The following is a 60,948-nucleotide window of genomic DNA, read 5'->3' on the forward strand; positions in this document are numbered from 1 at the left end:
CTTCACTACCCTGTGTGGATCTGCCTCGGGTCTTCTGATCTCCAGCTCTGCCATGGCATGTGGATCCCCTGGCCCTGTCGCCGAGGTCCTCACTCCATAGCTCGCCGACCAGTCGGCTCCACCTGGCTCCTCCCTCCCTTGGCTTCACCTAGAAACATCATCCTTACAGCTCCACTGGGCTCCATCGTCCTTCCGGCTCCACCTTGGTCAGTGGTTACTCTGCCTGCGCCATGGACTTCAGTGCCTTCTGCTGCACTTCGCACTCCACCCCTTCGGCTCCATCGGGCTCCGCCTTGGTTTTCAGTCCCACCGGTTCTGCCTCTGTCATGTGGCACCCTGGCTCCACCTCGGACGCTTGTCGCTGTGGCTCTGCCTCTGTCTCCAGATCCGTCGGTGTCGCTTGGGCTCATCGGCTTTCCTGGGTCTCCACTTTTTGTTCTGTCAGGTGTGTGCTTTGGTTCTATTTAGATTCAGTGTGTTTTAGTTTGGTTCTCCCTGTCCCCATTTGCCTGTGTTCTTGATCCTTGTTTTTTTCTATAGTTACTGATTACCTTCACCTGTTGTTCCTTGAAAAAACCTCATTACTTCATGTGTATTTAAGGGTACGTTTACACGACAATGATGTACTAAAAACAGACAACAAAGTTGTCAAAACAATCCCTGTTCACACGGATTTGCGAAAATGTTAAAAAACAAGTAGTTGGCAAAGTCACTTTGTGAATAAACAACCCGTGAACAGGTAATATGCATGCGTGAACACGTAATACGCATGCGCATGATATAACCGTTTACATAAATTCACATTTGTTGTTTACATGGAGACGGTAAAGGCATAGTTTTCAAAAGCTTGCACTTTGAAAACCGTTTTCAAAAGCTTGCATTTTCAGGCCCCCAAAATGCCGTTTTCGTGTAAATGAATGGCCAACACGCATAAAAGGTTTTACGTTTTCAGCTGAAAACGGTGTCATGTAAACATTCCTAAGACTCCCTGTGTATTTCTCCTGGTCATCTCCTGAGTGTTACCTTGTTGGATTTGTTGGATCGTCATGTGCTTTATCACAGCCCCGCTGTGACATTAACAGTGCATGAATCAATTCAAAATGTTGATTCACTGATTCATTCGCATTATCACTAAAAAGGTATCTGCTTTTCTTATTTCACATGCAGTACAAAAATATATGCAGGTAAATATTGTCATTCGTTTGAGCATATTTACATTCATTACATTAACATTTATTAATTAACAAATAACGAGCATATACACGCATAACATAAAAAAAAAGATAAAATATATCATATATTAATTCTACTTTTAGTTGATTTAGTGGAAAATCAATGTGGAAAACATGCATTTCTTGCTTTTAACTAAAAATGCATTTTACTTATTGCATTCTACTTCGACCTACTTGACTGCAATGGCTGTGAGGTTAAAATTATGGTTCCTCTGACTGAAATCACCCAAGCCATTTCAGAGCAAATACATAAATATTGAGATGTATATCGAATCGCCAAAGAGCTGAAAATTATCAAGATATAATTTATTGAGCAATATTCCTCAGCCCTATACTCACAAACACACACACATATATACCTAAAGTAAATCTGCCATGCAAAATTATTAGTTTTTAGTGCTTACATTTTTCACATTCTGTCTGTTCTTATCTGGGTGGAGCACACACAATTGACAGGCCAGCCAGGAACAGCCTGCATAAACACAAACGGTGGAATTCTCACCCCAGAGCACAGGTCCTCAGGGAGAGCCTTATCTTCCTTCATATCTGAATCTAGTTTCTACAGTTTACAGTCAGGTTAATCTTCCCAGAATGCAAAAAGAGAGAGAACTAAAATAAAAAAAGTCGTTCAAGGGCTAATCTACCTTAATGAAATTGAGAGAAATATGAATAGTGTTAATATCTCATCAAATTCATTTTCAGGTGACTCTCACAATCTGCTCCACCGCTGCACCTTCTAAATGAGGGATACTAAATCTTTACTGTTTTCTGTACTGTAACCCTTTGGAATATATTTTAACATCATAAACAAACAGGGGCATCATGCACCTATTTTATTTGAGGAGGAACCAGTCCCTCAGAGATTCATTAGGTTTGACTCCGCAAAATAAAATATAAAATTTAAGAAAACTTAATCTACTTAGTAGTTACTTTGTAGTTACATTGTGTAAGATAGAACAATTTAGTGGTAGAGGCATTGTTTAGTGTAAAAGGGAAAGGCACCATGATTTTGCCAAGACATGTTCCTGGATCAACATATTTTGTTGATCCCATAACAACATTCATGTCCTGAAAATTTTGTTTTCCCTACCCCTAAATCTAACATTACCCATAAGTTATCCCTAAAATCAGAGGGAAATGATATGTGAATAACACTGATGTAGAAGCACCTAACCCTGGTTGTAAGCCTAAACTTGACATAAACTCCAAACGTGTCCTTCAAATTTGATTGGTTGATTGGATTGTTGTTCCAGGATCAACAAAGACGTTGATCCAGGAACATTTTGTACTTGGTGAAATCACATTCACCGAAAAGGAACCTAGGTAAAATTTCCATCCTCTATGTTGGCTGTCATTCAATTTACAACTGATTACAAAGATTATAATATATTTTTTTAGTTGTCTGGGGTAAAAAGTAGCTTCAACATTTCATGGGGAAACATCATATGAATCATGAGAATGTAGGGGATGATACAATTTTAAGTGGAAGGGGTGAGTCAATCGCAAGGTGTAATGCCACGCCAGCAGAATTGATAAAACTTGATGAGAAATGCTCCCAAGAAGAGATCTGTTTGTTGGTCACAACCAAGCGCTCCTACCACACATCAGCCTCATCATGTTCCGCAGCTCACCTCAATTCCTGAATCAAAACCCAGTCAGGAACCGATGCAGAGAACTCGACGGAGGCTGCTCAACCTGCGCTTTTACTGTGGTGAAGTAGGCCACCATAGCCTGGATTGCTCAGAGAGCCACCAAGACTACCACCCGGGTAAATATTTAGCAATTTTCTCTCCTCCCTATCAAGTCTGTTACCTTTCCTGTTCGGCTAACTACTGAAAATATCTCTATTGATTTAACAGCATTGATCGACTCTGGAGCAGCCCTGAACCTGATTCATAAAGACCTCATCGCTAAATTCAACATTCCTACTCAACCATGCACACCGCCTATCAAAATCAGTGCTGTTAACGACGCACCCATAGGAGATGGAATCACTCAACAGACACAACCCCTTCGACTTCATGTTGGAATATTCCATCAAGAGGCCATCTCTTTCTACGTCATTAACTCGCCTAGACATGAAATCATCCTTTGCTTTCCCTGGTTATCTGTCCACGACCCAGCTATCTCCTGGCGCCATGGTGAGCTAACTCATTGATCTGAATTTTGCCTAAACCATTGTATGCACTCCTCCACAATCCAGCCATGTTTTACTACAAGCATCGGAAGCCCAGACACCAACGACCTTCTTGGGATATAACATCAGCCATCAAGGTGTAAAGATGAATGAATCACAAGTCCAAGCAGTCACTGAATGGCCCCAACCTACCATGATAAAGGAATTGCAGAGGTTCCTAGGCTTCGTGAATTTCTACAGATGCTTCATAAGAAACTACAGTCTAATTGCTTCTCCGTTGACATCACTACTACAAGGCAAACCTACTAAGATCAAATGGTCTGAAGAAGCCGCCAAAGCTTTCACTAAACTTAAGGACAGTTTTACCACGGCCCCCGTCCTTAAACATCCTCATCCCAATCTCCCATTTGTGGTTGAGGTCGACGAATCGGATTGTGGGATCAGAGCTGTGGGATCGGAGCTGTGCTATCACAACGTCACTGACAGTCAGGTAAACTCTACCCCTGTGCCTTTTTCTCAAGAAAGTTGACTTCAGCTGAATGTAACTATGATGTGGGAAATAAAGAACTGTTATCCATGAAGGCAGCCATTGAAGAGTGGAGACATTGGCTGGAGTGGGCAGTTCATCCTTTTCAAGTCATCACAGATCACAAAAACCTGGAATATATTAAGAGTACCAAACACCTGAACCCTCGTCAAGCTTGTTGGTCCCTGTTCTTCAGACGCTTTCAATTTACAGTCACTAACAGACCTGGCTACAAGAACAGTAAGGCTGATGCCTTGTCCAGACGCAATGATCACCCTACTGAAAGTAGTTCACCAAGTCTATTCTGCCTCCATCAGTCATTATAGCTCCAGTCACTTGGGACCTAATGGAGGGGATCCAACGAGCTCATCAACAGGACTACCCATGATCTGGGTCAGATCCGCCTGTCAACAATCCCCCAAACAAACAGTATGTACCACAAGCTCTTCGTCAAAGAGTCATGCAGTGGGTCCACACATCTCTAAGCTCAGGTCACCCTGGGATTTCCCGTACACTCCATCTGTTACAAAACTCCTTCTGGTGGCCATCAATGACTAAGGATGTTACAACCTATGTTAAGTCCTGCCATGACTGCGCACAATCCAAGACCCCCAAGGAGTTGCCCTCGGGCCTCCTCCAACCACTGCTGATTCCACAATGTCCATGGTCACATTTATCCATAGACTTTGTCACGGATCTGCCCCTCTCAAGCGGTTTCACAACTATGCTGTTAATCATTGATCGCTTCTCTAAGTCTTGTCACCTGGTTCCCTTAAAAGGCCTCCCTACAGCCATGGAGACGGCACAAGCCTTATTCCATCATGTATTTCTGGTCTATGGCATGGCAAGCCTTCTGCAGACACCTGGATATCAGTGTGAGCCTCATGTCAGGGTACCACCCCCAGTCTAACGGACACGTAGAATTCCTAAACCAAGAGATCAGCAGGTACCTTAGAAGCTACTGCAGTCGCGAACAACACTGCTGGTCAGATTTCCTTCCGTGGGCTGAGTATGCCCAAAATTCCTTGACGCACGCTTTCACTAACATGACGCCCTTTCAATGTGTTTTGGGATATCAACCTCCTTTATTCCCGTGGTCTGGTGAACCCTCGTCAGTCCCTGCTGTGGACAACTGGATCAGGCGCAGTGAGAGGGTGTGGGACAGCGCTCATGTCTGTCTACAGAGAGCCGTCAGAAAACAGGAGTTCCGGGCAAACAGACGACGTCGCCGACACCCTCCCTACCAACCTGGACAGCGGGTCTGGCTCTCCACAAGGGACCTCAAGTTGCGGCTACCGAGCAGGAATCTCAGTCCCAGATATGTTGGCCCCTTCACGATTCTCAGACAAATGAATGAGGTCACATTCCAGATTGAGCTTCCCCCTAACTACCATATCTCCCCATTCTTCCATGTCTCGCTCCTCAAACTGGCCCACCTGGATGCTGACTCCAATGCCGAGAACCAAGAGCCACCACCACCACTGGATGTAGATGGATTACCAGCATACAAGGTGAACGCGTTACTAGATTCAAGATGCAGAGGGGGTCAGATCCAATACTTTGTGGACTGGGAGGGCTATGGACCTGAGGAGAGATCATGGGTAGCCGCCCACGATATCCTGGATCCGTCTCTCATTAAGGACTTTCATCGAGCCAGACCCGATCGACCAGCACCCCGACCACGGGGACGCCCACGTCGAGCGCCTGGAGGCACTTCTAGGGGAGGGGATTCTGTAATGCCACGCCAGCAGCGGGAGCCCTCGCCTGAATTCTGACTGTGTACCACTCGCTCTTCTCACTCTACAGTTACTTCCTGTTTGGCAGCCATTAAAGGCATGACATGACCAAACAGGCTTTGCGAACTATTGCCAGTTCTGCCTTACCAAGCGTTCTCTATCTACTGTCTGATTATTTTGTGTATGTACATTGCCTGCTTTCTTTAATTACTGTCTGTAGGATTTCCCTTTGGAATTGACTGTCTGTTTGGATTAGGGATGGCGAAAACTAAACATTTTCTTGACCAACCACCGAGCCTCATTAGCCAGTTGAAACGCATCTCTCTGCCACTCTGCCTCCCGCTCACACACACACTGTCGCCCTTCCACTCACGTCACTTTTTTTAAATCCCCTACAGCGCGAAACGTGAGTCCCGCAAATGTGGCGCCGAGGAGCTTGTATGTAATCTGAGGACAAATGGCTCCTTAGTTTCGAAATGTGCTACTACTGTATTTAAGCACTGTATCACACAAGTTGCAACTCACATCTGTGTCATTCTTTTTGGTGAAATGGTCCCACATACTACTTTTCTTTGCACGCTTCATCCTGTCGTCTGCCCTGGCTCTAACCTCGAGTGTTTTAGCCTGTAGCATTTACTTTTCGCATACCTTGTGAGCGCGCGAACCCAAACGCTGTGACCTCGCGCCAAATGTTTTTATTGGTTTATTAAGGTGAGTTATGAAAAATTGAGTGTGAGGAATGATCTTGGAATGAGATGGCTAACTGTAGTAGCGTTTAGTCCACTGTCTATAATAGCCTAATTTAGAGATCACTTTTTTTTTTTTAACCGACTACCGACAACTTTGATTGGTTAACGTTGATACGGTCAACCATCGGCCAAACGGTCATCGGTTAACATCCCTAGTTTGGATTGTTTATGGTGTTTGATCTTCTTGCCTGCCTTCTTCACTCCTGCCTTTGGATATCCCTTAGTGCAGGGTTCACCAATCTCGGTCCTGGAGGGCCGCTGTCCTGCAGAGTTTAGCTCCAACCAGCTCCAACACACCTGTTTGAAAGTTTCTAGTATGCCTTGATTAGCTGGTTCAGGTGTGTTTAATTGGGGTTGGAGCTAAACTCTGCAGGACAGCGGCCCTCCAGGACCAAGATTGGTGAACCCTGCCTTAGTGTGTTTGCCATTTGGATCTATAGCAGTGATTTTGACCCTTTGCCTGTTCTCTGTTCTGTCTGTGGACTGTCCTTAATAACTTCAGCACATGGATTCTAATACAGCTTCTGCATCATTACACAAGGCCAAATTTAGAGATTTAAATGTGTCTTACATAAACATCTACAGTAATTACGTAACTTAATTTAACTGATTGATTTTGCTCTTCGAAGTTGCATTTCAAATCCGATTGGCTTAGTTTTGGTGGAAATGACCCTTCTGTACATACAATCAGTACCTGAAGGCTTTGGGAAGTTAAAAAATCTCCCCTGACTGAGTGTGTGGACTCACATGTAACATTTGAAACACACAGTAACTGTCAAACACTGATATACAACAGAGAAAGAGAGAAAAACAACACATGAACATCACTTCATGATCCCTCTCTTTCATGTCATGGGATCTGCCTACCTCTGCTTTTCCTCTTCCCCAATCCCTCCTTCCATCTCGTTTTCTATCCTCTCATGCTGTGTTCAAATTCCAGAGACTCAATTAACCTTCATAAACCCAAGCATTTATATTGATGATGTCTTATGTTTCCTCTTTAAACTTGTTTTTAAGCCACTGCTATAAAACATGACTTAAGAAGTCTTCCCATCAAAATAGGAGGCTGAAATTTGGATATGTTCATCTCAAAGCAGTCCTTTTATACTTGATCATTCTATAAAGTTTAATCAGGCTACACTGAAAATGATTTTATTATATATTTAATGGGCCAAGGGGCAAAGCTTTGGCTTGATAGCATGGCCCTGTTATACCTTGCAGTTAGATGATGGCTGCAGCAAGCATCTTTGTCTTCATTAATATCAATGAGAATTGTTGGATAAAAATGTATACACATTAAATTAATCAAAAGAGACAGTAAAGACTTTGTTGCAAACCCAAAACATTGTTACAAAAAAATATAAAAGCAAACAATCCAATGTTTCTTGAGCACCAAATCAGCATATTAGAATGATTTCTGAAGGATCATGTGACACTGAAGACTGGAGTAATGATGCTGAAAATTCAGCTTTGCCAACACAGGAATGAATTACATTTTAAAATATATTAAAATAGAAAACAGTTATTATAAATTATAATAATATTTCATAATGTTACTGTTTTTATGGTATTTTTGATCAACTAAATGCAGCCTTGATGAGCATGAGACTTATTTAAAAAGTATAAAAAAATATCTAACCGCCACCAAACTTTTGAACAGTGTAGTAGGTTAAATGCTAGCTTACTAAAATTGATCCAAAGCAGTAAGGAGTGATGTTAATAGATAGCAATGTGACTTCGCCATTCTGGGAGTATATAACTGAAAATATTTGCTAGCCAAATTTATTGCATTGATACATGTCAGAACATTAGCTGTTGTTTTACTCATATTTCATTGAAAAATTGGTATTAATTGCTTCAAAAAAGTCTCTGTGGACTAAAAGTTAATTCAAAAACAAACTCAATCATTTAATCAGCCATTAACGGTTCTAGTTCTGGGAACAAGGGCATAAATTCTTCAAACTCAAAGCCATGTCTTATTAGTTTTAGATATTTTCCTTCTAAAACCGCCTCCACACTCCAACTCAGACATTGGACTTAATGGTTTTTGTTCGTGCCCACTGGGTCTGTGGTTAGCCACAAGCCAATCAAGGAATCAATGTAGTGCTGCCTCATAAGACAGACTGACAGGCACACACTCATCGTTTTAACTGCACTGCTCAAGATAGCACATCAGACGCAATGATTAAATACATTCTTATTGAACATCTCATACAATAATACACACATTACAAATTGATAGACACACAAACTCAAACTAAAGATTGAATTAAATTTATAAACAGACTAATTGTTGACTAGTATAAAATTGCAATCAAAATCCAACTCCGTTCTTTAGTCTCTGTCTCTCACACAAAGCTCTAAACTATAAACCAACATAATAGTTTCCATATTTAAAAACCAAATCAAACCTGTTTCTTTCTCTGTCTCTCCTCTTTTTTCTTTTCTTTTTTGTTGCTTACTTTTTAAACAAAAACAAGTGGTTTTGAAAATCATTGGTACAATCACCCTGTTTGTCTGCGTAGTTTCAGCAATTATTGAAAAAAAGGGAAAGAGAATAGGAGAATGTTTTTTTCTGATACACACCTGCAGTCAGTGCTTGGATCCAATACATGTCTAATTTTGATTAATGAGATATTCAAATAGTTCTGAGTGTTGGATCTGTAGCTAAATACAAGGAACACACACTTGGACACATGTGCATTTTTTAAAACAATTATCTTCACAGTGCATGATTGAAATCATGTTCACAGCCATACATGTCCTGTTTTCATACCGTGAACTTAAATTATGTTGATCAGATGTGGTCAGTGAGTGAGTGTGTGTGTGTGTGGGTTTGTATACTTGTGAGAACATAGGCATAATGGTTTTCATACTGTACAAACTGTATATTCTATTCCCCTACACTAACCCTACCCCTAAACCTACCCATCACAGAAAACTTTATGCACGTTTACATTTTTAATAAGACACTGTTTAGTATGTTTTTAAAGCCATTTGAAATATGAGGACTCAGGAAATGTCCTCATAAATCACGTTCAAGTTGTAATACCAGTGTAATACCCATGTCATTATACAAATTTCTGTCCTCGTATTAATTAAATACTTTTGGATGTATATAGAGACATTAACCTTGTTAGGTGACCATGTGTAGAGAAGCTGGCAGCTTGGGCTGAGCTGAGGAGTTTAGATCGTTGTCGCCATCCAGTGGCCTCTTTATTTTAACTTGTTAGAAAGAGTGTGACAGTTGAGTTCTGATGGTTTATGATGCTTAAAGGGACACTTCACCCATTTGCATTACGCTTTGTATCGTTAGAAACCCAGTCATATTTTTTGAATGGTTGTGCATTATTCCCTCATTTTCCCCAGAGACGGGAGAAATATGGATTTCAGTGTTGCAGTTGCTTATAATGATGCAAAAATCGCCATTTTGCGTCATTCTAAGCAGGAAGTCCCATATCTTTGTCGAGGGGTTGAGACTACAAACACTCATTCCTCATTTTTTGGATTAGTGGGAGTGGCTTGCGGAGCTGTGCAATGTGGTGCATTGTGGGAGTTGTTGTCTTCCATACAAATGCGTCCATACAAAAGTTACTTTCTGTCTTTCCTCGGTCAAGAAGGCACCAAATTCGAAATTTATGTTACATTTCGACTACATATATGACCCACTTTCAATAAAGATTAATGTTCCCACAGGTGAAATGCTCCTTTAATCATCATACTATTAGCTAGCAAAGCATAAAAATAAGACGATTTGACTGGGTATTTTTAAATAGCCTGAATGAGACTGTACAGTTCAAATATGAGATTGCATAGCCTATGTGTTTTGGCTTGATGGATACTGATTTTTTTTGTTGCTGGACTGTGCTGGTCATGTATGGTCATTCACTGGTCCAAACTGATTAAGGTGATGGATTGTGTAACGGTCACCAGCTGGAGTGCCCTTGAGAGCCACCAGAGGGCACTCCACATAAGACTATTATCACTCACAAACTACATTTCCCATAACCCACTGCCTGGACTCATCATTACTTATCACTGATCACATTCACCTGTACCTCATTCACTGATTGCATTCACCTGTCTCATCCTGTTAGTCTGTCTATTTATACCATGTTCATTCATTCAATCACTGCGAAGTCTTGTTTGTGTCACACTGCATTTCTGAGCGTTTTCCCTGTTTCCATGTCTCTTGGTTTTTTGGATTTCTTGCCTGTTCCCTGGATTACTCTTTTGCCTCTGACCCCTGCCTGTTTTGATTGTTTGTTTGTTTGTTTATTTGTTTGTTTGGACTGCCTACCTGTGTTTTGACCCATTGCCTGTACTTTGGATTACGCCTTTGGATTGCCCCTTAAATAAAAGCTGCATTTGGATCTCTACCTTCGAGTCTCGGAGCAGTTCGTGACAGAAGACTTCGCCATACCCAGATCCAGCAGCAATAACAACATGGACCCAGTAACTAGACTCTGCTCCATCTTCCAGGATGGTCGCCCCATAGAGGACTATGTGGGTGAGTTTGTGGCTTGTTGCCACCTGGCCCCGCTGGACGACGGGGAACTCAAGGATTGCTTTTGGATGGGACTGGATCAGGACGTGAGTTTTTCTTTGCCTGAGGTTGACCCCAGATGGACTCTGGTTCAATATATAGATTTTGTTTTGCTATTTTGTGGGTCTCCCTTCATAGTGGGCGAGGTTGAGCCCGCACTTCATGCCAGTTCAGCCGAGCCTGCACTTCACGCCAGTCCAGCCGAGCCCACACTTACAAGCCCACAGCACAGAGCCCTAATCGCTGCCCAGCACAGAGCCCTCATCATCGCTGGTTCCGTCCAGCTCAGAGCCCTCTTCGCCGCTGGTCCTGCCCAGCTCAAAGCCCTCTTCGCCGCTGGTCCTGCCCAGCTCAAAGCCCTCTTCGCCGCTGGTCCCGTCCAGCTCAAAGCCCTCTTCATCGCTGGTCCTACCCAGCTCAAAGCCCTCTCCGCCGCTGGTCACGTCTGCCGATCCAGAGACTGTTCACGTCACTTCTGCCGATCCAGAGACTGTTCACGTCACTTCTGCCGATCCAGAGACTGTTCACGTCACGTCTGCCGATCCAGAGACTGTTCACGTCACTTCTGCCGATCCAGAGACTGTTCACGTCACGTCTGCCCGTCAGGAGTCTCGTCCCGCCGAGCCTGAATCTGATCCTGATACTGAGCCTGAATCTGTTCCCCTTCTTCTTCCCACGCCTGTGTCTTCGGACAAGATGGCCGACTCCACGCCTGTGTCTTCAGACAAGATGGCCGACTCCACGCCTGTGTCTTCGGACAAGATGGCCGACTACACGCCTGTGTCTTCGGACAAGATGGCCACCGCCGCTGAACTAGTGTCTCAGGACAAGATGGTCTCCGCCGAACCAGTGTCTCCGGACAAGATGGTCTCCGCCGAACCAGTGTCTCCGGACAAGATGGTCTGCGCCGAGCCAGTGTCTCCGGACAAGATGGTCTCCGCCGAGCCAGTGTCCTCAGCAGAGTTACCCTCAGCAGAGATGGCCGCCGACATGCCTGAACCTGAGCCCTCAGCAGAGATAGCCGCTGCCACGGTGTCTGTTCCTTTCCCTGAGCCGGTGTCTGTTCCTGTTCCTGAGCCGGTGTCTCTTCCTGTTCCTGTTACTGAGCCAGTGTCTGTTCCTGTTACTGAGCCGGTGTCTGTTCCTGTGCCCTGGTCGCCTGAAGGGTCGTCTCCTCCCTGGCCGCCTGAAGGGTTGTCTTCCCCCTGGTCGCCTGCACAGCCTGCTCCGCCCTGGTCGCCTGCACAGCCTGCTCCGCCCTGGTCGCCTGCACAGCCTGCTCCGCCCTGGTCGCCTGCACAGCCTGCTCCGCCCTGTTCGCCGGCACAGCCTGCTCCGCCCTGGTCGCCGGCACAGCCTGATCCGCCCTGGTCGCCTGCACAGCCTGATCCGCCCTGGCCTCCCATCCTGCTGCAGTCTCCAGGTCCTCTGCCGCTCCACGGGCCTGGCCCTCCATCCCGCCCCCGGGTCCGCCTCCGCTCCACTTCCCTTCTGGACAATTTTAGGAGCGTCTGGAATCCGCTCCTTAGAGGGGGGGCTATGTAACGGTCACCAGCTGGAGTGCCCTTGAGAGCCACCAGAGGGCACTCCACATAAGACTATTATCACTCACAAACTACATTTCCCATAACTCACTGCCTGGACTCATCATCACTTATCACTGATCACATTCACCTGTACCTCATTCACTGATTGCATTCACCTGTCTCATCCTGTTAGTCTGTCTATTTATACCATGTTCATTCATTCCATCACCGCGAAGTCTTGTTTGTGTCACACTGCATTTCTGAGCGTTTTCTCTGTTTCCATGTCTCTTGGTTTTTTGGATTTCTTGCCTGTTCCCTGGATTACTCTTTTGCCTCTGACCCCTGCCTGTTTTGATTGTTTGTTTGTTTGTTTGTTTGTTTGTTTGTTTATTTGTTTGTTTGGACTGCCTACCTGTGTTTTGACCCATTGCCTGTACTTTGGATTACGCCTTTGGATTGCCCCTTAAATAAAAGCTGCATTTGGATCTCTACCTTCGAGTCTCGGAGCAGTTCGTGACAGATTGGATGGATTACTACCTGGTATTGCTGAGATAAGGTATACCTTGACAAAGCATTCCTAAATTCAGATACTAATTTTCTTAGCATCTAATACAGATTTTATTTTTAACAAATTAGAAAAAATTGCAGTCACTGTCACTGTCAAACTTTTATTAATAATCTGTCCCACTTACACCTGAAACAATTCATGTGAAACGCAAAGCCTATCTAGGCTACATTTAAATCTAGTATCACATAGAACATGCAATACTTTAAACGCTGTGTAAAAACAAATTACATTTAAAAGATCACAAAGAATATGTAAGGGATAATCCACAGTTAGCTAACGATTTTAATGCACGACGTGGAGGCAAAGAACCAACCACCCGATGCGAAGCGAATCTCTATGTGCGAGTGACATGCGTGTGTGTGTGTGCTTCAATGAAAAAAGTGCATTAATTTAGAGGTGATTAAACTGACTGTGCATTAAATGGTTTTATTGCACACCTTCCAGCCAATCAGAATCGAGTATTCAGACAGACCATGGTATAAAAACCTTTAATCAGTATTCCATCCTATGATGAATCTACCTCCAAAAAAGATAGTCTTAAACCAATTAAGCTTGGCAACACAACATTCTGTCTCTTAGATCAAATGCACTTGCCATGCAATTACTGTGTTCTTAAGGTTCTAGATTTGAGTTTTGTGTTTGTGCAGACTTGGATCATGTTCCTGAAACCAGTATGGCTCGTTTAATTTGTGGAATTTGTAAATTAGTGTGTAAACTGAGGCCCAGTTTACAGAGTTAGGACCAATATGAGGAAGGAGGTGGTGTGCAGTAAAAATGGATGAAAATGAAATGAGTTGACTGAAAGCTTTTCCTCCTTACTTTCACTATAGGTCAAGACAGGACACAACAAGTCTCCGCAAACACGACACACACAAGTCATGCATTAATCATGGGAGATCCATTCAAGAGTCAGTCTCTGAGAATGAGAGAGAGACAGGGAGAGATGGGAAGCGTCTCGGTGCATAAAAAATACAGACACAGATGAGTATGTAATCAGGTTTTTTCATTTGAGTATTTCAATGCAATATGTGTGCATTTGTGTGTATAAGTTGAGTATGTGTTTCAAACTGGACTTTAACTACAGTGAAATAATGAAAACATACACAATGCTACTGGTTTTGGTCACCTCACCAAACAACATAACACAAACCAGGTGCCTGTGTCTCTTGTTCTCTCTCAGTGGCATCTTTAACCTAAAACATCTGTTTGCTTTCTCATTTTGTAAGGCTTTAACTGCAGTCAGATATAAACTGAAACAGACAAAAAAAATCTAAGCATAAAATCAAGCAATAACCCATTAAAAAGTCTTAGAGCTTCACACTTTGAAGATTATTTCACTGTTTTGATCTGTCAGAATCTGAGTCTGAGCGTGTGAGCCAATTTCGCCCACTTTTCTGAAATATCTGGAGCTCAGTGCCAGCACATGGGGGTCCTAATGAGAAAACATTGATTTTCTACAGGAAATGGAACAGAGGAGATTAAATGGTTTATTCCACCAGTGATGTTTGCACGTTCCTTCACACACCACAAAGTTCTTCTCTACTGCCAAACATTTTATCTATCAACAGCAGAGCCGTTGAGTGATTTATACCAATGTACCGAACCACCCCACGACCACGCCAAATACACCACAGCAAATGATTACTATTATATAATACAACAACAGACATGATATAGTACAAATGTCTTCCTTTTTTCTAGGAACATGCAGAAATGAGGATAGTGAGAGTTATCAAAACCTTTTGGAAAGCGTTAAGTTCCTTCATGGAAATGAGCCTGTTGTGCAGAGAGCTCTAGAGTCTTCGTGTGTTTGCCAGACGTTTTAAAAAACCACTTAGCATTGAAAAAATGAAAGTGTTAATGGATTCACTGCCAGGGATAGTGCCTAAAAACCTGTTAGCAAGTGTCCAATTACAACAGTGCCATTATTATTTTGACATAAATCAGCAAAAAAAAGTTTTTTTTAAAAAAGTCATAAAAGTCAGAAAGTCAGAATACAGCAAGAAAATTGTAGTCACCATTTTCACTTTCTTATTGTTTGTATGTCAGCAAGCATTCAAGACTGACGCTAGAGGCTGAGTTCTATAACGTCCTTGTTTAGTCCAGTCATTTTAAGCCAAAATGGGGGTCAACCTTGAACATACTGCAACAGAAGCAAACTTAACTGATTTTGTATCCTCAATATGTCCTGAGTAAGGAAAAAAAGCCCCAAAGAATCCCATTAGGGGAAAGTTTCGAAAAAGACCCAAATATAGCTTATTCATAGGCCTATTCATTCTTTTTCTTGCGTGAATTGGGTAAAAATTGTAACCTTTAGATATCACCATGAAAATTACTGCGTTACACTACTTACATCAAGACAAACAAAAAATGTATTACAAGTTTTTTTTTATTGTTTGTTAACATGGACAAACGGTGCATAATCTAATTACGTATGTGCTAATTTGCATAAATACCACAACAGATCATTTGAATATCAGAACATTGGGTCTAGCCAGGTGAAATGTCTTGTTGAATCTTGTTGACATATAACAGTAAAATAATTAATGTTAAGGTCTGAATGGAACTCATTTAGGCTACCCATGTGCATCAATACATAGAGGCAGGAAGAAGTACTTTAGAAACCAGGCTTTATTAATTTTCAAGAGATTGGGTTTGGGGCTGGGTCCGTGGGACTGTTTCTGGGGGACGAGTCTGAGGGAAGAACAGGAGACAATGGTAAGGAGAATGCAGAAGACAAAAGGTAGGTAAAATAAAAAGTGAATCCCCAGAAACAGTCCTACGGACCCAGCCCCAAACCCCATCTCTGCAATAATAATTAATAAAGGCTGGTTTCTAAAGTAGTTCTTCTTGCCTCTATGTATTAATGTTCATGGGTAGCCTAAATTGGCAGCCTAAAAACAAAAAAACGCGTTACGGTGCGTGTCCACTACAGCGGCAAAACTCCGCTCAATGCCGCTGGCAACGCTATAACGCCTCCACTTTGGGGTGTGTCGGTTGCGAGTGTGTTTAACTTAACCCCTAGTCAGAGCCTGACTCCACCCACTGGCAATATTTGAAAAATATTAGTTAAAAATATTAGACGCAGATGAGTTGCCATATGAGAACGACTGACAACTCTATCTTTTCATACAGATTACATAAACAGAGAATATTTGTTTTCGTTTTGAATTAGATAATTTTATAGCAGAGACTTAAATGTTTATAAAGATATTGCTTATGCCTGTGTGACTAGTATTCGCTGAGTTTTGTTTAAGTTTAGAGACATGCTCCAGAAAAAAAGTTCACGGAGACGCAGAGGCAGAAAATCACAATGTTTTGTTTCGATTGTTTATTTTTTCATATTTCTTAAGTCTGTATGACCATAAATGACAGAGTACGTCTATTTTGCTGCTATGTGAAACAATCCAGCAAAACGTGCCGGCGCGTTTGTCGACACCAGAGGATTAACTTTAGCCTAATAGGAAGGAACATAAATTGTAACTAAAAATATATGCTCACTCACATCAAGACGGCGCTGCAGTGATGGAGTCCATGCAGGAGGAGCAGCATTTGGCACTGCGTTGCTTTTCAATTTCAATACGTTGCTTTTCATTTTCAATACTCGCAATTCCAACTCCTGACTCGCTACAGTGGTTTTGATGAAACAAGATGCTTTTATACCAGGGGCTGCCAAGGGCGTGGTGAGCTCATACCAAGGGTGTGGTGAGCTGGTACCTGCTTACGTCACGCAGTACCACAACATCCAATAGGAAAATTCGACTGCAGTAGCCACTGTTCAACCTGAAGAGGGCAGCACTCAGACTATGGAAGTAAAATAATGCCAAATGTTTTTGAAACAAAAAAGCCTGTTGAATTGCACTACTTGAAAAAAATATGCATTGCAAAGTCTGTTTCTTTTGGAAATGTATGCCCAGGGGAGGTTCAGATTTCATTATGTCCAGAAGAGGCTGTAGTTTTTAGTGAGGTTGCATCTACTTTTCCATATGATTTTCATTTTGAATGTCCCTTTTTGGGAAGCCAACAGATAGCTCAGGTTAAAGCGTTACTGAATGATTATGCTGGTGTGTTTGCTTTCAGTGATAACGATTTAGGGTGCACTGCAATTATACAGCATGAGATACCAGTCACTGATGATATTCCAGTTCGTCAGCGTTATCGCCGTCTCCCTCCAAGCCAATATGAAGAGGTCAAGGATCATATTAGACGGCTTTTGGAGCAAGGTATTATTAGTGAGAGGTGTAGCCCCTATTCCTCACCTTTGGTTATTTGTCAAGATAAAAGATGGCAATATGCGTATGTGCGTTGACTATAGACAGTTAAATTTGAAGACAAGAAAAGATTGTTATCTTATCCTCTCCCTAGGATAGAGGAATTGCTTGATACCCTTAGCGGGGCCCAGTGGTTTTCAACCTTGGACCTCGCTAGTGGTTATAATCAAGTGGAGGTTGCTGAGAAAGACAGACAGAAGATTGCTTTTTGTACTCTATTTGGTCTATACCAGTTTAATCCGACGCTTCCTACGCTACGTCCTACGTCATACGCCAGCATCCATCTCCGTAAACGCGCGTCGACCGCTACTGGAAGCCAGTTATTTTCTTTTATAAAGTTTTAAATATGTATATTTTTACGACAAAACCGCACGGATTACCCTCAGAAGGCCTTCGTTTATCCCCCTGGAGCCGGATGGATTACTTTTGTGAAGGATGCATGCACATTTTGGGACTTGAAGGAGGTGGACCCCATAGCTTCACATTATAACCACTGAAAGATCTAAGACATTTTCTAAAATAACTGAAAATGTGTTCGTCTGAAAAAAGATTGACATATACATCTCGAACGGATTGAGGGTGAGTAAATCATGGGTTAAATATCATTTTTGGCCGAACTATCCCTTTAAGCAGAGATGGGTTTCGGAGCTGGCTTGATTTGACTTTGAAATTCATTATAGACCAGGGCGTCAATGCGGGTGCAGATGCGTTGTCACAGCAGACCCAGGTGGTAGGTGAACCTGTGTTTGGAGGAAGCATATTCAATCAGCTTCAAGAGAATGATCATACATTGATTGTTAATGAGCAGACAACCACATGTAGCTTCCCTGTGTTTTCACCTGAGGTGAGGGCAGCCCAACAGCAGGCCGATCCCTTCATTGCAAGTTTTCTGGTGTATTGGAGTCAGCGAGTTAAACCTAGCAGATTGGCAAGGGCTAAAGAGGATGGTAAGACCTTGGAACTCCTGCGGCAATGGGAGAAGTTGGTAGAGGAGGAAGGAGTTTTGTATCGCCAATTTGTTGATACTAGGCAAGGCCGAATTAAACAGGTGCTACTACCTCAGAGCATGAAGGAGGAAGTCCTTAGTAGGGCTGGTCCAAATACCATTTTTTGAGCTTCGAAGCTTCGGTAGTAATGAACATCGAATATTCGAAGCTTCGGAGAGAGGGTGCTGAACATATTATTCTCTCTAATAAAGGCAGTATTCTCTATATATGTGTCAGTCTGTCCGTTTGCATTTTGATTATTTCGAGAACCGTTCATCCAATCGACTTCACAAGGGAGTGCAGTCTCGCATTTGGTGCAATATAGATAGACACGCGAGACGCGACACGTTCAGAATTAATAAACTACAGAACAACGCGAGCGCACCTCACATGGGCAGGGCTTATATGCTTCGAGAATGGACACTGCACTAGTGATATTAAACACATCTTCCCCATGAACAACACAAAGTAGGTTAAATACACTCGCACGTAACACACGCACAGGTCTGTTAACTTAAGCAATACTTTTAATAAGGTAGCCTAGTCTAATATTTTTCTGACTAACAAATTACTGACACAGTAAAGGGTAGATTTAAATAAAGAAAAACGAAATTTAAATAAAGAAAAAAACGAAATTTAAATAAAGAAAACCGAAATTAAGTTAAATTAAAAACGAGATTAATTTAGATTGATAATAACGGGTAAAAAGCTTAATACATTTTGTTTCTATTACTCTATTTTCCACAATGTCAAAGCAACGCAGCTTAACCCAAAATACAAGCTCAGGCATGCACTTCTGTCCACACACACTCCGATGTTCTGCGTTCTAACCAGAGAATACTCCCGTTGCAGGAACACTTTAGTAGGCCAAGAAGAAGCAAATATATTTATTAAGTATAACAAGGTTGGGTTCCTTCAACTGTCCATCCTATTTGAAATGGCTAGGCTATATAAGATAATTGTAAAAAAGAGTATTGTATTTCGTCAGATTTTATTGAACATATTCAAGCGCGAATGAGAACCGTTTCGAGGGGGATGCCAGGTGTGCAAAAAAAAAAAAATCAGAATATTCGAATGTCAAATTGTCAAATCGAATACCAACCCACCGAATGAATATTCGAATATTCGATTATTCGGGTACAGCCCTAGTCCTTAGTGTGCTACGTGACGAACATGGGCATCAGGCATTGAGTGCACTTTTAATCTGGTCAGAGCTAGATGTTATTGGCCAGGAATGTTTCAAGATATCGAAACTTACTGTAGGCAATGTGAGAGATGTACTGTGGCAAAAGCTCCAGTGCCAAAGTTAATAACAGAAATGGGCAGTTTGTTGGCTAGAAGACCATTTGAGGTAGTAGCCATGGATTTTACGATTCTAGAGCCTTCCAGTGATGGTAAGGAGAATGTCTTAATTTTTACTGATGAGTTCTCCAAATTTGTGGTTGCAGTACCTACCTGGGACCAAAAAGCGGTGGCTGTGACAAAATCTTTTGTTGGGGAGTGGATTCATAAGTATGGAGTTCCCCAACGAATTCATTCGGATCAGGGGAGATGTTTTGAGGCAGAGGTGGTTCGAAATTTATGTAAGATGTATGGGATTAGGCAGAGTCGAACTACCCCCTATCACCCACAGGGCAATGGCCAGTGCGAGAGGTTCAATCGAACCCTGCATAATTTTAAGGACTCTCTCACCATCCAAGAAAAGAAGATGGGTAGAATATTTACCAGAAGTAGTTTTAGCTTATAATACAACTGAATATGCACTGGCTATTGCCCATATTTTCTGGTTTTTGGGCAATCGCCGAAGTTACCAGTTGACATTTTGTTTGGGGTAAGTCCGACAGATGCTACAGAGACAGTTGATGAGTGGGTGGTAGGGCATCAGGAGTGATTAAAAGAGGCTTATCAAAAAGCAAGGGGGCAGATGGAGCATGCTGCCGAAGTTAGGAAGAGACAGATTGGTCCACCTTCATTACAAAGTTCTTTGCAGGTGAGTCAACTGGTTTATCGTAAAAATCTAAATTTTTCAGGAAGACATAAGATTCAGGATTTGTGGATGCCCACACCTTTCAAAGCGCTTGCTCATCCAGATGACTCTAAAGCAGTGTATACAATTGCTTTAGAGTGAATCAGATGTAGATCTGGTGGAACAAATGGATTTAGAAGATTCTCAATTTTTTTAAATGATTCAATCACCTCCAGCCCAATTGCGGCGGTCTAGTCGGCAAACAGCAGGGAGGCATTCTAACCCATTTAATTTACCCAGATCAGTTGTATTGAATGGAGATAGTGGGTTCACAGAGTAGATCATTTCTCATAAAGGACACTGGGTGATTATTTTTTTTCTCTCTTTTCTTTTAGTACAGGTGGTTAGTAACATTAATCGAAAGATCATCTGGACCAGTGGTTCTCAACTGATTTTCTTTCTTTGAGGTAAATCAAACTTTCATAGGCTATGTTTGATGTAATTGTTTTTAAATGATAATCATGTGTATCAAAATATTTTGTGCAGGTTGTAATGATGGTTTGTGCCTGGTTTGGAAAACCAGTTGTGATGTTGCCAGGTACAGGTATAGGGTTGAAGTGTATGTTTGTGTTATTTGAGGAATGTTTTTTTTTTTTTTATGTTTTGTTTGTGAATGTTATAGCACAAATAATAAGGGTGTTTTTCTGGCTCTGTTCTAGGAGTTGGCCTTTGTCACTGTTTTGAATTACTATTTAAGGCTGAGTCAAATCATTGAACATCTACACTGATAAACGTAGGTGTATGAACCCTTTTAAATTGCTATCAACTTGCTACCATCTAAGCCTATTCATGTGATTGTTTTGGTGTTTTTCTGAGTTGTCAATAAATTGAATTGAAAAGACAACTTGGTTGGAAAATCTTAATGTGCACCATTGATGGGCTTTACATTAATTTGCATTAATTTACAAAATCAGGCAATGTCATGTTCATCTTTAACTCTGAGGACCCCTTTCCTATTTCCTTCTCATTGTGGATCTCACAGTAGGACACACAGTCCTAAAATATTATATATTATTATATTTTATACAAACAATGTTTAAGTCTCTGCAGTCACACAGAGCCGTACCCATCATTGAGGTCCCCGAGGTCCGGACCTCAGTAATTTTTCTAAGTGTAGGCTATATAATGAAAGTTGTAAAATAATTGCCTAACATTTAACTCTAATTTGGTGCTGCAATGATTTGCACATCGCGACTATAACCGACCTCCTCATCTGAGCTGCTATAGACCTTATGTGCCAGAGAAACGAGGGCACAGCCATCTTTAGAATATTGTCTTTGAACTTCCGTTCCCTTTCAAACGGTCACTTCGTATTGCGTAGCTATACGCAGTGGGGAAACTCCTTTTCCTCGATTTACTGAAGCCTATAATGTAAAACGCATTTTGCAGCTGCACAGCTAGCACAGTGAGTGTCTGGCTCACTCATTGACTGTGCTGCGGCAACTGCACATCCAATGGCGCGGGCGATGCTAGCCAATGAGCTAACATCACGCCATTGTACGTCAGAGCCCGCCAAGGGGGCGCGGCCTTAGCCCATATTAGTCCCCGAAAAACGGCATTTTAGCAGATTTTACTCCTTCAGCGACAACTTCACGTTTCTGAATCCTCTGAAAGCCTTCGCTGTTGAAACAAACCCTTATCAGCCTGATGCGAGCAGCATACAGCAGACTACGAGTCGTTTTTTCTCCTGTCGCCGTTCTCCTGTGGTCATCCGGCATCGACGCATATCCTTTCAATTATTATTGTGATTTATACATTGTTCCAAATACCTCGCTCCTCTTGTGCCACGTGCGGATGCATCTGCACGAGGCCTACGGGCTTATTACATCATGCGCTCGCGGCTAGCTATCCTTTGGGACAGCAAACCGCCTCTCGCGCTCCCCCCGTTTCTTCCCTCGTCGAGCCTCGACGGAAGAAGTGCGCGGTTAGATGTTCGTGCGACTAGCTTTCTTTACGACACAAGAGAGCTACCCGCCCTCTGTTTTGCATGTCACACAGAAGTGCATTTTCGCTGAAAATGTTCTCTCAAGCGCTTGCCCACTTCCTTCCCTCATTGAGCAGCGACGGAAGAAGCGCGTGGTCAGATGTGCACGTGGCTATCTCTCTTTACGACACAAGAGAGCTACCGCTCCCTTACATTCTGCTCATCATGCAGAACCTTCTCCGTGATTCAGACACAACAGCGCAGTTTTCATGCCTGGAATCAACCACGCTGAAACCGTTCTCTCTCACTGCAAGAACAAGCCACCATTCTAAGTACTATGAGAGTTCTTCTCTGTCAATCCCCCCCTGTGGCTCAGTGGTGAATTCTGAGACTCTCGTGCCAGAGACCCGAGTTCGAATCTTGGCTGTACTGAATCTTTTCACCAAAGTGAACGAGTTCATGCTGGCCCCGCCCCCGTGTGACTCACCCTCTTTGGCAACGTCCGGGAAAGGGGTTGGTCGGGCTCAACGTTTGACCCCACCCCCCATCTAAACCCAAACACTCGGGTTTCTACAGCCGCTATTTTCTAAAAAAGACGGCGGTCTCAGACCCATACTAGATTTGAGACATTTGAACAAGGCTCTCATGAGACGGTCTTTCAAAATGTTAAAGGAACGCTCCACCATTTTTTGAAATAGGGCTTATTCACCTTCTTTCCTACATTTAGATAGGTGGGCAAATGCATTTTTGTCTCAGTGCATGCATTGTTTTAGTTTGACAGGGTCGGCGCTAGCTTAGCTTAGCATAATGAATGGAATCCTTTGTTGCCAGCTAGCATGTCCTGAGTAAAAGTGATATAAAAATAAAATAAAAACACCTAATTACTTCTTGTGGCCTGCGTATTCACAACAAGTACAAATAGCGATGCAGATTAACACTAGGCGATTTCCTATGCAGATATTGACTTGGGACTATATTAGGGGGAAGCACAGGCGAAGCACTGCTACTTGGGCGCAGAGATATCACGCCCAAGTAGTAGTGCTTCGCCTGTGCTTCCTCCTAATATAGTCCTTAATATATAAGTATTAGGAATTAATAGGTTGATTTATAAGGAATTTTTTTTGAAAAATAAACTATCAAATGGCATTTTCTGGAGAGTTTTGTGCAAAGAAATGGAGAAATTGAGTCTTACATGATATGTGAAAAACTGCAAGGTTAAGAGCATATTTGCATTGTTGTAGTATCAACAGGTATTAGGACATTAGCCTACTGTTAATCAGCAGTGGTGGAATGTAACGAAGTACAAATACTTCGTTTCTGTAGGCTTACTTAAGTAGAATCAATAGTGCATACTCTTGACTTTTACTTCGTTACATTTTGCAGCAATTATTATACTTTCTACTCCACTACATTTCTACAACGTTTCGTTACATTTTCTGATCAGTTTTTCCCCTGCCAAAACAGGGATTGAAAAAAATTTCCTGTTTTCGGTGCTGACGCGGTGGTGACACGTTCATGTAAGGGTGGCGCTGCCAATAAAGCACCTAAAAGCTGTCACAAAGAACCGGCAAAAGTAATGATTATGAATATGTAAAATATAGCAAGGAGACAATTTAATTGTTTATTAATAAACAAGTGTTTTCTGTGTCAGTGCCCTGCATAGATGAAGTTGACGATGCTATCCTCGCAATCTTCGCAGTAGTGAACGTGCCAGAGAGAAATGCACATTTCATACGGATTAGGCTACTCAAGCAGCGGTCTGTTTTCTTTCGTTTTGAATTGTTCTGTTTGAAAGAAGACCTTCCAAGCTTTCTATAGATATATTTATCAGGTCTGTCAGGCAAGTAGGCTCCCTTATACGCTGAGTTTCGGGTTCATTTATGAGACGAGAGTCCAGTTCACTCGCCGGCGCGTCCGTGTCGTGATTATCTATTGTCTATATAGGCTACTATATTTACTTCTTAGTTATTAAATCATCCAGGCAATTGGTTGATGAAACATTGATTAAAATTAAGATACAATTAATACAAAACGAAATTCATTTTAAAGAAAGGCTTTGTGCTTTCTGTTTGAGGTCTCAGTGAAAGTTTTAAACAGTCGTTTAGTGCCACTTTCAGAGCGGTCCCATCCGTAACATTGTTTTTTCCTCATAAATGCGAACATGACATATTAAATAAAATGAATATGTTATGTTCTGTGGAGAGCCAACCCTTCTTCATCCGGTGGGTAGTATTACTTTGGTTTGCAGTGTAATTCACAGAATTACCAAAAAATATTTTGCCACCTAAAAGTTAAAGATTTTTTGTGTCACGTCCATGGCATGTGTAGCCTATTTCCCTCATATTAAATATAAAACGCTTGATTACACATTGTATTACCTTGTTATGATAGTGACCCATACAATGTGCCAAGCATTTTTTCCTTACCTTAAATGTCATTCAAGGCCAGGGCACTTTTTGTACAACCAACAAACTTGACTAAATTGATCTGTTGCTGCAGCGGCGGCCAGCAGCTCGGGTTTTTTTTTTTTTTTTCTCAAGGCAGTAGATCGAAGGTTCTGGAACTTTTGCGCGCTTCCACATCCCGTGCAACTACGGATCTCCCAGGAACATTCATTATTGCAGCGTACATTTATCCGTGTCGGAGTTCTGAGTAATAGCCTAGATGCGCATGGCAGCGCGAGCGGTGCCCGATCGCAGATTAGACTTTTAGTTATTGAAATATGTTCTCAGGGCAGCATTGCATCTTATTGGTTCTCTCAGTCGTCCAATCAGCGACAGCAGGAGGCGGGACATGGATTATTTGAATTGTTTTTCTCAGAACGCGGGAGACATCATGCTAAGGAGATCGTTGCAGTTAAGGTAATGTTATGTTTTATGTTGAGCTTTTATTAGATTATTACATTAAAATGCCAAGATAATAAAGTATTTGGATTTTAAGTAAAGCTTGTTTTTCTATCGAGCTGTTATTTAACTAGCCAGCTAACTAATGTAAGTAAGCTAACTCGCAACATTAGCTAGCTAGCTCTTAGAAAGGATAATAGCTAATGTTAGCTTATATTCTATTATAACTTTTACTGGCTATAATAGCAAGTTACGCTGCTGTCATTGCACACTTTTGCTGTGGTATTGTTGCTGCGCCCAAGGCATTTTGTCATAGCTACATACAACAAACTGCTCTTTTGTGCATTTTTTGATGCATATATTCTAATACTGGTCTTAGAACACTGTGTCATATTTATGTGCAACATTCATTTGCTGCTCTAAGGACATTTTTGCAGCATAAATTCTAATACTGCCCTCAGGGCACCTTACTGTATCTCCGTGCAACATTCTTTTGCTGCCCTCAGAGCACCTTACCGTATCTCCATGCAACATCCATGCAACATTCTAATCCTGCCCTCAGGGCACCTTACCGTATCTCCATGCAACATTCTAATACTGCTCTCAGGGCACCTTACCGTATCTCCATGCAACATTAATTTGCTGCTCTTAGTGCATTTTGTTGCAGATATTCTAATGCTGCTCTGAGGGCACCTTATGACATTAGATCTAAAATTGGCTGCTCTAAGGGTATTTTTGCAGCATAAATTCTAATACTGCTCTCAGGGCACCTTACCGCATCTCCATGCAACATTCAAATACTGCTCTCAGGGCACCTTGCCGTATCTCCATGCAACATTCTAATACTGCCCTCAGGGCACCTTACCGTATCTCCATGCAACATTCTAATCCTGCCCTCAGGGCACCTTACTGTATCTCCATGCAACATTCTTTTGCTGCCCTCAGGGCACCTTACCATATCTCCATGCAACATCCATGCAACATTCTAATCCTGCCCTCAGGGCACCTTACCGTATCTCCATGCAACATTCTAATACTGCTCTCAGGGCACCTTACCATATCTCCATGCAACATTCTAATACTGCCCTCAGGGCACCTTACCGCATCTCCATGCAACATTCTAATACTGCCCTCAGGGCACCTTACCGTATCTCCATGCAACATTCATTTGCTGCTCTTAGCGCATTTTGTTGCAGATATTCTAATGCTGCTCTGAGGGCACCTTATGACATTAGATCTAAAATTGGCTGCTCTAAGGGTATTTTTGCAGCATAAATTCTAATACTGCTCTCAGGGCACCTTACCGTATCTCCATGCAACATTCATTTGCTGCTCTTAGCGCATTTTGTTGCAGATATTCTAATGCTGCTCTGAGGGCACCTTATGACATTAGATCTAAAATTGGCTGCTCTAAGGGTATTTTTGCAGCATAAATTCTAATACTGCTCTCAGGGCACCTTACCGCATCTCCATGCAACATTCTAATACTGCTCTCAGGGCACCTTACCGTATCTCCATGCAACATTCTAATCCTGCCCTCAGGGCACCTTACTGTATCTCCATGCAACATTCTTTTGCTGCCCTCAGGGCACCTTACCGTATCTCCATGCAATATTCTAATCCTGCCCTCAGGGCACCTTACCGTATCTCCATGCAACATTCTTTTGCTGCCCTCAGGGCACCTTACCGTATCTCCATGCAACATTCTAATCCTGCCCTCAGGGCACCTTACCGTATCTCCATGCAACATTCTAATCCTGCCCTCAGAGCACCTTACCGTATCTCCATGCAACATTCTTTTGCTGCCCTCAGGGCACCTTACCGTATCTCCATGCAACATTCTAATACTGCCCTCAGGGCACCTTACCGTATCTCCATGCAACATTCTAATCCTGCCCTCAGGGCACCTTACTGTATCTCCATGCAACATTCTTTTGCTGCCCTCAGGGCACCTTACCGTATCCCCATGCAACATTCTAATCCTGCCCTCAGGGCACCTTACCGTATCTCCATGCAACATTCTTTTGCTGCCCTCAGGGCACCTTACCGTATCTCCATGCAACATCCATGCAACATTCTAATCCTGCCCTCAGGGCACCTTACCGTATCTCCATGCACTATTCTAATACTGCTCTCAGGGCACCTTACCGTATCTCCATGCAACATTCTAATCCTGCCCTCAGGGCACCTTACCGTATCTCCATGCAACATCCATGCAACATTCTAATCCTGCCCTCAGGGCACCTTACCGTATCTCCATGCAACCTTCTAATACTGCTCTCAGGGCACCTTACCGTATCTCCATGCAACATTCTAATCCTGCTCTCAGGGCACCTTACCGTATCTCCATGCAACATTCATTTGCTGCTCTTAGCGCATTTTGTTGCAGATATTCTAATGCTGCTCTGAGGGCACCTTATGACATTAGATCTACAATTGGCTGCTCTAAGGGTATTTTTGCAGCATAAATTCTAATACTGCTCTCAGGGCACCTTACCATATCTCCATGCAACATTCATTTGCTGCTCTTAGCGCATTTTGTTGCAGATATTCTAATGCTGCTCTGAGGGCACCTTATGACATTAGATCTAAAATTGGCTGCTCTAAGGGTATTTTTGCAGCATAAATTCTAATACTGCTCTCAGGGCACCTTACCGCATCTCCATGCAACATTCTAATACTGCCCTCAGGGCACCTTACCGTATCTCCATGCAACATTCTAATCCTGCCCTCAGGGCACCTTACCGTATCTCCATGCAACATTATTTTGCTGCCCTCAGGGCACCTTACCGTATCTCATTTCATACATTGATGTATGTATATGTGTGTGTGTGTGTGAGAGAGAGTGTGTGAGTGTGTGTGAGTGTGAGTGAGTGAGTGAGTGAGTGAGTGAGTGAGTGAGTGAGTGAGTGTGTAAGTGTGTGTGAGTGAGTGAGTGAGTGAGTGAGTGTGTGTGTGTGTGAGAGAGAGAGAGAGAGAGAGAGAGAGAGAGAGAGAGAGAGAGAGAGAGAGAGAGAGAGAGAGAGAGAGAGAGAGAGAGAGAGAGAGTGTATTATAAAGGTATGGGTTACCCTGCTGATTATGTAAAATAGGGCATCCATTACCTGAGGAAGTAATACATAAACAAATATATAAACTACAATAAATCACAATAGAGTCAAGGTGAAGTGAAAAGCTGACACAGCCTAGTGCTGTGCATAGCCTAGAAGGGGAAGAGAATAATTTTTGAAAAGAAATAGAAAATTACCTCATCTGGAAGTTCAGATGGGCCTACAAGGGCCTCCAAACTGCCCAGAAAGATTTTAAAAGGCCCAACTGTCCCAAGGACATCTTCATGATGAAGTCCTTGGGACTTCAGTGTTTCTAAGTCTGAATGGATAAAGAAATTAAGTCCCAAAATAGGGAACCTTACTTAGGCTAATGGCACAAATTTAATCCAATCAACTAGTACAAGTAGCATACAAAACTACTGTAAAGTAGTGTTGGCAATTCAGCAACTTAGTTTTTTTCTCTGGCGACTAGAATTCACATTTTATAGACTAGCAACTTTTTTGCCGATTTGTTCATGTTTTTTTGTTGAGGAACATCAAAATATGTAGTCTAACTTCCCTACAGCGCTCTGTCTCAATTGCTTGTCTGCGAGTTAGTGATGTCACACCAGCCTGAAATGGGCAGCTAGAGCATATGGGCAACAGTTTTAGCCACATGTACTATGATGAGGCAAGTCAGGGGCCACATATTGTACAATTTAGACATAGCCTAGTTGTGTTGAGTTGAATGCCATGCCAATGATGTTTCATGTTACAGTAGCCCCAGCATTTCTCAGTATTTCACTGATTTTTGGTAGGCTACAGCCTCATCATGGGCCTATTACAGAAATGTAATTGAAACACTCCAAGGGCTGCATCTGGCCCAGGACCTTATGTTGCCCATGTGTATGATCGTACTAAAAACACCAACTAAAAAAAGTACCGGTATGTGCTCTACCTGGTAAGTTTTCCAAACTAGACAAAAGACACAAATTAAAAACATGTATTTCTCCTGAAGCAGTAAATGGGATACTTATGACTTCCCTTACCAAAAAAAAAGTATACTTCAAGTTCATTTTATTAAGTAAACTTCAGTAAAGTTCAAGTATATTTCCCAAATATACTTTACATAGCAAGTACTTATACCAATGTACTAGTGGTATACTTATAAGTGTACTACTTTAATACTTCTTGGGACTAAATTGGCCCACTTTGTAGTATATAAAAGTATACTTTTATGTATACTTTAAGTGTAAAAGTAGTAAAGTTTGAGTACACAAATAGTTTATATTTAAGTTTTATTTTGAACTGCAACTATACTATAAGTGAACTTATAGATATACTGCTAGTTTACTAGTTATATACTTCTAGCCCACTTTTTAGTTTATGAAAGTACACTTCTAATGTACTCTCAGTAAACTGGTTTAATAGTTTTTATACTGCAAGTATGTTTGTAAGTTTTTTTTTTTTTAAAGTGAACTTAACATCATACTTATAGTTTACTATTTTTATATTTTTTGGCACTTCAGAGTATACTACTAGAGATGTAAGTGCAAGTATAGGTCAAATATACTTGTACTTCTCTGTATACTTGTTAGTATAAGCCAAGTATACCTAAGTATAATTTTAAGTATATCTCTGATAAATGTATAAAAAGTAGACTGAAAGCATACTCTTATTCTTAGTTTAAAATTAGTATACTAATAGCACACTTGAATAAACTTCTTTTTCGTAAGGGTACTTATGACTATGATACTTACAGTACATACCTGAGGCGAAACAAAAATGCGCTAAGAGCAGCAAATGAATGTTGCATGGAGATACGGTAAAGTGCCCTGAGGGCAGTATTAGAATGTTGCATGGAGATACGGTAAGGTGCCCTGAGGGCAGGATTAGAATGTTGCATGGAGATACGGTAAGGTGCCCTGAGGGCAGTATTAGAATGCTGCATGGAGATACGGTAAGGTGCCCTGAGAGCAGTATTAGAATGTTGCATGGAGATACGGTAAAGTGCCCTGAGAGCAGTATTAGAATGCTGCATGGAGATACGGTAAGGTGCCCTGAGGGCAGTATTATAATGTTGCATGGAGATACGGTAAAGTGCCCTGAGGGCAGCAAAAGAATGTTGCATGGAGATACGGTAAGGTGCCCTGAGGGCAGGATTAGAATGTTGCATGGAGATACGGTAAGGTGCCCTGAGGGCAGTATTAGAATGCTGCATGGAGATACGGTAAGGTGCCCTGAGAGCAGTATTAGAATGTTGCATGGAGATACGGTAAAGTGCCCTGAGAGCAGTATTAGAATGCTGCATGGAGATACGGTAAGGTGCCCTGAGGGCAGTATTATAATGTTGCATGGAGATACGGTAAAGTGCCCTGAGGGCAGCAAAAGAATGTTGCATGGAGATACGGTAAGGTGCCCCGAGAGCAGTATTAGAATGTTGCATGGAGATACGGTAATGTGCCCTGAGAGCAGTATTAGAATGTTGCATGGAGATACGGTAAAGTGCCCTGAGAGCAGTATTAGAATGTTGCATGGAGATACGGTAAAGTGCCCTGAGAGCAGTATTAGAATGTTGCATGGAGATACGGTAAAGTGCCCTGAGAGCAGTATTAGAATGTTGCATGGAGATACGGTAAAGTGCCCTGAGGGCAGTATTAGAATGTTGCATGGAGATACGGTAAGGTGCCCCGAGAGCAGTATTAGAATGTTGCATGGCGATACGGTAAGGTGCCCTGAGAGCAGTATTAGAATGTTGCATGGAGATACAGTAAAGTGCCCTGAGAGCAGTATTAGAATGTTGCATGGAGATACGGTAAGGTGCCCTGAGAGCAGTATTAGAATGTAGGGGTGGTTAATCTGTCTGATTTCCCGATTCGATTCGATTACGATTATTGAAGTCCCGATTCGATTACAGTCGATTTTCGATTTTTAACGATTCTCGATTAGCGATTATTGATTTTCCATTTCACAACAGTAAACGAAAATACACTACAAAGTGATTGCAGTATTAAAAAAAGTCAGCTGCTGAATTACTTAACTCTTTTATTGAGTAACAACAACTCAAAGCACTTTCTGTGTCGTGTAGTTATAACTTCAGAATTATTTGTATGTAGCTTATGTTCTGTAGAACACAGAAATGAATACATCACATTGTGTTGTGACTCATCAAGTTGAACTGAACAATAACAAATAAATGAAAGGCTTATTTCCTTTAGGAAGTAGATCAGAACCAACATACTGTAGAAATTGGACAATTTTCTTCTAGAAAGACAAGGTGTTCAGGTGGAGGAAGACTGCAGGTTGCAGTCGAAACATGTCAAGGTAAAGAAAAAGTTTTTTCTCCACCTGAACACCTTGTCTTTCTAGAAGAGAATTGTCCAATTTAATCATTAAGAAGACAAAATGAACATTTTTGAACAACTTACTGTAGCTTCAATTAGTAACCTACAAAGCCACTCTTATACACAACTAAATAATAAAGAGTTATGACTTGAAATGTTTGCTGTATACTACAATCAAAAACAGCTTATACAAAAAAAGTGAATGAACATCTGCAGAGAGCACAGTCAAAATGTAACTTTTTGTGACTGAAATTGCACATATTGCAGTATAACGTACGTATAACAGATCGGTTTACACAGTGTACTGATGTGAAAACTAAACAATACAGAAAGCAGCTCTCATACAAAAATACTAAATAGGTAACAATGAAATTGCCAATTTTACATACGTTAGCTTTTAACGAAGAAGGTGCCGTTCGAATTTGGCGCTCAGCCATCATGAGTCTGTTATGTGTGTGCGCGACTCTGTTATGTGCACGCCACAGACTGTCCGCGCACTGCACGTCCGCTTATAGTTCCGCCTTTTGCGTTCCGTCAATATTACGTTATTAGAAAAAAAAATATATATTTTTTTTAGAAAATCGATTTTTTGACATTTGTGAATCGATTCAGAATCGTCCACGTCCGCATCGCGATGCATCGAAGAATCGATTTTTTCCCCCAGCCCTATTAGAATGTTGCATGGAGATACGGTAAAGTGCCCTGAGAGCAGTATTAGAATGTTGCATGGAGATACGGTAAGGTGCCCCGAGAGCAGTATTAGAATGTTGCATGGAGATACGGTAAGGTGCCCCGAGAGCAGTATTAGAATGTTGCATGGAGATACGGTAAGGTGCCCCGAGAGCAGTATTAGAATGTTGCATGGAGATACGGTAAGGTGCCCTGAGGGCAGGATTAGAATGTTGCATGGAGATACGGTAAGGTGCCCTGAGGGCAGCAAAAGAATGTTGCATGGAGATACGGTAAGGTGCCCTGAGAGCAGTATTAGAATGTTGCATGGAGATACGGTAAAGTGCCCCGAGAGCAGTATTAGAATGTTGCATGGAGATACGGTAAGGTGCCCCGAGAGCAGTATTAGAATGTTGCATGGAGATACGGTAAGGTGCCCTGAGGGCAGGATTAGAATGTTGCATGGAGATACGGTAAGGTGCCCTGAGGGCAGTATTAGAATGCTGCATGGAGATACGGTAAGGTGCCCTGAGAGCAGTATTAGAATGTTGCATGGAGATACGGTAAAGTGCCCTGAGAGCAGTATTAGAATGCTGCATGGAGATACGGTAAGGTGCCCTGAGGGCAGTATTATAATGTTGCATGGAGATACGGTAAAGTGCCCTGAGGGCAGCAAAAGAATGTTGCATGGAGATACGGTAAGGTGCCCTGAGGGCAGGATTAGAATGTTGCATGGAGATACGGTAAGGTGCCCTGAGGGCAGTATTAGAATGCTGCATGGAGATACGGTAAGGTGCCCTGAGAGCAGTATTAGAATGTTGCATGGAGATACGGTAAAGTGCCCTGAGAGCAGTATTAGAATGCTGCATGGAGATACGGTAAGGTGCCCTGAGGGCAGTATTATAATGTTGCATGGAGATACGGTAAAGTGCCCTGAGGGCAGCAAAAGAATGTTGCATGGAGATACGGTAAGGTGCCCCGAGAGCAGTATTAGAATGTTGCATGGAGATACGGTAATGTGCCCTGAGAGCAGTATTAGAATGTTGCATGGAGATACGGTAAAGTGCCCTGAGAGCAGTATTAGAATGTTGCATGGAGATACGGTAAAGTGCCCTGAGAGCAGTATTAGAATGTTGCATGGAGATACGGTAAAGTGCCCTGAGAGCAGTATTAGAATGTTGCATGGAGATACGGTAAAGTGCCCTGAGGGCAGTATTAGAATGTTGCATGGAGATACGGTAAGGTGCCCCGAGAGCAGTATTAGAATGTTGCATGGCGATACGGTAAGGTGCCCTGAGAGCAGTATTAGAATGTTGCATGGAGATACAGTAAAGTGCCCTGAGAGCAGTATTAGAATGTTGCATGGAGATACGGTAAGGTGCCCTGAGAGCAGTATTAGAATGTAGGGGTGGTTAATCTGTCTGATTTCCCGATTCGATTCGATTACGATTATTGAAGTCCCGATTCGATTACAGTCGATTTTCGATTTTTAACGATTCTCGATTAGCGATTATTGATTTTCCATTTCACAACAGTAAACGAAAATACACTACAAAGTGATTGCAGTATTAAAAAAAGTCAGCTGCTGAATTACTTAACTCTTTTATTGAGTAACAACAACTCAAAGCACTTTCTGTGTCGTGTAGTTATAACTTCAGAATTATTTGTATGTAGCTTATGTTCTGTAGAACACAGAAATGAATACATCACATTGTGTTGTGACTCATCAAGTTGAACTGAACAATAACAAATAAATGAAAGGCTTATTTCCTTTAGGAAGTAGATCAGAACCAACATACTGTAGAAATTGGACAATTTTCTTCTAGAAAGACAAGGTGTTCAGGTGGAGGAAGACTGCAGGTTGCAGTCGAAACATGTCAAGGTAAAGAAAAAGTTTTTTCTCCACCTGAACACCTTGTCTTTCTAGAAGAGAATTGTCCAATTTAATCATTAAGAAGACAAAATGAACATTTTTGAACAACTTACTGTAGCTTCAATTAGTAACCTACAAAGCCACTCTTATACACAACTAAATAATAAAGAGTTATGACTTGAAATGTTTGCTGTATACTACAATCAAAAACAGCTTATACAAAAAAAGTGAATGAACATCTGCAGAGAGCACAGTCAAAATGTAACTTTTTGTGACTGAAATTGCACATATTGCAGTATAACGTACGTATAACAGATCGGTTTACACAGTGTACTGATGTGAAAACTAAACAATACAGAAAGCAGCTCTCATACAAAAATACTAAATAGGTAACAATGAAATTGCCAATTTTACATACGTTAGCTTTTAACGAAGAAGGTGCCGTTCGAATTTGGCGCTCAGCCATCATGAGTCTGTTATGTGTGTGCGCGACTCTGTTATGTGCACGCCACAGACTGTCCGCGCACTGCACGTCCGCTTATAGTTCCGCCTTTTGCGTTCCGTCAATATTACGTTATTAGAAAAAAAAAATATTTTTTTTTTAGAAAATCGATTTTTTGACATTTGTGAATCGATTCAGAATCGTCCACGTCCGCATCGCGATGCATCGAAGAATCGATTTTTTCCCCCAGCCCTATTAGAATGTTGCATGGAGATACGGTAAAGTGCCCTGAGAGCAGTATTAGAATGTTGCATGGAGATACGGTAAGGTGCCCCGAGAGCAGTATTAGAATGTTGCATGGAGATACGGTAAGGTGCCCCGAGAGCAGTATTAGAATGTTGCATGGAGATACGGTAAGGTGCCCCGAGAGCAGTATTAGAATGTTGCATGGAGATACGGTAAGGTGCCCTGAGGGCAGGATTAGAATGTTGCATGGAGATACAGTAAGGTGCCCTGAGGGCAGCAAAAGAATGTTGCATGGAGATACGGTAAGGTGCCCTGAGAGCAGTATTAGAATGTTGCATGGAGATACGGTAAAGTGCCCCGAGAGCAGTATTAGAATGTTGCATGGAGATACGGTAAGGTGCCCTGAGGGCAGGATTAGAATGTTGCATGGAGATACAGTAAGGTGCCCTGAGGGCAGCAAAAGAATGTTGCATGGAGATACGGTAAGGTGCCCTGAGAGCAGTATTAGAATGTTGCATGGAGATACGGTAAAGTGCCCCGAGAGCAGTATTAGAATGTTGCATGGAGATACGGTAAGGTGCCCCGAGAGCAGTATTAGAATGTTGCATGGAGATACGGTAAGGTGCCCTGAGGGCAGGATTAGAATGTTGCATGGAGATACGGTAAGGTGCCCTGAGGGCAGTATTAGAATGCTGCATGGAGATACGGTAAGGTGCCCTGAGAGCAGTATTAGAATGTTGCATGGAGATACGGTAAAGTGCCCTGAGAGCAGTATTAGAATGCTGCATGGAGATACGGTAAGGTGCCCTGAGGGCAGTATTATAATGTTGCATGGAGATACGGTAAAGTGCCCTGAGGGCAGCAAAAGAATGTTGCATGGAGATACGGTAAGGTGCCCCGAGAGCAGTATTAGAATGTTGCATGGAGATACGGTAAGGTGCCCCGAGAGCAGTATTAGAATGTTGCATGGAGATACGGTAAGGTGCCCCGAGAGCAGTATTAGAATGTTGCATGGAGATACGGTAAGGTGCCCTGAGGGCAGGATTAGAATGTTGCATGGAGATACAGTAAGGTGCCCTGAGGGCAGCAAAAGAATGTTGCATGGAGATACGGTAAGGTGCCCTGAGAGCAGTATTAGAATGTTGCATGGAGATACGGTAAAGTGCCCCGAGAGCAGTATTAGAATGTTGCATGGAGATACGGTAAGGTGCCCCGAGAGCAGTATTAGAATGTTGCATGGAGATACGGTAAGGTGCCCTGAGGGCAGTATTAGAATGTTGCATGGAGATACGGTAAAGTGCCCTGAGAGCAGTATTAGAATGCTGCATGGAGATACGGTAAGGTGCCCTGAGGGCAGTATTATAATGTTGCATGGAGATACGGTAAAGTGCCCTGAGGGCAGCAAAAGAATGTTGCATGGAGATACGGTAAGGTGCCCTGAGGGCAGGATTAGAATGTTGCATGGAGATACGGTAAGGTGCCCTGAGGGCAGTATTAGAATGCTGCATGGAGATACGGTAAGGTGCCCTGAGAGCAGTATTAGAATGTTGCATGGAGATACGGTAAAGTGCCCTGAGAGCAGTATTAGAATGCTGCATGGAGATACGGTAAGGTGCCCTGAGGGCAGTATTATAATGTTGCATGGAGATACGGTAAAGTGCCCTGAGGGCAGCAAAAGAATGTTGCATGGAGATACGGTAAGGTGCCCCGAGAGCAGTATTAGAATGTTGCATGGAGATACGGTAATGTGCCCTGAGAGCAGTATTAGAATGTTGCATGGAGATACGGTAAAGTGCCCTGAGAGCAGTATTAGAATGTTGCATGGAGATACGGTAAAGTGCCCTGAGAGCAGTATTAGAATGTTGCATGGAGATACGGTAAAGTGCCCTGAGGGCAGTATTAGAATGTTGCATGGAGATACGGTAAGGTGCCCCGAGAGCAGTATTAGAATGTTGCATGGCGATACGGTAAGGTGCCCTGAGAGCAGTATTAGAATGTTGCATGGAGATACAGTAAAGTGCCCTGAGAGCAGTATTAGAATGTTGCATGGAGATACGGTAAGGTGCCCTGAGAGCAGTATTAGAATGTAGGGGTGGTTAATCTGTCTGATTTCCCGATTCGATTCGATTACGATTATTGAAGTCCCGATTCGATTACAGTCGATTTTCGATTTTTAACGATTCTCGATTAGCGATTATTGATTTTCCATTTCACAACAGTAAACGAAAATACACTACAAAGTGATTGCAGTATTAAAAAAAGTCAGCTGCTGAATTACTTAACTCTTTTATTGAGTAACAACAACTCAAAGCACTTTCTGTGTCGTGTAGTTATAACTTCAGAATTATTTGTATGTAGCTTATGTTCTGTAGAACACAGAAATGAATACATCACATTGTGTTGTGACTCATCAAGTTGAACTGAACAATAACAAATAAATGAAAGGCTTATTTCCTTTAGGAAGTAGATCAGAACCAACATACTGTAGAAATTGGACAATTTTCTTCTAGAAAGACAAGGTGTTCAGGTGGAGGAAGACTGCAGGTTGCAGTCGAAACATGTCAAGGTAAAGAAAAAGTTTTTTCTCCACCTGAACACCTTGTCTTTCTAGAAGAGAATTGTCCAATTTACAGTAATCATTAAGAAGACAAAATGAACATTTTTGAACAACTTACTGTAGCTTCAATTAGTAACCTACAAAGCCACTCTTATACACAACTAAATAATAAAGAGTTATGACTTGAAATGTTTGCTGTATACTACAATCAAAAACAGCTTATACAAAAAAAGTGAATGAACATCTGCAGAGAGCACAGTCAAAATGTAACTTTTTGTGACTGAAATTGCACATATTGCAGTATAACGTACGTATAACAGATCGGTTTACACAGTGTACTGATGTGAAAACTAAACAATACAGAAAGCAGCTCTCATACAAAAATACTAAATAGGTAACAATGAAATTGCCAATTTTACATACGTTAGCTTTTAACGAAGAAGGTGCCGTTCGAATTTGGCGCTCAGCCATCATGAGTCTGTTATATGTGTGCGCGACTCTGTTATGTGCACGCCACAGACTGTCCGCGCACTGCACGTCCGCTTATAGTTCCGCCTTTTGCGTTCCGTCAATATTACGTTATTAGAAAAAAAAATATATTTTTTTTTTAGAAAATCGATTTTTTGACATTTGTGAATCGATTCAGAATCGTCCACGTCCGCATCGCGATGCATCGAAGAATCGATTTTTTCCCCCAGCCCTATTAGAATGTTGCATGGAGATACGGTAAAGTGCCCTGAGAGCAGTATTAGAATGTTGCATGGAGATACGGTAAGGTGCCCCGAGAGCAGTATTAGAATGTTGCATGGAGATACGGTAAGGTGCCCCGAGAGCAGTATTAGAATGTTGCATGGAGATACGGTAAGGTGCCCCGAGAGCAGTATTAGAATGTTGCATGGAGATACGGTAAGGTGCCCTGAGGGCAGGATTAGAATGTTGCATGGAGATACAGTAAGGTGCCCTGAGGGCAGCAAAAGAATGTTGCATGGAGATACGGTAAGGTGACCTGAGAGCAGTATTAGAATGTTGCATGGAGATACGGTAAAGTGCCCCGAGAGCAGTATTAGAATGTTGCATGGAGATACGGTAAGGTGCCCCGAGAGCAGTATTAGAATGTTGCATGGAGATACGGTAAGGTGCCCCGAGAGCAGTATTAGAATGTTGCATGGAGATACGGTAAGGTGCCCTGAGGGCAGGATTAGAATGTTGCATGGAGATACAGTAAGGTGCCCTGAGGGCAGCAAAAGAATGTTGCATGGAGATACGGTAAGGTGCCCTGAGAGCAGTATTAGAATGTTGCATGGAGATACGGTAAGGTGCCCTAAGAGCAGTATTCGAATGTTGCATGGAGATACGATAAAGTGCCCTGAGGGCAGCAAAAGAATGTTGCATGGAGATATGGTAAGGTGCCCTGAGGGCAGCAAAAGAATGTTGCATGGAGATACGGTAAGGTGCCCCGAGAGCAGTATTAGAATGTTGCATGGCGATACGGTAAGGTGCCCTGAGAGCAGTATTAGAATGTTGCATGGAGATACGGTAAAGTGCCCTGAGAGCAGTATTAGAATGTTGCATGGAGATACGGTAAGGTGCCCTGAGAGCAGTATTAGAATGTTGCATGGAGATACGGTAAAGTGCCCTGAGGGCAGTATTAGAATGTTGCATGGAGATACGGTAAAGTGCCCTGAGGGCAGCAAAAGAATGTTGCATGGAGATACGGTAAGGTGCCCTGAGAGCAGTATTAGAATGTTGCATGGAGATACGGTAAGGTGCCCTGAGAGCAGTATTAGAATGTTACATGGAGATACTAGGGGTGGGAGAAAAAATCGATTCTTAGATGCATCGCGATGCGGACGTGGACGATTCTGAATCGATTCACAAATGTCAAAAAATCGATTCTCTAAAAAAAAATTATTATTTTTTTCCCTAATAACGTAATATTGACGGAATGCAAAAGGCGGAACTCTAAGCGGACGTGCAGTGCGCGTGCAGTCTGTGGCGCGCACATAACAGACGCATGATGGCTGAGCGCCAAATTCGAACGGCACCCTCTTCGTTAAAAGCTAGCGTATGGAAAATTGGAAATTTCATTGTTACCTATTTAGTATTTTTTGTATGAAAGCTGCTTTCAGTAGCCTATTTAGTTTTCACATCAAAATACTGTAAACCGATCTGTTATACTGCCCTGCAATATGTGCAATGCAAGTCACAAAAAGTTACATTTTGACTGTGCTCTCTGCAGATGTTCATTCACTTTTTTTGTATAAGCTGTTTTTGAGTGTGGTTTACAGCAAACATTTCAAGTCATAACTCTTTATTATTTAGTTGTGAATAAGAGAGGCTTTGTATGTTACTAATTATTCAGAATATGCACAAGTCCACAAGCATTATGTTTGTATGAGAACTGCTGGTACATAATTCTATATTTTTGAACAAAAACTGTTTGTGATTTTGCTACAGCAAAATGTTTTTTTGTCTGAAGGATTATATTGCTCATTGGAAATAACAAGAGGATGTTGGTTAGAAGTCTATTATTAAATGCTAGAGATTCAGAATATGCTGAAGTTTGTATTAATTTACTACAAGTACGCTGCTAGTGCAGGCACACATTTATTTTCCTGTTGGTTCTTTGCAATGTTCAAATCACTTCCATTTGTTTTATTAATAAAATTAATATAGGAAGATGGAAGTAAGTTCGTTATGGGTCATCATAAATACTTTCCTTTAAAAGTACCAAGTAAAAAAAAAAAAAATCGTTCATAATCGATAATCGTTACCCTCTGAATCGTAATCGAATCGAATCGTGAGGTGCCTAGAGATTCCCACCCCTAGGAGATACGGTAAGGTGCCCTGAGAGCAGTATTAGAATGTTGCATGGAGATACGGTAAAGTGCCCTGAGAGCAGTATTAGAATGTTGCATGGAGATACGGTAAGGTGCCCTGAGGGCAGCAAAAGAATGTTGCATGGAGATACGCTAAGGTGCCCTGAGAGCAGTATTAGAATGTTGCATGGAGATACGGTAAGGTGCCCTGAGGGCAGCAAAAGAATGTTGCATGGAGATACGGTAAGGTGCCCTGAGAGCAGTATTAGAATGTTGCATGGAGATACGGTAAGGTGCCCTGAGAGCAGTATTAGAATGTTGCATGGAGATACGGTAAGGTGCCCTGAGAGCAGTATTAGAATGTTGCATGGAGATACGGTAAAGTGCTCTGAGAGCAGGATTAGAATGTTGCATGGAGATACGGTAAGGTGCCCTCAGAGCAGCATTATAATATCTGCAACAAAAATGCGCTAAGAGCAGCAAATGAATGTTGCATGGAGATACGGTAAAGTGCCCTGAGAGCAGTATTAGAATGTTGCATGGAGATACGGTAAAGTGCCCTGAGAGCAGTATTAGAATGTTGCATGGAGATACGGTAAAGTGCCCTGAGAGCAGTATTAGAATGTTGCATGGAGATACGGTAAGGTGCCCTGAGGGCAGCAAAAGAATGTTGCATGGAGATACAGTAAGGTGCCCTGAGGGCAGTATTAGAATTTATGCTGCAAAAATGTCCTTAGAGCAGCAAATGAATGTTGCACTTAAACACGACACGGTGCTCTAAGACCAGTATTAGAATATATGCATCAAAAATGCACTAAAGAGCAGCTAAGCATTTTGTTGTATGTAGCTATGAAAAAATGCCCTGGGAGCAGCAACAATACCACAGCAAAAGTGTGCAATGACAGCAGCGTAACTTGCTATAATAGCGAGTAAAAGTTATAATAGAATATAAGCTAACATTAGCCATTATCCTTTCTTAGAGCTAGCTAGCTAATGTTGCGAGTTAGCTTACTTACATTAGTTAACGTAAGTTAGCTAACGTTAGCTAACGTTAACGTTAGTTAAATAACAGCTCGATAGAAAAACAAGCTTTACTTAAAGTCCAAATACTTCATTATCTTGACATTTTAATGTAATAATCTAATATAGTTCAAAATAAAAAACAACATTACCTTAGGCAAGGCAAGGCAAGGCAAGGCAAGTTTATTTATATAGCACATTTCATACACAATGGCAATTCAAAGTGCTTTACATAGAAGAAATTAAAATAATAAAAGAAATAAGAATAATTAAAACAGTTTAGAAAAATAAAATAAAATACAGTACAAACAGTCGGACGAACATTGGCACAGTGCTCATTCAGTAAATGCACAGCTAAACAGAAGTGTTTTGAGTCTGGATTTGAATGTGACTACTGTAGGAGCACGTCTGATCTCCTCTGGAAGCTGGTTCCAGCTGCGGCTGGCATAATAGCTAAAAGCGGACTCGCCATGCTTAGAGTGAACCCTTGGTATTTCTAGCTGATATGATCCTAGTGATCTGAGTGATCTGTTGGGTTTATATTCAGTGAGCATATCTGCAATGTATTGAGGTCCTAGGCCATTGAATGATTTATATACCAGTAATAATACTTTAAAATCAATCCTAAATTTAACTGGGAGCCAGTGTAAAGACCTGAGGACTGGTGTGATGTGTTCATGTTTTCTGGTTCTGCTCAGAATCCTGGAGGCAGCGTTCTGTATGAGCTGCAACTGTCTTATGGTCTTTTTGGGAAGGCCAGTGAGGAGTCCATTACAATAATCCACCCTGCTGGTGATGAAAGCATGCACAAGTTTCTCTAAGTCTTGTCTGGAAACAAAGCATCTAATTCTTGCAATATTTTTCAGATGATAGTATGCTGATTTAGTTATTGCTTTGACATGACTACTGAAACTAAGGTCTGACTCTAGGGACACACCGAGATTCCTTACTTGATTTTTAGTTGTTTGACCCCTAGAGTGAAGGTATGCGTTCACCTTGAGAACTTCATCTTTGTTTCCAAACGCAATGACTTCAGTTTTGTCTTTGTGTAACTGAAGAAAGTTTTGACACATCCAACTGTTGACTTCGTCAATGCATTGGCACAGGGAGTCAATGGGGCTGTAATCGTTAGGCGATAGGGCTAAGTAGAGCTGTGTGTCGTCTGCATAGCTGTGGTAAGCAATTTGGTTCTTTCTCATTATTTGGCTCATTGGGAGCATATACAGGTTGAACAGGAGTGGTGCAAGAATTGAGCCTTGAGGTACTCCGCATGTCATGGATGTCCACTCAGACTTAAGGTCACCTATACTCACATAATAACCTCTCCCATCTAAGTATGACCTGAACCATTTTAGGACTATCCCAGAAAGCCCCACCCAGTTTTCCAGCCTGTCAAGAAGTATGTTATGATCAACAGTGTCAAATGCAGCACTGAGGTCGAGTAGTACCAGCACTGATAATTTACCTGAATCAGTATTTAAGCGAATATCGTTTATTATCTTTATGAGCGCTGTCTCTGTGCTGTGGTGCGGTCGGAAACCAGATTGAAAATTGTCAAAGTATCCATTCAAGCTCAAGAATTTGTTCAGCTGATTGAAGACCAGATCGCTCTATCCAGATTGCTCTTTTTCAGGAGGGGCTTGACAACTGCAGTTTTCAGGGAGTTTGGAAAACTCCCAGAGAGAAGTGAGACATTTACCACTTCTAGGAGATCTGCTTCTAAACTGTTTAACACACTTTTGAAAAATGATGTGGGAAGTGTGTCAAGAGCGCAGGTTGATGTTTTAAGGTGCTGTACAGTTTCTTCCAAAATTTTGCCATTAATTTCTTTGAAATCAGACATAGTAACTACTTTCTCAGGTGGTTTGATCTGTCTGACCCCAGAGCAACTCAAGGATGTGCTGATTACCTTTCTGATATTACTGATTTTCTCAGAGAAGAAAGAAGCAAACTCACTACACTTGTTCTCTGAGAGCATTTCACTGGGAATCTGGCTTGGAGGGTTTGTCAGTCTCTCTACAGTAGCAAAAAGAGTGCGTGTGTTGTTTAAATTGCTGTTTATAATATTTGAGAAGAAAGTCTGTCTAGCTTTGCCTAGTTCCATATTGAAAGCATGAAGGCTGTCTTTGTAGATGTTATAATGGACTACAAGTGTAGTCTTCCGCCACATGCGCTCTGCTTTTCTGCATTGTCTTTTCATATTTTGCACTGCTGTTGAGTTTCTCCAAGGTGCTTTTTGTCTGCCACTATTCTTCCTGACTTTAACAGGAGCAATATCATCAATTACACCTTTAACTTTTGAGTTAAAATAATCAAGGAGAAAATCAACAGAGTCTGCAGATATGCTTGGTGTTAAGGATATAGCCTTCATAAATAGTACACTGGTGTTCTCATTTAAGCATCTCTTCTTGACAGACACAGATCTAGCTTCAGTGGCAGGAGAGATCAATATATCAAAGAAAATACAGAAATGATCAGACAGTGCTACATCCTTAATAACAATTAATGAAATGTTTAGACCCTTACTGATAAGTAAATCTAGAGTGTGTCCACGATTGTGTGTGGGTCCATGTACATGCTGAGTCAGATCAAAAGTTTTTAAAACAGTTTTGATTTCTTTTGCCATATTGTTTTCTGCATTATCTATGTGAATGTTAAAATCTCCTGCAATGGCAAAACAGTCAAACTCTGAGGTAATTGCTGATAACAGTTCTGTAAAATCCTCAGCAAAGGCTGGAGAGTATTTTGGAGGCCTGTAAATAATGATAAGTAAAATGCGTGGAGCACCTTTCAACACAATACCCAGATATTCGAAAGAAGGGTAATTCCCAAATGATATTTGCTTACATTGATAGATATCTTTAAAAAGAGCAGCTAGACCCCCACCTCTCTTAACAGCTCTGCAGACACTCATAAAAGTAAAGTTCGGAGGGGCTGTTTCATTGAGGACTGTTGCACTGCAGCTGTCTTCTAGCCAGATTTCATTTAGAAGCATAAAATCCAGGTTGTTTGTGGTTATTAAATCGTTGACTAGAAGTGATTTATTTAACTTAAATTATACAGAAATCATTTACCTTAACTTAAAATCCAAATACTTCATTATCTTGACATTTTAATGTAATAATCTAATATAGTTCAAGTTCAACATAAAAAACAACATTAGCCTACCTTAACAGTTACTACAACGATCTCCTTAGCGTGATGTCTCCCGCGTCCGGAGGAAAAAAAATCAAATAATCCATGTCCCGCCTCCTGCTGTCGCTGATTGGACAACTGAGAGAACCAATAAGATGCAATGCTGCCCTAAGAACATATTTCAATAACTAAAAGTCTAATCTGCTGCGCGATCATGGTCGACTGACAACGAGATTAAGCAGCTGAACAAGAATACGGCCGTGTCCCGATTGTTCTCCTCTCAGCTCCGCCGAGAAAAAAAAAACATGGCATTTCAAAATCTTTAATTTATAATCAGAAATATGTTTTCAAAAGCATCACTTTCATCAAATTTTATGTGACATAATTTCCAGTAGGCAACTGACTGCAAAAGAGCAGGCTTATGTGCCGGGGCTGAGCCCCGGAGAGCCCCGGCCCAATTTAACCACTGCACATTTGAGTCAGTTTTGACTTCCCATTTTTATCTTTACATTTACATTGTGAAAAAAAAGGTTGTGTTCCATATCTTCATCATATCAGTGTAGATCTAGGTGGACCAAAATAAAAACATTAAAATAAGTATTAAATAAGTATTGTGCCACAGTGACACAAAAAGTATTAATATACCACAATACTCAATATGTTGTCCCACGTGAGTCATTTTTCCCTGTTGCACCTACACAAAATTTGAGGGTTCCCCCATCTGCCAAATCCCACTTTAACCACTGTATATATATTATATATACTTGGGTTCTGGCTTGTTTCTGTGAGCTCAGGGGTCCTGAGCTGCAGAAGACAACCAGTTACTTAATAGTGCAGCGTTTTGCATGGCGTCCCCACTGCGTATAGCTACGCAATACGAAGTGACCATTCGAAAGGGAACTACTCGGTTACTATCGTAACCTCAGTTCCCTGAGAGTAGGGAACGAGTATTGCGTAGCCAGCCGCACTATAGTAACCAGGCAAGTTGTCGATTAATTCAGTCGTTTAAACCTGCTAAAATACGCAAGATCGCTGTGAAAATAAAGACCGGAAGTCAAAAGACAATGAGCGCAGCGCTGAAAAGGGGCGGGGCTACATAAGGTCTATATAGAGAGCCTAAGTCCCTCCCCTTCCGGTGGACCACCATGGGACCTTATTTCGGAAAATTATTGTATGGTTGTCAATGGCGAGAGACAACAAATATTTTGATCTCGTTTGAATTGTGCCCTGAATTACACATAAGATGTTTGTCAATTTAAACGATACATTTTAAAGTCAAGAAAGTCGCAGTTTGATGTAAAACTGTTGAGGTATAAGACTGTGAAAATACGTAATTACAAAGACTACAAACCCAAAAGGCGCACATGTGACGTCACGTCATACATTTTCTCTCAATGAACGAAGCTAACTTTAAAAAAAAAAAAAACGAAGCTAACTTTACTGAAGCTAAGGTCTGTCATTTTTTCTATAGTCTTACGTTATAATCGTAACGTTACGCCGTCACTGAGTGTTTTGTACCAGACTGCACACATACGAGCATGTTGGTGACGTACATAGTGCGAGAGATGTAATTCATTGAGCAATTTTCATATAAAACTACTCTTCTGTTTTATGACAACCTGCGACTTTCTTGACTTTCATAATTATCTTTAAAATTGACAAACATCATCTCTCTATAAATTACAGAAACGTCTGTCTGTCTGTGTGTGTGTCTGTCTGTGTGTGTGTCTGTTAACCACATATCTCTCGAACCGTTAGTCCGATGGATTTCAAACTCGACAGGTGTCTCGCTACGGTCACGAGTAAGTGCAGTGCCAAGTTTGACGTTGTTTGGATGAGAAATGCTAAAGATACCGTTAAATATATCATTTTTAAAAGGTTGTGGTTTAAAAATAAACATTCTGACATTAGAGGGTTGTATCGGTCAGAGCCATATAGATATATGGCTCTGGTATCGGTCAAAGAAGCCCCAAGAAGGTTGTGGTTTTAAAAATAAACATTCTGACACAAACACTCAGTCAGCTTCACTGTTTACTTCTGAATATTATAGTTTGGTTCCAAAACGTGATAAATCAATTTTGATTAATTTGAGTAAAAATGTGTTTTCTTTACCAAGAAAGTGGCAAGATGAAAACCACTATTTTCTGTTTAAAACTTTCACATAGCATCTTTAGGTTATAATATCATAAAAAAATCAAATCCAGATTTGGATTTTCAAAGATCTATTATAAAAACGGATTATTTTTCCCCAAAAATGCAATAAATTCATGACACTTTTTTTCCAAAATGCTATCATATTGAAACTGTTGAAATCAGACATCACTAAGAAATATCTCCTGAACTTTTTTGACGGCGATCAGCTCACAAAAACTGATTTTGCACGGGCACTTTGCACTGCTCCCTGAATCGCGACGCGCTTATTCATTTGTGGATGTAAACTGAATCTATAAGTCAGCTATGCTGTTTACTTCTGAATGTTATATTTCATTCTGGAGCACTTAACGATATCGCTATGCTATTCACCAACTAAACATATCCTATTCAATGTGCACAGTCTCTTTCACGGGCATCATTTGTAGTAGCCTATTCACAAACTGTTTGCTCAAGCATAGCGTTTTCTCGGAGTTCACTGTGTGCTTTCTACCATGCACAAATAAAAATATCACTGAAATTTTGCTGTGTAATTGTAACAATGAGCACTCAAACGCACCAAACCAACAATTACTAAAAACACACACAAAAACTGATTTTTTACGGGCATTTTGCACTAGTATGTGTAATTCAGGGCACAGTTCAGACGGAATAAAAAGATAAGTTGTCTCTCGCCATTGACTACCATAGGCTACATATTTTTTCCGAAATAAGGTCCCATGAGCCGGAAGCGGAGGCTCTCTAGCGGTAGGCGGGCTTTAAGTTCACAGAACAGAAGTCAAGCGCGAGCCAAGCCGAGCGCGAATTCCAGCGCGACGCTTTCAGTTAATGGTCATACAGAGCGATATAAGATGCGAGTAGCTAAACTAAACAGCTGTTTTACGGTTTTATATACACTAATACGATATATCACGATAATGCCATGCACAATATTGTTATACCGTGTATAATTATTTATTAAGAATTTATCATATTTTTAGAGTGCATTTTAATACTTTACCCATCAACCGTTTAAAATACACAACTGCTGCATACTGCGTCAAAGAGGTATGTGCGCACTCTGATGTAAACAAGCCCAACAGGCAATGAGCAGCGCATGGCGGAACAAGTGATGGAGACGCACTGAATGAAAATGCACATTCACTCTCTGACAGCAGATGGCGCTGATGGAACAGCAGAAATGTTGCGGTTACCAAGGTAACCCCCAAACAAAGCATCTGGCCAGGCAGCTACTTTCTCTGAACAGTGTTTAATATGTTTCAAACAAACAGTCATTCAGTTTTTTGTAATCGCAGCACCAAATACTTAGACTTAATAGGCTATTTATTTTCAAACTTATTTTTTTTAATATATTTTAATCCGGACTACAACATGCCCTAGATGTTGATTGAAAATGTTATGATTATCTATTAGTATATACTATTATAATAGTTCGGTAAGTTACGTTAGCACTTTGCAATAAGGCTCAATTAGTTAACATTAGTTATTTCATTATTGAACATAAACTGACGATGATAAATACTTATAAAGCATTCATTACTCTTAGTTAATTTCAACATTTAATTACAAAGTATTAAAATCAAAAGTTGTAACTTGTTTAATGGACCTGAGCTATCAATGATCAGTTGTATTTTTGAACTAATGTCCACAAAGAATAATACTTTCAGTAGCAAATGTAGCTATTGCTCATTGTTAATGTTAGTTAAATACATTAACTAACATTAACTAATGGGACCTTATTGTAAAGTGTTACCTATTGTTCTGTGTAATTCTTTTGCACTTTAATCTGTTTGAAACATTTGCTTTATTGTATTAATATGTTCAGTTATTTTTGTTATAAGAAAAAAGTTATTAAACCTGTTATAGTATGACAACACTTTTTTAAAAGCTTTAGCAATCATCGCAACATGAAAATTTGATATAGTCACATGCCTTATATTTATTTATTTATTTATTTATTTATTGCATATTGGGAATTATTCTAATGTTGTTTCATGATTTTATTTACATGTATATATTTGGCCTGATTTACATGCCTATACATGGATCTTTACGTCTACTGCACCATGAAATCAAAACTGATGATTCTTATTATAAATAATTAATTTGTACACATCTTTTTTTTCAACCTGTCACTCACATCAATAGCAAACCCTGATGTAATGGACTGGGAACATGCCAGTTTCCCACCGCTTAAGTCATGCAGGTCGGCACAAATAAAACGTACGTTATTGATGCGGTTTAAAGACAGGCTACAGATCCTTTGGATACACATTGGGAACATTTCTGTTGCTGCTACAGGGCGGCACATAATAATGCTTACCTTTACACTCAACCTAACTGCTTACCTTTACACTCAACCTAACACCCACTTCTTGTATTCTGTAAGCTACTGGAGACCCAGAATGAGACGTAGGTCTATACTGTACTTTTAAAAGGAGAAAAACTAACCACTGGAAGGATTGTCGTATTAAATGAAATATTAGTTTAAATATGTGTTGTCTTAATTTGCTATGTCAATCTTGTTGTAACTTCAGTTGGACCTTTGTCAACTCCATCAGTTTTTGTCAACTCCATCAGTTTATGTCAACTCCCTCAGCATTTAACACTGTCAGGTGAAGGTTTCTGTTCATTTTAAAAAAGATAGATATATTATTATTATTATTATTATTATTATTATTATTTTATTGTGTTAAAATATTCAAACAGCAAATGAACTACATGATATTATGTCTGATTTACCTAAGAACATTGGTTACATATGTTTAATATTAAAAAGGAGGGTTGAGAATTAAGGAATTTAGGAACTGGATTGTTCATAATAACCCTAAAACAGGAAAAAAAAAATTAGAGAATATATTTTTTCCACTTAGCTCCTTTACTGAATGCCATTATTACATAGGCTAAAGACTTTACACTGTTCACTGAAAAAAATAATTCGTTAATTAACTTAATTTGAGTTCAACTTAATGCATTTGTTTAAATGTAGCTAAAATCAATTGTGTGCAACAATGTTGTTTAATTAGTTTTGTTCCAATGTAATTTTCATTTCAAAGTAATCACACAAACACAAAGTTGTTGTAAATGTAGTTATCATTTATTCCAATGCAAAAAATTACTGAGCAACACTGTTGCATCTAATTCTCAATAGCTCCTCAAATGTTTTTTCATTGAGTCTGCACCGTTCTGGTCTGAATATCTTTCCTGCAACACTAAAGATTCTCTCAACAGGTGCAGAGGAAGCTGGTATGGCAAGATATTTACATGTAAGTTGAGCTAGAGCAGGTTTTCTCTCCAATAGACCAAAGGATCAGTATCCTCTGTAAGACAAGGGGTACTCAAGTACACAGGGAACTCATGTGGGGCTGTGTCAGCTGGCATGGCAGATTGACTTTCCATGTAGGAAAACAGTTTTGGGCGTTTCTTTGGTGGAGCACTGCCATTCATGGTTGCATTCCCTTTTGGGGAGGCAGACTCAACTTTTGCAGTGAGAAGGTTTTTGATTATTACCTGCTCTTCACCAATACACCAATCCAACTTAAACCTTGGGTCAAGCATGGCAGCCACCTGGAAGCATTTCATGTCTTCAAATTTTGTTAAACATCTCTCAAGTGAGTATTGTAGAGTTGAGACAAACTTTTTATTACCGGCCATCTTCATGTTTTTGATAGCATGCCTTAAGCCCCTGACACAAGGGATGATGAAGCTGGAGGTTACTATTTTCTCAGCCTGGCATCTGTCTGTAGCTTCCTAAAAGGGTTCCAATACCTCACAAAGCTCCTGGATTATTTTCAGCTCATATGATATCAGCTGGATGGGGCAATGGAGCTCAGCAAGTACATCACTTGGGACATTGAGAACAGACCTCAGCATCTTTAACTGGCTATTCCAGCAAGTGGCATTCGCAGGCTGAAGTCTGTGCCCTCCGTCTAGGGCATCAGTAGCCAGTGTGGACTTATGACAAAAAGAAACAAGTTTTTGGACCTTTCCCAGTAAGCTCTGGCTTTTTATGGAGCCAGCATCATCCATTGCATCACGAAGCTGAAGAGTGTGGACAAAGCATGAGCTTCTCTCTGGAGGGAAGTAGACCATCTCCTCTTCAACATTCACCACTTCAAAATCAGATGTCTCATCCTGCTCTTCCTCTTCACTTTCAACAACATGCATTGGTGGGAAGAGGGTGAATGTCTTTATCATGTTGGAGGCATTATCAGTCACAATGAATGACACTTCGTTCTGAATATTGTAATTTATAACATCTTCATAAATTCTACAAATGTTTTCAGCTGTATGCCTCCCTTTAAAACGCTGACAGCTCAGCATTACACTCTGCAACATGAAATCTATAATGAAATGGCCAGTCATTCCAAAAAATTACTTCATTGATCGGTTTGACCAAAGATCTACTGTCAGGCAAATTTGCTCAGTTTTTTCCATCAGATTAATCAGATGTGATTTTACAGTAGCTGAGCGCTGAGGGATAAGGTCCTGGCTGAGAGCTCTTCAGGAGGGCATTGTGAAGGAGGGTTGGGCCAAATGCAAAATATTAATGAAATCCTTATTTTCAACAGTACAGAGAGGGAGGAGACCATTTGCAATATATGTAACAACACTGTCAGTAAGAGCAACTTGTCGTCTATTAGTTGATGACCACTTAGAGCTGGAACTGGCTGTTTCAGAAGGATTACCATGATCTTTATTCTGGTTTGGCTGGATTGTGTAATCGCTGGTTTCACAGTACATCAAGATTTCCTGATGTTTCTTCTGTAGGAAAACAAGTACCTCAATGTATATTACTCTTTAAGAGAACAAATATTTCTAATAATTCCACAATTGACAATAATTGTTTTCTTGATTTACAATAAGTAATAAGTAAAAAGTGTGCTTGTATGCTTTTAAAGGAGAACTAGGTAACTTTTTTAACTTAATAAAACTGTCTAGAAATCATTTGGATGGTTAAACAACCTGTTCTGGTGATATTGGTGACTTTCCCCGCTCCCCCCAGCGTTCCCAGGCGGAAAACCAACCTTGCAACTACCGTCCCGGCAAGATAGAAATTGGAAGTCTCGTGAGAAGCGAGAACGAGCGTGAATAAACACACACGCATGTATGATGTATTACCAGATTACCCACCTCGGTAGACATAGCTCCACACGATACAGTTGGCTTGCTCCAATCAAAACAAACGCACATGAGCAGCGGTAGAGAGGGGGAGGATCTTTGGGTATTCATGTGCAATGGGCAAGAATGGCTGCCTCGATGCACAGAGTGGATTCAATTGGCATCCTTTCCAGATTGGCCAGGCTGGGCTGTGTTGTGAGAAGAACGTATTCTGTTCGAGGGCCCCTCTCACTTGTGCATGTGGACACAATGTTGATAAGGTAGTGATATTGTTTTAATTATTATAGATTAAGAAATTGTCTCTTTTTTTTATGTTCATCGGGCAAGGCAGTTGGAGCCTGTGGCATGCGAGCAGCACTTTGCACAGAAATTGAGAGGCGCTTCACTTAATGTCCTCTACATTTGATTATTTTTATTTAGAGATTGTATGAATGAAAAATAAATACAAAATAAAAATAAGAAAAAATGAGGCTACGTTTACACAATGTATTTAGTGTTTTAAAGTACATTTCAAACATTTTCCCAAATATTTATTTTTCATATCTTATATATTATGTTTATACAATTCAGATAAAAATAATAACGCAGAGGGGAAGTGCTTTAAATTGCCATACCTAGTGCTGCACAACTGGCACAGGCTGCCTCTGCGGTGCCACAGGCTACAGTGCCACTGAGAGGATCACAGCATCTCTCTCAGTCTACAAATCTATATTTCAATGACATTACAGTTTGTTCTTTGGTTTCTAGATACAACATTGTAATCTTTGGTGGAGTGGACGGGTATTCAAGAAAGGTAAGACTGCATTTCACTTCAGTGGACACACATTGTATTTTTAGGATAACTTTGCTGCCAGCCACCTGATATCACAAGTCAGGGACCAATTCTATATCCTTCATTTATGGAATTGTAGGGATAATAAAGCTTTTGGTCAATGACGTTTATGATGCTTTTAGCCTACAGATTGCTCTTGGTGGGCAACACTGGGCTGCACTTGTATTGCGAGTCAGTATTGGCCATGCTTGCTTATTTATATTCCACCAGGAACTCAATAGTCACTTTGTAAATCATTTGTGTTTTATGACTTTAATAGAAAAAATTCTGAAAGTTGTTTTCTTTTCTGCAGGTAATGTACTTGAACGCGTCAACCAACAACCGTGCATCAACTGCCTATGGCTTCTTCCTAGAGGCAACTCAAAGACATGGAGTGCCTTCAAGGTAAATTCATAGAAGAAAACCAAAAAAATATATAGCTGCAAGCAGCAATACGGGGCCAAGCCGCTGAAAGGCAAAAACAGCAGAAATTGAATGTACATGAAGAACAGATAGGTTCAGAAGTACAGATAGGATGCAGTGTTTCCCCTGGGGGGAGGGGTGAAACTGCTAGTGTTGCGGAACGGGCGTGTTATGGATACGTGGTGTACATTTTTTAGCAATCTAAAAGCATGTCTAGTTGTTGTAAACTCAGAATCGAAGACCAGGAGACTTGGTTGTTTCTTCAGCAGGATTGTTTATTGAAAACACAAGCTGTCGGTAGCTGCAGTCACCAAAATCTAACTAAAACATTATACATTGTAGCTATATACATTCCAAGGGGGAGGGATTACATAGAGGTGGGAACTCTGAATAAAGCATGCAAATGAAGTGGGAACACACCCTACTCTGAGTCCAATTGAATCAGCATATCTATTCACATGCTGATACTGGCCAGGAACTCCAATTCCAAGAGCCATCCCAGAGCCATTGAAGACAAAAGGTGAAAGTCAATCAACCTAACGATTCAACGTCTGGGCTCCAAAAGGTGAGAATCAAGTGATCTGACTTATTTAAAACACAATAGAGAAAACAGGTCTGGCAGGAAAGGAGACTCTTGCTGGATAAATCAGTCTATAAACTTTATCAGTTTATATACTATTGCAGTGGAAAAACTAAATTAAACATTTAATAAATATGTAATACAACACTTCCCCCTATGAGAGTTCTAATAACTCTCACAAAAATACAAATTTAAACACTTAAAAGTTCATTCTTGTAACTTGATCGTTACAGGCACATAACATGTTCTGTGTTGTTCATATGTAATTGCATGTTGACACTATTGCATGTTGACACAGAAACAAACATGCAATTAGGGTCCGTGAAGTTCTTACGGGTAGTATTCTTTTATGGTTGGACCAGTCATGTTCTCGTGCGAGGCGTGAGTCATTTGTTGAATGAAACACTTGATACTGTGGACGCATACGTAGAACGCCAGTAGGAGAAACAACAGCAGAATTGCTATTTCTTTAATCCACAGCCAGGGTTTACCAATCAAGTTTCCGAACCATGAAGAATTGTCTTCAGTCATCTGGTGTAATTTTGTTGAAAGATCAAGAATGTCTTGTTGGATTTTGTTCAAATTCTCTGTTGGATCCATTAACCCAGTGCAGCATTCAGGGCCGATAATGGTGCAGGCCCCCCCTTGCGTTGCAAGAATGTAATCCAAGGCTACTCTGTTCTGTAAGATCATTATCTTGTGCGAAGCGAGAGTCTTCGTGATGTTGCCCAGGGCCAAAGCCGTATCATTGGCCAATTTCTGTACAGAATCCGACAGGCTTCTGACTTGATCGAGAGCCTGCATAACACTATACGATGGGATTAAGGCTCCAAGAGTTCTTGACCACCACGTTTGAACACAAGTGAGTCCTGGAATGCAGCCATCTTTGTTGGTAGAAGGAGCTGAATCATGTAACTGTGGAGAGCTTGGAGTGGAGTGTGTGTTTTCTCTGATAGCTGGCAGAACATAAACCAAGATGCACCTGCCGTTGAATTGGCTGGGTAGGATGCTGTAGACAGAAGTTCCACATAACCAAAAAGTGCCAGTTGGTGGAGGAATCATACACCACTGATTTATTGCAAAAAGTTTCGGTAGGGATGGATTCCTGGAGAGACAATCGTTTAAATCATTTTCCTGTTTCATTTCTGTAGTAGTGACGTACACATGGGAATCATCTGTTCCTCTTTCAATCACAAAACTGCAACGTTCACGAGGAATTTCACCCAGTGGAGTCGAAACTGGAGCATAATTTTCTATGCACCAGTGGAACATCATTGGCAGGAGTAGATCTGTCATGATGGGAGTAGCTGAAGTTAGGTTGCAGGATGGTAGTCCAGGAATGCAACACTGAGAAACTGGAGGAATGGTTACATTGTGACATGTATCCTTGTTGAATAATCCACTGGTATGATGATCGAATAAGGTACACGTGTCACATTTGGAGATAGGGTGTGCAACCCAAGGGATTCCGGCTCCTACTGAAGGTGCATGTGGCATGCAAACGTTTTTTTCTAGCAAACAAGGCATTTCTTGACATATTCATCAGCTTTAAGAATATGTTGTTTCTGGGGTCTACACTTTGCGCTATGTCCATGATGGTTAGTATTAAGGCAATCTTGATCATGTTGCTGGATGACTGAAGTTCCCGTAGGTGTGTCTCTGCGTTGTGTATTTTTCTTCTGTGTTGGTTGTAGTCTCTGCAGTTGGTCTAGTTGTTTCCTGGAGGTTGGGTCTTCATATGCAGGTGTGTAGGTCAGTGCATATGGTTCTCAGGATGACCGTCAAGTGGTATCTGCACAGAGTTAAGAAAGAAAAACAAAAAAAGAACAACTGCAACAGACCAGTATTCATTGTAAAAACTGCAAACATTAGGGTTGTATCCTCTGTTCAATCTGAGTCTGCTAATTGTGGTTCCTTCTTTCCCTATTTCTTAATTCATGAGACACCTAAAAGGAACAGTGAGGTGAGGATGGACTATGGTTGGGAAGGGCCTATAAGGGAATCTTCACCGCAGGGTTGGCCCCCGAAAGCCTGTTGCTTCCAGTTCTTCCCTGGGCTCCTCACTGGTCCATGTCCTATCCTATCCCTGTAGGTGGAGGAACAACTTTACAGTGTGAAACATGAGTCCAGGTTTTCCTTCCCTGACACAATACTGCAGCTGCTGTAATCAACATAACTTGATGTGGTCCTTGCCACTTAGGCTCTAATGGTTTGTTTTTGAATGACTTTATCATGACCCATTGACCTGGGACGATTGTGTGTCCACCTTCTGGTGGAGTCTGCCAACATGACTCAACTCTCTCTCTGGCACTCTGTACTGCCTTTGTAAGGTGTTCACAGTAAGAGATCAGGGCATCTGAGGCAATGTGAACATCAGCATTTCTAAGATCAATCACACCTGGCATCTGCATTGGGCGTCCTGTAATAATCTCATGAGGGCTCAGTCCTACTGATCTGTTAGGTGACGCTCTCATACTACACAGTACTGCTGGCAGCGCTTCAAGCCATGACACTCCTTCCTGATGCATTTTGCTTAACCTGATTTTGATTGTTCTGTTCGCCCGTTCAACCTGTCCTGATGCTTGTGGCCTGTTGGGACAGTGCAGATTCCACTTAACCTTCAACATTCTGGACACCTCCTTGACAACCTGTCCTGTGAAGTGTGTACCTGATCTGAGTCAATGCAATCTGGTAATCCCCATCTGGGAATGAAATCAGTGACAAGACATTTAGCGGTATGTGCAGCTGTAGCATGCCCTGTTGGATAAGCTTCTATCCATCTTGAGAACTTGTCTATTACTACCAAAACGTCAGTTTTTCCCTTACAACGAGGCAACGATATGTAATCGACTTGCAAATTTACATTTACATTTACATGTAGTATCTACACTTCTCCTCTCCAGTCACCCTACCACCTGCCCTCTAGACACCTGCCCTCTAGACCCCATCCCCTCACACCTTCTACAAACCATCTCTCCCACACTTCTACCATCACTCACACACATCATCAACTCATCCCTCCATACTGGCACTTTCCCCACAGCATTCAAGCAGGCTCGGGTTACTCCACTGCTTAAAAAACCAACGCTAAACACATCATTTGTAGAGAATTACAGACCTATCTCTCTCCTACCATTCATTGCGAAGACACTTGAAAGAGCTGTTTTCAACCAAGTAACATCCTTCTTGTCTCTAAACAACCAGCTAGATGTCAACCAATCTGGCTTCAAGAAAGGGCATTCAACTGAGACTGCATTACTGTCAGTCACAGAAGCCCTACGGATCGCAAAAGCTGCTTCCAAATCTTCAGTCCTCATTCTTCTGGATCTGTCTGCTGCCTTCGACACTGTGAATCATCAGATCCTTATGTCCAGCCTCTCAGCACTGGGCATCACAGGAACTCCTCTCCACTGGTTTGAGTCCTATCTCACAGGTAGGTCCTTCAAGGTCGCATGGAGAGGCGAGGTATCCAGAGCACATCAACTGACCACAGGGGTTCCCCAGGGTTCAGTTCTTGGTCCCCTCCTCTTCTCCATCTACACCACATCACTGGGACACATCATCCAGGCACATGGCTTCTCCTACCACTGCTATGCTGATGACACACAGCTCTTCCTCTCGTTTCAACCAGATGATCCCACAGTAGCTGCACGGGTCTCAAGCTGTCTGGCGGACATCTCCACATGGATGAAGGAACATCACCTACAGCTCAACCTGGCAAAGACTGAGCTTCTCGTCCTCCCTGCCAATCAGTCACTACAGCATGACTTCACCATCCAGCTAGATTCATCATCAATCACCCCATCAAGGTCGGTCAGAAACCTTGGAGTAACGTTTGATGACCAGCTGACCTTCACAGATCACATTTCAAAGACAGCTCGATCATGCAGGTTTGCACTGCACAACATCAGGAAGATCAGTTCTTTCCTAACTGAGCATGCAACACAACTTCTCGTCCAGGCCCTGGTCATTTCTAGGCTTGACTACTGTAATGCTCTTCTGGCCGGACTTCCAGCATGTGCAACCAAACCCCTACAGTTGATCCAGAATGCTGCAGCTCGCCTTGTCTTCAACGAGCCCAAGAGGGCACACGTCACCCCACTGTTCATCTCTCTGCACTGGCTACCTCTCGCTGCTCGCATCAAGTTCAAGGCATTGACGCTTGCTTACAGATCTGTCACAGGCTCAGCTCCCTCCTACTTTCACTCACTCCTACGAGTCTACATCCCTACCAGACGCCTACGATCGGTCAACGAGCGACGCCTCGTGGTTCCATCACAGAAAGCCACAAAATCACTTTCCAGAACATTCTCATTCACAGTTCCATGCTGGTGGAACGCTCTCCCCACCCTCATCCGGAACGCAGAATCCCTGACAACATTCAAAAGACAGCTGAAAACCAATCTATTCCGTGAACACTTAACCTCTTAAAAAAAAAAAAAAAAAAAAAAAAATTCCTTTCCCTTTGAAACATCACTTATCAGGCTTATGCTACTCTGAATAATGCCTGAACTTCGTATTTTGAGCACTCCTTGCGTTGTTGTTGTTTTTGCCTCTTCATGATGACTCGCTTAATTTAGTCCTAATTTGTAAGTCGCTTTGGATAAAAGCGTCTGCTAAATGACTAAATGTAATGTAAATGACTTGCAAATGACGAAATGGTCCTGGTGGAGCTGGGGTATGTGCTGCTGGTGTAATGGCTGCTGGTACATCATTATTTTTCTGACATGTAACACACCTTTTGGCTGTTTCTGTGGCTACATTTCTGAATTTTGGATTCCACCATTGATTTGAGAACCTGTGATTCATCGTTGCTGGACCACTGTGACCCAAATTGTGTATTTGTTGAGCCAAATATGGCAGCAGTGATTCGGGAGCAACATACTTCTCCCCTTTGGTCCAGCAGCCAGATGAATCAATGGTGGCTCCTTTGTCTAACCATGTCCATGCTTCATATAGAGGAACATCTTTGTACAAATCAATGATAGATTCAGGAGGCAGAATTGTCTTCTGTGCTGTACTACCTGAACACACTTGTACAGTTACATAGGAACTAGCCTGTTTAGCTGCTATATCTGCAAGAGCATTACCTTTAGCTTCTGTAGTGTTAGTTGTGAGATGTGCTTTCACTTTGATCACCGCTAATTTCTTTGGAAGTTTCATGGCAAACATAAGATCTTTCACTAATTCAGCATGCTTAATGGGGGATCCAGCAGAAGTTAGAAACTGTCTGCTTTGCCAAATGACACCAAAATCATGAATAACCCCAAAAGCATACCTGGAATCTGTGTAGATATTTGCAACTGATCCTGAAGCTAGTGTGCATGCTCTAGATAAAGCTACCAGTTCTACAGCCTGAGCTGAAAAATGATCTGGAAGACGACCTGAAGCTACCACCTCAGTGGTGGACGTTACTGCATAACCTGCTCGTCTGTTCCCTTCAATTACTTGAGCTGAACCATCAACAAACAACTCAAATTCTGAATTTTCTATGGGAGTTTCTGCTATTTCACTTGTCGCTGCGTATGTAAGCGTAACACAATCATGAGTCATTTCGCCTTCATCCTCTAACACAACTTCAGTCATTGCAGACATCATACATGTTGAGGGGTTTGTGACTGGTGCACGCTGTAAAACAATGTTCAGGGCTGTGAGAGTAGTTAACCAATTTCCCCAACGAGAGGAAGTGACAGAAGTGACTTTTGCTTGATTCATTAGTGCGGACACTGCGTGAGGGCATTTTACATTTACCGTCTGACCTAACACCATTACTGATGAAGCCTGAAGCGCTAGATGAACTGCCTGTACTGCTCTGAGGCATGGTCCCATACCTTGAGCTACTATGTCAAGTTTACCAGAATAGTAATGAATTGGACGTAAACTGCCCCCATAATCTTGCATTAGACATGCAGTCATAAAGCCCAAGTGTTCATGGACATAAAGCACAAAGGGTCTATCAGCTTGGGCAATTCCTAATGCTGGTGCTTGACATAGTGCTCTCTTCAAATCATTGAATGCTTTGAGGTGAAGTTCTTCCATACAAACAATATCTGAATCTTTACCATGGCCTTTCAACAAGTCATAGAGAGGCTGAGCAATCGAGGCATATTCTTCAATCCACGGTCTACAGTAACCTGCTGTTCCTAAAAATGAGCGTAGTGTTTTAATGGTAGTAGGCGGAGGTATGGCTTTGACTGAAGCCGCTCGATCCTGTGTAATGGATCTATTTCCTGCACCAATTGTTTGACCCAGAAATGTGACTTGCTTTTTAGCAATTTGAGCTTTGTGAAAGCTGCATTTGTGTCCTTTTTTATGCAAATAGTCCAACAATGATGTCAATTCAGTTTGATGTACCTCGTGATCTGTTGAGGCAATCAAAATATCATCGACATATTGGATCATAGTGGACTGTTTTACTGGACATTCTGGGTCACACAAATCACGTCTGACAGCCTGATGGTATACGGTCGGGGAGTTTTGAAATCCCTGAGCCAATCGGGTCCACTGATATTGTTCATGGTCAACTGTGAAAGCTAACCATGGCTGGCTGTCAGAGTGCAATGGTACAGAAAAGAATCCATTAGACATCAATTACTGAAAAAATCTTACAATCTAATGGTAAGCCATTACAAATTGTAGATGGATCTGCCACTAGCGGGGTGATTTTATCAATGTTTTTATTGGCTACTCTGTAGTCTATGGTGAGTCTCCATGTCCCATTGGATTTTCTTGATGGGCCATATGGGTGAGTTACAGGGGCTGTTGGTTTTAACTAGCACTCCTTGTGTCAGCAACTTTTCTACAATAGGTTTGATTCCCTGTATGGCTTCCTTACTGATCGGATACTGTTTGGTAACCGGGGGTGGAGTTCCTGTCAGTTTGACTGGTTCTACACCTGTCAATAAACCACAATCATCCTTGTCATTAGCCCAAATTGGATGATTCAGTAAGAAAGCATACTCTGGAGGGATTGCATTATTGGTAGAAACGTGTGCTGAGGAAATTTTAATGCTAGCAGATTCTGAGGACATGTCTAAATTTAGATGTACTTGTCTCAGGAGATCCATGCCTAAAATTGCACCTGTATTCAATGGAGCACATAGCAATTTTGTCGTCAGAGTTTTCGGGCCAAATTGTACCTCTATGGGCGGGGTTTCATACAAAACAGAATCTTCACCTATTACGCCAGTTAAAGAAAGTTTGGTTTTCTTGTACGGGATGTCTAAACCTTTAGCCAATTTTGTAGGAATTATTGTAATTTCTGCACCTGTATCAAGCAAAAAATCAATCTCTCTCTCTTGTATGCTACCTTTCACAAAAATTATTTTGTCATTGTGATGGATTACAGGGGAAAGGTAGCTACTCACAGCCCCAACAATTAGTTTTTTTCCTGGTCTTGTTGTGCTCTTAGAAGAGCCTGAACGAGCTGTCCTAAAGTTTCAGTGGACACTTGCGGAACTACATCAGGGTTGTAAGCCGGCTGAGAAGGAGCAGAATTATGCATTCTATTTCTTTTATTATCTTGCAACTTCTTCCTACATTCTTTCTCCCAATGCCCTAATTTTCCACAGTAGTGGCATGTACTTTCTTTTTTAGTCCATCTATTGTCTTGTTTCATTGGGTTAAACGTAGCTGCTGCTATTCTCACTTGGGTTTTA

General features: G+C 41.5%; 1 pseudogene across 1 annotated transcript; it reads right to left on the reverse strand.

Moving 5' to 3' along the window:
- Positions 1-49,470: 49,470 nt before the first annotated feature.
- Positions 49,471-51,098, reverse strand: LOC307149394 (zinc finger BED domain-containing protein 4-like; annotated as a pseudogene). The gene has a single exon. The product of its transcript is annotated as a zinc finger BED domain-containing protein 4-like (transcript).
- Positions 51,099-60,948: the final 9,850 nt, after the last annotated feature.

Source organism: Squalius cephalus, assembly GCF_949319135.1.
Source record: "Squalius cephalus genome assembly, chromosome: 2".
NCBI classification, from domain to species: Eukaryota; Metazoa; Chordata; class Actinopteri; order Cypriniformes; family Leuciscidae; genus Squalius; species Squalius cephalus.